At 36.8% G+C, this 72,089-nt stretch overlaps 5 protein-coding genes across 5 annotated transcripts in view; 4 read left to right on the top strand and 1 right to left on the bottom strand.

The window, feature by feature from the left end:
* Nucleotides 1-74, top strand: part of LOC111693860 — a 569-nt gene extending 495 nt beyond the window's left edge. Inside the window, exon 2 of the mRNA XM_023459754.1 lies at nucleotides 1-74. This exon is cut by the window's left edge and continues 162 nt beyond it. Coding sequence (XP_023315522.1) covers nucleotides 1-74 — 74 coding nt within the window.
* A 21,987-nt stretch (nucleotides 75-22,061) lies between these two features.
* Nucleotides 22,062-26,380, top strand: LOC111693859. Its single transcript, XM_023459753.1, has 4 exons — nucleotides 22,062-22,092; nucleotides 22,321-22,430; nucleotides 22,650-22,993; nucleotides 23,155-26,380. Exons 1-4 carry the CDS (start codon nucleotides 22,062-22,064, stop codon nucleotides 26,378-26,380), a joined length of 3,711 nt encoding a protein of 1,236 aa, XP_023315521.1.
* Nucleotides 26,381-34,096: 7,716 nt separating this feature from the next.
* On the bottom strand, nucleotides 34,097-36,897 carry LOC111693858. The gene is made up of 8 exons (XM_023459752.1): nucleotides 36,705-36,897; nucleotides 36,252-36,481; nucleotides 36,000-36,153; nucleotides 35,686-35,795; nucleotides 35,235-35,610; nucleotides 34,686-34,948; nucleotides 34,381-34,603; nucleotides 34,097-34,296 (listed from the first exon to the last, which is right to left on the bottom strand). The coding sequence occupies exons 1-8, from the start codon at nucleotides 36,736-36,738 to the stop codon at nucleotides 34,097-34,099; spliced, it is 1,590 nt and encodes a 529-aa protein (XP_023315520.1). The 5' UTR covers nucleotides 36,739-36,897.
* A 568-nt stretch (nucleotides 36,898-37,465) lies between these two features.
* Nucleotides 37,466-41,703, top strand: LOC111693857. Its single transcript, XM_023459751.1, has 4 exons — nucleotides 37,466-37,489; nucleotides 37,603-37,787; nucleotides 39,048-39,212; nucleotides 39,298-41,703. Exons 2-4 carry the CDS (start codon nucleotides 37,641-37,643, stop codon nucleotides 41,701-41,703), a joined length of 2,718 nt encoding a protein of 905 aa, XP_023315519.1. The 5' UTR covers nucleotides 37,466-37,489; nucleotides 37,603-37,640.
* A 20,442-nt stretch (nucleotides 41,704-62,145) lies between these two features.
* On the top strand, nucleotides 62,146-71,946 carry LOC111693856 (uncharacterized protein K02A2.6-like). The gene is made up of 6 exons (XM_023459750.1): nucleotides 62,146-62,638; nucleotides 63,965-64,276; nucleotides 65,829-65,929; nucleotides 68,134-68,672; nucleotides 68,754-71,631; nucleotides 71,815-71,946. The coding sequence occupies exons 1-6, from the start codon at nucleotides 62,146-62,148 to the stop codon at nucleotides 71,944-71,946; spliced, it is 4,455 nt and encodes a 1,484-aa protein (XP_023315518.1).
* The last annotated feature ends 143 nt before the right edge of the window (nucleotides 71,947-72,089 follow it).

Here is a 72,089-nt window from a genome sequence, read left to right as displayed (position 1 = left end):
ACACAGTTACATATGGTCTGACCTCATCTCCATTTATCGCCTTGCTCGTTCTTGAACAACTAGCAGTCGAATAGGAGAATAAATTTTCTGTGGGAGCAGAAATGCTGTGACATAATTCATACATCGAAGATTTTTACGTAGGAGCTAATAATGTACAAAATGCATCTGCTGCTCAGCTCATCAATCAGCAGAGCTCATTAATATTCTCATGGTCAGTGGCTTCTCATTCAGCAAGTGGGCTTCAAATAAACCCAGTTTGCGCATCGGTGATAATTGCAACTCAAAGGCTATACCGCAAGCCGAAGGATTTTCTGCTCTCGGACTGAATTGGAACTCTCAGTCCAACTCATTTTCTTTAAAAGTCTCATTATTGACAAAATTGACTGATTCTCCCACTAAAAGATCGATTTTGTCCGATCTTGCTCGTTTGTTTGACCCTCAAGGCTGGTTCTGTCCAGTCTTGATTTTTGCAAAAATCGTTATCCAAGACATGTGGCTATTGAACGTTCATTGGGATCAACTACTTCCAAGCTCGTTGTCGAGTAAATAGATTGATAGTCCACGGGACAGCGCCGATTTCGTGAAGTGATTAATACATGTCTGTAACTTCGGGAATGGCTTCGTTTCGTTGAGTCCGACACGAATCTCTTGTACGGAGTTTTGGTTCCGCTGCATTTTCAATGGCGCATGTGCGAAACATGCCAGATACAAACAATTCTCTTTCTCGATAAATATATAGTTATATTTAATAATTTTGGCCCTTCCATTGCAAACTATGTATGAAAAATAACTTGTCCGACGAAAGGGCTACCGCAATGAGATGGTCCGATGCGTTGAAACCCTTTGCCCTCAAGCATTATTGTTTTTTGATAAATACATACTTTTTTTTCAATCATTTGATTGATAATCACCAATAATATCAAGTGGTCATAGTGTCCGACAAATTCTCTGCTGCATTTTTTCAGTCCGATTGATGAAATATGACTGTAATGCGTGACGATGTTTTCTGATTAATACATGCCCCATTCAACGTTTTTTAGTTCTTAAATAAGATGTGGATTGTTGTTTTAATAATGTCTGACGAATTTTTAGCGGCTCAAGGTAAAAAAAACTAAAATTTCAACTTATCGTGTGCTTGTTCATAAGCGTTTGTGACCAAGACTGTAAGATAACATTGATAATGTTCATTACTTATTTATATATTTAATTAGCATATAATCATACAAGTTAAGGTGATGTTAAAGAATTGATACATCATGTTAAATAAATTTTTATAAAAAAAATGATTTTTATAAAATAATTAATTAATGATCTCTATCGAATAAAATCCGTTTTTTTCGTTATCTCTTTTTTCTAATCCCTCGTCCATTGTACATTGCATTTGACAAAATATAAAAAGCTATTCAACTAATATTACTCGTGATTACTTGTAGTAATAAACATATTATTGAAGATCAACTGAATTCATTTTATTGAATTGAAATTCTTAATAATTTATAATTAAAGTCAGGAATGGTGGATTATGGAGTAGTTGCAGAAATAAAAAGAGACACATATTTAATTAATAGATAGTGTAGTATTAAAACAGTAAAATTGTCTCATGCTGCAGATCGTCTGATAAAGTTTCTCGATCGCGCTATACGGGCTGCCTATATTTAGGAGAACAGAAACGTCCATGCTAAGATGTATACATAATAATAATAATAACAATAATATTTACTTGCTTTGAGAAAAGTCTCCTTCAAGAAATAGACGATAACAGTATGAATTCTCAGTGTACTTGAGCTCATGCGCATTATACAATATTACAGAACACACTGTGTGTACGAAAATATCGAGATAGTCGATCGAGCAGTTGTGTGTTCTCAACACACTCATTACGAAAATTGCCCAGTGAGTTATTTATACGTTATTATACCATATTTTATACCAAGTAGTTCGTACAGAACATTTAAAAAATGGAGTGCGTTGTGTGTATAGCTTCACAAGATAATTCAAAAAATGAAAAAGTACAAAAGTTCACACCAAAAATTTTAAATAACTGGTACAAAAGTTTAGATTGCAGAAAGAAATTCGATTATGCGTATAGCAACGTGATATTGCCAGAAAGCGTCGATACGTTTCTGGGATATCACTCCTCATGTCTCCGACTTTTTGTAGTGAAAAAAGAATACTTGAAGAAGTTAGAAGAAATGTAAGTTTTTAAAACATTGCTGACAGTTAGCGAATTTTTACTTTGACTTGTCTTAACACTGAAATGATTGCACTTTATGCGACTGTTCTTTGCAGTAACGAAGGCACTTTAGGTGTTCAATCGCATCAAATTTCTTCAACTTCTTCTAATTCAAATAATGATGATGTTGCTCAAACTTCATCTACATCGTGAGTAAATTTTTTTTTCTATTTTATTTATGTTTATAGTAAAATGAATGACATTTTTTACATTTATTTTTAAATCTGAAGCTTTTCTACACTGGTATATTTCAATTTCAGAAATTCTGAAGGTACAGAGGAAAGTTGCAGTGATAATTTTATCAGAGCTGCATCGAGGTACATAATTTTTTTTATCATTGATGCTGCCTATGAATCGAGTATGCAACTCGAATTCCAGAAGGTAATCAAGTATTCTTTTTTTATTTTTTGGTACGCAGAATACTAAAATAAAACTCGTTATTTCTAAAAATATAGAATAAAAGTTATTAACAAAATTCATTTTTATGACTTATTAAGTTTTTTTTTAAAAATCGAAAGAATTTTGCAAGTATTCTTTGAATAAATCTAAGAGTTTTTTGTTCTTTTTATTTAAAAAAAAGTTTGTGATTTTTTATCTTGAAATGGAACGACTTGAGCGAAAAAATTAAAGAAATGATTTCCAAAAAATGATTTCCATTTTCATATGCAGCGTATTAAAAAATATAAAAAATTACTTGATTTTTTTCTGGCCTCATAGCGTGGACTATAATTAACAAAATGAATGGCATTTCTTTTTCTTATGAGATATTTTTTTACAGCATTGTACATAATAGCATTGAAAATTGTGCGATACAAAGTTTCAAAGCCGATGCCACAGCTAAAACGTGCTTCATTTGTGCTAAAATAGGCATTACACGAAGGAAAACAAAGTATTATACTCGGGATATCAAAAATAAAAAAGAGTGTCTGTATACACTAAAGAAATATGCCACCGAATTGAACGATATTCGCATGCTCATAAAAATAACGGAGGAGTTGAATGACTTAGATAAGCCTTTAACGTACCACAGCCATTGCCATCTAGAATATTACGCTGCATATCAGAGTTTCATAAATAAACCCAAGACAAACGAGTGGTCTGTGACAAGAAATTTCTACAAGGAAGCTCGGTCAAGACTAATAATGTATATTCAAAATGAAGTTTTGTTGAAACAAAGGATATTGTCTATGACGCATGTCAAGAACACGTTTGTTGAATTTTTACTAGATTTATACTCTGAATCGGAGATAAAAAGCTGTGCATTGAGCACTTCATCAGTCAAAACATCAATTGATGAGCACTTCAAGAAACAAATATATTATGTTGAAATTGGGCATAAAAATTATATCGTCTCTGCAGAAATGGATTTGGAAAAAATTAACGATGAAGAAATTGGAAATTTGATTTTCGAGCAAGAAGCTGTAGAATTCGCTTCTAAGTACAAAAGAAATATATTGCAAATAAAAAAAATTCCATTGCCCGATGAACTAGACAGCGATAGCTTGGACAAAGGTGAATGCGAGATTCCTAGATGGTTACAGTTATTCTGGAAGGTTGCTTTAAGTGGCGTAGATAATAAAGTGAATGATCGAATAGAAGTATTAACCGCAAGTTTTTCTCAAGATTCAATTTACAGCATCACCCGAGGTAAAATTAAACCGAAAAAACAGATTTTAATGGGTATAGGTATGAAAAGTATAACTAGTAGCCAGAAAGTATTGGATATTTTACATAAGCATGGCCATTGCTTGAGTTATTCTAGTGTTATTGAATTGGAAACTTCCGCTGCTTATACGTGTGCATCAAGACAAAAAGTATGTCCATCAGGTATATACGCCACATCAATATTAGCCTCTGGAGTTGCGTGGGACAATTTCGACCGATTCGTGGAAAGTGCCGGTAAGCAAACGTCAGGAAAAGAATCTATGCACGATACAGTAGGTATTATCTACCAAAGCATACCGACAAACGAACAATGTCAAATCATCGAAAGCATGAGCTGCCTCCAGCGTGAATCTACCTCAACAGCAATGGTTCGTAATATATATGGCAGGAGAAAAAGATCCTTTGAACAAGATAACTGCCAAGAACTACCAGCAGCCAAGCTGTCACGACCGGAATTTCAGCAAATAAATTCCTTACAAGAACTGGATGAAAAAAATCTTGTGAATCTCCGTATTTTTACACAGGTTCAGTTTGGATGGCTGTTATCACATTTTCTCCAAATCAACGATACACCAATGTGGTTAGGGTATCATGCAAAAATCTTCAAAGATAACAGCAGCATTCAGAAAATAGAGTACCTAACACAAATTAACGACTCACCGACAGACCCTGCAGTAGTTAGAGAAACGCTGGTTAGAAGTTCCATGATTGCACAAGAGTGTGGAAAAAAATTTTACAATGTTACATACGATTTAGCCATGGCTAAAATAGCAATGAGAATTCAAAGCGCTGAAGAACAGTTCAGTAATTTATTTATTCATTTAGGGCCTTTTCACATAATGTTGTCTTATCATAAGGCACTTGGAAATTTATAAATGGATCCGGGTTAACTAACGTATTAATCGACAGCGAGGTACTGTCATCTGGTTCTATAAGAACATTTTTGGATGGAAAATACTTTAGTAGAAGCCGAAAAATCCACCCTTTGCTATCTCTAGCTCTTCAAATATTACACTTCAAAGGATTTTTGGAAGAAGAAAAATTAGAAATAGATAATCTAAACAATGTGAAAACTTTTTTAACAGCATTCAACAATCAAAACGATCATCAAATGTTGGACAGCTCAACATATGAGATCTTAGAAAAGTATAAGGCTTATACTGCTGACACATGTTCAAAAAAACATGGCAAAACGCCGAAAATTTTCCTTTTATACATAAAATTGGTTGATTATTACATTATGATGGAATTCAGCATAAGACAAGCTGATTTGGAAATGTATAAATTTACATTGTCTAAAATTTCTAATATTTTTTTTATAATGAATCACCAAAATTATGCAAGATACTTAACAATTTATTTAGATAAATTGGAGAATATAGAAAGTTCTCACCCAGGTTTATTGAACGACTACAAAGATTGTATGTTTGGAACTCGTAGAACAACGAAACCATTATCTCGAATCCCAATTGACCTGACGCTAGAGCAAACGGTTAATAAAGATGCTGCTTCGAGAAAGACAGGTTTAATAAATTTAACGAATTCGTATTTTTCGAGAATGAAGTGGTCAATTACACATTCTCTACGTACGAGTATTACCTCGAAATTGATGAAATCTTGTAATTTGCAAAGAACGGACGAGATACGTAAAGATTTATCCAAGTCAAGCATTAGTCAGTGGAGTAAAAAATTAAATTCAATATTGGATTACTTTGGTCAATGCACAAATCCATTTTCAAAAAATTTGGATAAGGATAAGGTATTACATTACGAAATTAGCTAAAGAAGTTATTCTTTGTTTTGAAAACATTAATCATTTTTTAATAATTTTTCAGCTGTACAACATATCTACAGGTCAGTCCGTATCTGAAGATATTTATTTATTTTTATCGTCGATTGAAATAGAAGGCGAAAAACAGCGCAAAGACTTTATATCAGAGTCAATGGATGACCCGCAGAGGTTTGATCGTGTGATAAAGAAAAATAAAATTACAAACTTCGGTTGCAAACAGAGAAAAAAAATTAAATTAAATGGACAAGTTAAGGAGATAAAAATACAAAGAGACGTTTTTGGCAGACTATTGTTTGCATCCATAGAAAATAATATAGATATTGCAAAAGCTTTATCATATCCGTTATCTCCGATATCGTTCTCGTTTTGTCATTACGATGGTAGTATTTGTAAAACTCCTAAAAATGTCATCGTCGACGAATTGTTGAAACATCAAAAAGAAATCACATATTCGCCAGAGAAAGCTGATATACACGTATATGATGGTAATTTTCTGCTCGAAACCCTTAAAAAAGTGCCAATTACGTATTCGCAAATTTCTCTTCAAATATTACAACTAATAACAAAAGATAAAAAAGAAATACACGTAATCTTTGACAAATTGAAAACGCCAAGCATCAAAGATTACCAAAGTTGTTTAAGAGGAGAAGAAGCAACTTCTTATGATATTTCAGCTGAAAACAGAAGAACCGTGGAGTTCTCAAAATTACTGAAAAGCATTCAATTTCAAGAGAAATTTGTTGAATTTTTGATAAATGATTGGAAAAGTAACAAGTATGCAGCGTTATGTGATAATAAAACAATAAAAATAAATTTTGACAAATGCTACAGCTACACAGCTCAAAATGGTATAATGAAAAACAGTGTAGATTATAATTTATCATGTTATCACGAAGAGGCTACTACCAAAATTGTTCACCATATTTGTGAGTTGAACGCAAATTATCGAATAACCGTGCACTGCTCAGACTCTGATGTACCGATAATAATGCTAGCTAATTTTAAATTTAGAAAGGGAGATACCGAAGTTATCATTAGTTTAAATTCGATGAAAAATAAAAAAAATACAAATATAGTTTTATTAGATATTAATCAAATCCATGAAACTTTAGAGGATTCGATGGCTATAGCTCTCACAGTATGCCACATTTTTACAGGTAATTAATAAGAGTATAAATAACAACAATTTTTGCATAATATTTAAATTTTTGTTTTAAATTTCACATTATTTACAGGGATTGATTATAACCCATCCTTTTATCGTAAAGGCAAGAGAAAAGCATACACGTTGTTAAAAAAAAACGTTAAATATCAAAAATCTTTCATAAAGCTCGTCAATTGCAATCCAAGAGAAATAACTAAAAATTGTGAAATATTTGAAAATATCCAAGCATTCGTTTGTAAAATATATGGATTAGTATCAAAAGATGTTAATGAAGGAAGAAGTGAAATATTTGAAAAAAATTATAAATTTAAACTGAGTGATGAAAAAATTATCCAAAATAAAAGTATTGGTTGTGATGCCTCATCTCTACCACTAACAAAAAAAGAATTAATACAGCAAATATATAGAAGTGTTTACATTTCAAGTATTTGGTGCAATGCACATATGAAATCACCATCTGAAATGAAACCAGAGGAAAATGGTTGGACATTAATAGAAGATACATATGAGTTTTTGTGGTTCGACGGTCCTATGAGTCCATCATTAGATGAATTGACCAACTCAGGTATTTAAAAATGATATGTATTAGATCCATGCAGCTTATTTCGCTACGTAATATTCCCAGTAAAAATGAAACATTTTTTTGTCCTTTCGATAAAGCTTCTTTAGCATTAATGGTTATTTAACGATAATCGTTAAATGACCGTTTATATTGACAAAAATATTACTCAGCGAAAAAATGTTGCATTTCTGTTCATGATACATTCGTCCATTTTCAAATGAATAGGCTTTATAAAAAATGATAAAAAGATTATTTGTATTAATTATTGATTATAATTAAATCTTTTTTTATTACAGTACTGGAGAATGAAGCGGAAGAAGAGGATGATGACGACGACATCCGCGACGAAGATTTTGGCGAAGAAGAAAGCGATGATGAAGAATAAATTCATTTTAAAATATATTTTTTATTAGAAAAAAAAATTAAATATAATTCTATATATAATAACAATTAAAAAATTGGATAATAAGTTACAAACATTAAAAAAATAAGATAAAATAATAAAAAAATTGTATTATTTCATAATAGTATTACTATATTATACCACTGTTATATATTATTATATGATTCATGTTTTTAAATTATTGCGGGAATCTCTTACCCAGAAGGTTGTCCCGTATATTTGTGGAAAATTGCTATTATTAATAAATTAAAATAAAAATAAACGAACACAATTCTTTTTGTTTATAGTAAGAAAAAAGCCGAGAGGCTAGAAAAAAGTCACTCCTTTTATTTAAATATTTAAGTCCAATTCAATCGGGAATTGGCTGAGGCCCGATCGAGAAAAGAGCAAACAAGCTGTCTCTCGTTTTTTAATAATTTTAAACTTATAAATGTTTTAGGTATTTTAAGCTTTTAATAATCAGCAGCTCTGAGCGGTTATCGCCGAAGTGATGTCTGGCGCAGGCAATAGAACAATTAACAGAAAAAACAAATAACGACGGTTACTACGTAACCGATCGAACATAAATAATTATTGAATTATGTCGGACTGACTATAAAACTCACAAATTTTGTCAGACAGTGTAGCACAGTGCTACAAAATGGACAGATATACCAAGTCCTTTTGGTGTCTGACATGTATTAATGAGAAAACATCATCTCGCGTTATAGTCATATTTCATCAATCGGACTGAAAAAATGCAGCAGAGAATTTGTCGGACACTATGAGCACTTGATAATATTGGTGATTATCAATCAAATGATTGAAAAAAAAAGTATGTATTTATCAAAAAACAATAATGCTTGAGGGCAAAGGGTTTCGACGCGTCAGACCATCTCATTGCGGCAGCCCTTTCGTCGGACAAGTTATTTTTCATACATAGTTTGCAATGGAAAGGCCAAAATTATTAAATATAACTATATATTTATCGAGAAAGGAATTGTTTGTATCTGGCATGTTTCGCACATGCGCCATTGAAAATGCAGCGGAACCAAAACTCCGTACAAGAGATTCGTGTCGGACTCAACGAAACGAAGCCATTCCCGAAGTTACAGACATGTATTAATCACTTCACGAAATCGGCGCTGTCCCGTGGACTATGAATTTCATCAATTTCTCGGTGAATTGGAATTGATTCAGGTTCCAAGATGGCTGGGCGTGGGCCCAAACAATCGTCATGAAATCGAGCTGTATGGATTTTCTGACGACTCTGAGCGCACTTATGCAGCTTGTGTATATATTAGGGTAGGGCGTTTTTAGGCTTTTTTCTAGAATCGATTTGCAATAGTGATTTTCTGTTAGTTTCATGTATAAAATGAAAGCTAATTCAAGGCAGGCGCGTACAAATGATTCTTTCTGTCTCCTCAACGTCGGTTAATATTTTTTTCGCTGTTTTTTGCTCAAATTCGCCTTTTTTTCACTCTACTACGCACCAAAAATGGAAAAATGATGTTTTGCGATTCGAAACTCCGCGATTCATCAACTTATAGGCTAATAAACATGTTTCAACCACCACCTGAGCTCATAATTAAGATATGGAACCATGTAATGCGTACAAAGCCGGGATTTTGGCTGTTTTTTGCCCATTTTACCCGAATTTCGACTTTATGGTCGAGGTCAATTTTTAAATTCAACACCACAGCCCGCGGTCTCATTCTTCTCATTCTTTCAGATTAGTACTAACAAGAAAAATGTCCACTGAGATGTTTTTTAAAGCAGGAAAAATTTGGCGCGCTCGAAGAAAATTGGATTTTTATGAATTTCTAAAAAAAATGGATCGTTTCAACATGTACCTGAAGTTTATTTATTGTGTTATCTCAATGCAAAGTGCACGGTCAAAAAGTACTCTTTTCAACGAGAAATTTAAAAAAAAAGAGTTCTCTACGATCATTGTGGCGTCCTGTAGGTCGTTTTGAAGACACCATTAATAAAATGCCACGTTTAGCTATAATCGACGCGATGTTTTGAAGTCGACGCGATGTGAGGCATCTTGCGTATACATTATATGGTATCTTCAAAAAGACCTGCAGGACGCTGCAATGATCGTAGAGAACTCTTTTTTTTAAATTTCTCGTTGAAAAAAGTACTTTTTGACCGTGCACTTTGCATTGAGATAACACAATAAATAAACTCCAGGTACACGTTGAAACGATCAATTTTTTTTTAGAAATTCATAAAAATCCAATTTTCTTCGAGCGCGCCAAATTTTTCCTGCTTTAAAAATCATCTCAGTGGCCTTTTTTTTGTTAGTACTAATCTGAAAGAAAAGAAAGAGACCGCGGGCTATGGTGTTGAATTTAAAAATCGACCTCGACCATAAAGTCGAAAATCGGGTAAAATGGGCAAAAAACAGCCAAAATCCCGGCTTTGTACGCATAACATGGTTCCATATCTTAATTATGAGCTCAGGTGGTGGTTGAAACATGTTCATTAGCCTATAATTTGATGAATCGCGGAGTTTAGAATCGTAAAACATCATTTTTCCATTTTTGGCGCGTGGTAGAGTGAAAAAAGGTGAATTTGAGCAAAAAACGGCGAAAAAAATATCAATTGACGTTGAGGAGACAGAAAGAATCATTTGTACACGCCTGCCTTGAACAAGCTTTCATTTTATACATGAAACTAACAGAAAATCACTATTACAAATCGATTCTAGAAAAAAGCCTAAAAACGGCATACCCTAGTGTTTATACTCACAGCACGAACACAGTATACAGGTGTAAAGACAATGGATATTGCTCAAAATTGAGGCGCAGACGTAATGTTACAATGTGGTGGAGTTTTCACGATCCGAACGAAAAATGGCCAAATATGTCTTTGCTACGTGTACTTTTTACTTTGTAAATTGATTTTGTCGTAGTGTTAGACACAGCTAGAAGCACTACACAATTATGTCCTTTTAATTGTCGCACTTTCAATAAGCAAATCACGACACAAATTTTTATTCACTGATAGGCTAATTTCTCACAAAAAAATTCGCACTATTACGCTGCACCAGTTCCCAGCCGATGCACCAATGTTTCGTAAAATCACTTTGACCTCACGTTAGGACGTTTATTGGAGCAACGAGTAGGATTGAGAAATGAATCAATACATTGTTTATTATATACTAGCAGATTACCTCGCTCGCTACCGCTCGCTCGGTGGAGTCAGAGTTTTGTAAGAATTTTTAAGAAAGCAAGAAATATAAAATAAGTTTTCACAAGGTTTGTACCAGGTATATATAATGTATATACCAGCCCGAGAGAACTTTTTACTTCGGCGTTCTAGTGGCCCGAAAGTGGTTGCCGAATCGCTGAGGCAGTGCCGAATCACGTGCCGAAGTGGTACTGAAGCGGCGCCGAAGCGGCATGAGACGTGGCGTCGAAGAGAGCCCGCATTCGGCTAGCCGAATTTGATGCTTATACGCGATTTTTAAGTAATGATAGAGCCATAAAACAGCTGGTCGAATGGTCTTAAAAATGCGTAATGGATAAAAAAAAGTAATAATAAAATACGTCATTAATAAAAATTGTATATTTTTTAACAGCTGCATTTATGGTTTTTTAGCTAAACGATGGATTATAGTACACTGAAAAAATTTTGCACTGAATAATAGATCTCTACAGCATGAATACATCTTATATTCATCAAATGAACAACTATTTATGACACAGTGAACAGAAAACAGTATACTAATATTTTGAAGGGAATCATTTGTCACTGTGACAAGAATTTGGCTTCACGCGTGACGGTATATTGCGATATCAACAATGCACATGTCAGAACCAGCGTAAAGCCAACGCTTGAAATCGATTACGGCTACGCATGGCACTATTTATTAGCTGGCTGGCTATAACATATATGTATACAAAACGGATAAATTAATTTTTTTCCGTGTAAACTTATTAGAAACTATCATTTGATACACATATTCATGCTTATGAAGTCATTGAAACAAATCGCCACACTTATGTAGAGGTTCAATCACTACCCAAAACTTCATCATTGTTATTTGTTGAACTAGTTAATAATAATGATGTTGTTACTAGGCATAACTGATAAGCGATATTTTTGTTACCTTTGTAAATAATATTGATAAGTACAATAAATCACGACTATTTTACTGCAATATTTTATAAATCTTTTTTTTTTTAAATAACAAAGTTTTTACAATATTTTCGAATATTATAAAGAAAATAGGCTCGTTTATGTAAGATTTTACTGAAATATAGTCCAATCGTCGAATCGACAACAAAAAGTGCTTGATAATCGCGTTCACCGTGAACCTAAATCCCTGTCACCATCGTCGTGAACTTTTTACAAGTTAACTGTTGAATACAAAGTTAAGACACTATAGTGTGATATCAATAAAAGACCACAGTGAACACGAATTCAGTGCAAAATTTTTTCAGTGTACGAGCCGAAAGCGAGTGCTGTAACGAGTTTTTTAATAATAATGAACAATTTAATTTAAGCTGAAAAAAATTTTTTTTTTAATATCTTTTTTGTTTCAAAGAACATTTATACCCAAAAAAAATTCTAACCCCATAATTTATGTATGCTTAAAAAATTTTCTTTACGTTAAAAACTTTTTTGTTCATAAAAAAATTTTTCTAACAAAAAAAACTATTTTGATCCTAAAAATCGTTTTGTTGCAAAATTGCGCGCTGAATTACTACCTGCACGAAAATATTTTTTAAAGTGACGCTATCATGCTGTGATAACATGAGGCATAACGGTGAACTCAAATTTTGTCTGCTGCACGTGCGTTTACAGGTAAAGGTTATGTCAGCAGTAATCTGTCCGTAGTAATCTGTGATTGTGTTAAAAGAGTGATACGAGTGAAATTTTAAGATGCCTCCAAAATTGAACAATTATTTTGCAGTGATATATATAAAAGATGAAATACCACTTGAATGTAAAAAAGTTGTGGTGGTTCCAAACTCTTTTTTACTCGATGGTGAAAAAAAAGTTTTATATTTAGAATATCCTCACACCGATGATGATGAAGATTTGTTGGGGTCATTTCTAAAAGCAAAGTGCCCGTCGATACCACCAAAATCTTGGCATACTTATAACTGTGTCGTGTAAAGTTTTTTTGGTAATTATTTTTTCTCTTCTTTTTCTCATGGAAATATAAATTCAATTTATCATTGGTTTTTCATAGCTGGACTCAAAGGAGCTGAAAATAAGGCTGATAAATTATTAGAAGATAATGATGCTTTGAGTGCAGTGCTAAGAAAACTTGGCTTAAAAACATCGATTTCTAAGACGCCAGAGCCAAATAAAACTTCTCTGTATGAAACTCGAGTATGGGAGATAGAAAAAGAAATTGATGCCGAACTGGAAAAATTGGCACCTTGCCCCCAGTTACCATCCAATTCCACGACTTGCACCGATCATTCAACAATTCAAGTTGTACAAACTGAATTTTCTGTAATGAACTCTCAAGATCAGGTGCAAGATATATCAATATCTGATATGCCAATCATTCAAGCGTCTTTGGAAGAATCTAATCTTTTGGGTTTGAATGATTCCGGTTTAGATTTGAGTATGTTGGAGACTAACAATTCAACTGCACAACGATACGACTCATTAAAAATACAATAATTTACATAAAAAAATATGACAGATATTAAGTGCAGCATTGGTGTGCTTATGGCGAGAGTAAATCATCTTACTGTTGTTATACAGGAAATCCACAAAGCCCAAATGATACAAAATGAAAATTTTTATCGAACTTTCACCACGGTTGCGGCAGTTGAAAATAACGTTCAAGACATCTCAAAAACGCTGCAAAAGATATCATCAAAGGTGAATTCAGAAAAATTTGCTGCGATAGACGTGTCGACAAAATTAGGTGAGCTACAAACGCTAGTGACTACTCAGAGAAATTTAAGTCACGAGGATGAGAATATAATTCTCTTGGAGAATTATACTAATTTGTACAATTTGAATTTGCCTTTGGTGGATATGGTTCAATTTATAAATTTTGAGACCACTTTACGTGATCAGAACTCATAAGCATTTGAAGATTTGGTAAAAGATTTAATTATTTCTTATTAATCAAATGGATTTTAAAATGCTAATAATAGATTAATTATTGCAGAAAAAATATTTTTTATCGACAATATCAGAGAACATTGATTTGGAAGTGTCGATAAATACAGTCTTCAAGGCTTTTTTTCAAAAAAACTGTCCTGAGTGAAATGACGGCTCAAAAAGATGTTGCTAATAAAACAAATTTAAAGACAACGAAGTATTATTCAGCTTTGGAAGGTTAAGGGCTCAAAGGGGGCTTAAATAATTATATATTTCTATTTGTAGTATTGAGCTGAAAAAGTGAAAAAAACATTTTTTTCAGAAAACAGACATAAGAGCCTTTTTCAATACCCCATTTGAAATTACTTTGTCCAGTTAAATACTTACAAACACACAAATTAACTTGTATCAGCCTATGACCCTTCAGCGAAGAGCATTGAGGATATCTAAGCTGTTTGTCGTAAGATTCTAAGTGATGGCTTGACACGACTAAGTTCTATGTCACCATGGATCATTATCCATCAACGCAACCTCAAGCTAAGCATAAGATCAACTTTGACTACTTCCACATACAATTTAATAAAATATTTTATTAAAATTTATCAAAAATAATCATTAATGAATAAAATATTTTATTAAATTTTCCCAAAAATAGATATATTATTTTTTGTTGACCCTGTTATTTTGAAAATTAAAACAAATTCTCCAGATTTTAATAGTACACAATTATTTGGTCTCGTTGTAGTGTATGTATAGTCTTTGTACTTGAAAGAAGTTATATTGCCAGTACCATTTCTGTTCATTTTACAAATTTAAAATACTGGTGCCTCAGTTGCAGTTTTATCAAAAGGTATAGAAAATTGTTCACTTAAGCGATTGCATAGCTGCTGAAAAGGATTTTTTCCACTGTGAATCATTTTTTTTATTTTGCCTAAAAGGTTTTCGAATGAAAAAGCAGTTAAATCACTGAGTGAACAATTAAAATTTGCTACATCATCTGGCAAATGAATCAATGTTTGTACGTTAAAAATCGATGACTCTGGCTTGTATATTTTTCCAAAATTTAAAACAAATCTTTCTAAATAAACTCTTGCTTGAGATGAATATAAATTGGATATTTTACCACAGCAAAAAATTCTCATTGCGATATGAAAAAATAAAAAATGCTCGTACTGCTCGATTGTTGATAAATCGTTCAAGACCAAAGGATCACAATATAATAAACAGAAACGATATTCGGTTGCTTTTCACTTGGCTATTAATCCGATAGATTGCAGGAGTTGACGTTGAAACTCAATAGGTATTTGACCGGATAGGTTTGTCATGCGCTGAGTAAGCTGCATTATTTTTGTTCTGGTCATCGATGTACCTACAATTGTTGTCAACCAACAGTTTATCTATTTTTTCATTACCCCAAGGCAAGAAAGATGCATAAAATCCAATGAAAAACTGAAAATCATATCAATTTTTGGCTGAATTTTCAGCAAAGGGGATTTCCCATTGCGACGTTCAGCATTTTTCATTTCACGAAATGAATTATCGTTATAAATCAGAAGTCACTGAAGGGAATATTATCCTATTTTCGTAGCTGCATCCTTTTTGTATGCACCTTTCACAACCATAATATTCAGTATGCCCAATGATATTTTTGACAAATGATCTCGCTGGTCGGTCACAAATGAAGCAAATAATCTTAATTGTGAAAGAAACGTTGTCGATTATAATTCCATCTTTTAAAATTAAATTTGTTTCAATGATAAATTGATCGAAAAATCTATGAAGTAATTTTGGCTTTCCTACTCCACTGTACGCTACTATAACAAATGGTTCATACAAATTTGAGTGTGAATATACTTTTCCTAATATTGGACATAGCTCCTGTCCTCCAGATTTAAACAAAGGTAACCCATCTATATTAAATTGCAATTTAATGACTTTTTCATTGTGGTTGTCTGGATATACTATTCTTCGCAATTGAGTCGATAGGCCAATGTACACAAATTCTGATTTGTCAGAAACATTTTCAGGACAAAAAGAGGAAACCTTGAATTTATTTTTAGTTTTTATCGAATCCTTTGCCGAAACAGGAAGACACGGAAACAAAGGTTTTAAAATTTTTAATAATGCTGTTATAATTGCGTGGACGATTGTATAATTAATAGCTCAACATCTTAATTTTTCTCTCAAAGCTGGACATAAATGATTTTCCATATCGTGACCAATTTTAGATTTTTTTTCCACAGGATCATCGATAGATTCATCTGCACTACTACTGTTATAGTCATCAATATCACTATTATCGTTATCGCCACCTGGAATAACATATAATGCTGTGTCGTTTTCCTGAAGTGGCTCTACGCGAGTACTATTAATATTTTCATTAATACTCATTTGAATTTTCTCATTTGAAACTGATAAATGATCAATATTTGGCATTTCATTATCTGAATCAGAATCAACATCTGATTTATTTTTTGATTGACGTCCTCGTTGATTAATTTTTTTGACAGCAAGAGTTCGTTTCAATTTATTTAAGAACATGTTTCCTAAAAATATTATTGGATTTTACAATTGCAAAACTCTGATTCGTTTCAAAACAGTACATGAACTATTCTTTCAAATTTTAAATATACTAACCTTCACAGAAATCACTAAACTTCAACTTAGATATTTAAGCACGGTTCAAATTAAAAAGTCTTTATATTATTTTATTACAAATAAATGAGTTCAGGTCTTATATTGTTAGTAAAATACTATTTTTTTTACTCAGAGAATGAGATTTTTGTTACGAAATGAACGTTTCAGCTTCAAAAAATAAAGCTATAATGCTGAGCCGAGTTCGGGCCACATGCGTACCCACGCCTCAAACCGAGTTCGGCCCGAAGTCGGCCGCCGAATTCGGGCTGCATGCGCACGTGCGGCCGCCGAATTTGAAAATTCTTTCGGGAGGTATATATATAATGTATATACCTTGTACAATGTACATACCTTGTAAATACAAGGTCTTTATTATATGTATACCTTGTAAATACAAGGTATATATATAATAAAATTATTTTTTTTTTTAGTCATCGATTTTCCAGATTTGTTGAGGAGGCTAGAACTTTAGAGCGAGATTCATTCACCGCGTAATATATAGAGATAAGGGTCAAAATAATACTTTTTTACAAAACCGAGGGCACGTATGTCACCGATCTTGACGTGCTTCTTGTATATTATAGTAGATGGTAAAAAGGTCCTAAAAACAAAATTTTAGATCCCCTCCCCCCTCCTACCCCCACTTCCGGTATAAACGTCTATTTTCCATTCATATTTATTGTGAAGCCCTGAAGTAATTAAAAAATCTGAAAAAATTCCAAAAAAATATTTTTTAACATTTTTAACAACCTTGAATTTTTTCAGATTTTTCGAGTGCTTCAGGCCGTCAGAAAAAATCATTAAAAATTTTAAAAATTCATATACGGCCTTAGAATGCAATAATCTTTTAGAAAATTTTTTCACTTTTTTATTACATTAGAAAAATTAACCTCAAATTATTTCAAATTTTTTCAGAGATGTGAACGCACCTTTTGAAGCCAAAAACTCCTTTTTTGACGAAAATAATTTTTTTAGGACGATACGGAGCCTCAAAAATCTGGAAAAATTTTTTTCCTGTTTTTTTTATCAAAATATATAACCTCAAATTTTTTTATCCAAAATTTTTTTTGGGACCTTTTTACCATGTACTATAACATACTAAAATCGCTTCAAGATCGGTGACATACGAGCGTACGGTTTCGTAAAAACGTATTATTTTGAACCATAAGTATAAAATATAATATATAAATGTTAATTAGAGTAGTTATAGATAAGCAATTAAGAAGTAATGTGTGCTCTGCGCGTTGTCTAAGCAAAATCAGCGAACTCGCTAGCGAACACTCGCCGGTGGGCTACATAGCCCCACTCCTGTGCGGTATTGAGGAGATGAACATTGTACAAAGATGTTGCGACGCTGCAAATTGGCCTTATCAAATAAGGTCCAGCTCAAATGCCGTCGACAAGAATTTTATTATGTGGGACCTCTTGTACTCACGCTGATTTCTCCGAGGAGGTTCTGGGCCTTCTGCCGAGTTTGGGCCGAGCTGTTGGCCCCAGCGACTCACCTTTCGAATCGGCCGAGGAAATCTCAATTTGTCGCGAACTCCGCGAAAATCCTTGTAATTTTGCAATATTGCTCTACGCGCTGAAAAGAGGGAGTCTAGGGAATTTACAACAAAATAACGAATTAATAATGACTCGCGAGATTCAATTTCAAAAATCTAGTCACTTTATTTCACTTTTAACATTGGCCACCAGGTGCGCTGGTGGCGTTCTTGTTTGCCTTCCGTGGCCAAACCTTTGCCCCGCAGCAATAGGTTACGTCGTGACTCTCTTATTTTACTTGGCCAAAATGGCCGTCGCTACGTACGCGTGGTCGAACGAGCTCGGCCGACGCGCGCGTGCTTCGCTCGTCGACCTGTAGCCACGTGGCTAACTCCGCGAGACCGCGTCTACGCCGCGCCGTACACCTGCGTGTTATCCTAATTATGCAACACGGCAGTGTGCCGTCGATTCGCACACACACACACTGAGCTTGCCGCCGCTGCGGTAACACTCACACGCACACACACAATCTCGATACACGCCCGAGCACGATGACGCAATCGTGCACACGGCCAAGCGACCGACCACCTAAATAATCTTAAAGCTAACCTCTTCGCCGGCTCTTCAGTAGATGTTGCCCTGGCAAACTCCTTTGCTGTCGTGGCCTCCGTCGCCTGCACTCCGTGGCAAAATTCCTGTTTCTTGGCCTAGGTGGCTTTCGAGTTCGTATCGGCACCGCGTGTCTCGAGGCAAAACTAGCCTTACTTTCTTGGCGGTCGTCCTTGGCACTCACTCTGTGCTTCTCGCACGACACTCGCACTCCGACCAACTTTAACTTGTCGGCGAGTTCTTTAACACCGAACTGGCACTGTCGCGAACTACTGTTGTTATCGTAAAACAACTAAAACACAGCGAAAAACAACTAACTTTTACTCTGTTGGCTTCGCACGTGCACACACTTGCTTGGCTCGTGCTAATCTGCCTTGCGGGGCGTGGTCTGCGGCGCAGTAGATTGCGCAGTAGTCACGTGACTCGGCTACTGCTCTTGTGCGGCCTGCGTGCTTCTGCTCGGCCTAGGCTCGTAGAATCTCGAAGTGCGGCTTGTTCTCGTTGCGTCGGTGTTGCGTCCTCGGTCTGCTCTGCTCATCTTCTTCTTGGCCTGAAACCTAGGCTACGAGAACAATACGCGAAATCATTCACTCGTGCATTCTCGCGACGAAGAGATCTCGCGTGGTGCCGGTGTACGGGCTGCCCTCGGTCAGGCGCGACGTTTGAGCTCGCAGGCATGTGCTTCGTCACAATGTACATCATAAAACTCCGCCACACATATGGGGCAAAATTCCTGAACTGTCCTAGCGACCCTGCCGAGCGGCCTTTTTAAGCAAAATCACTCAATTTCTAACTCGCCAGAAAAGCCACTAAACATCCTTAGACAAAATATGTGACGTAGGTTTTCGATGGGAAATTACCTCAGCTTTCCGATGGTGGGGTCCAATTTTCCGAAATTTTCCATTTTCCCGGAAAAAAAACTGAAAAATATATTTCAAAGTTGATTATCTCAAAAAACAACGTTTTTCCCCCCTTTTTCATGTTTCCAATCGAAAGAGCATGTCTTTTTACGTCGAAAACACTATTTTTCAGCGTGTGCAACAACTGAAAATTTCGAGCTACAAGAGAGGTTATAGTCGGCGCTCGACCGCCCGGCTGCGGCCAGCGCGCGCCGTAGCCGCTACGTTCTCGTTTTGTGCCAATAACAGTAACCAATTTATCTAAAAAAATTTAACAAAAATATGTTTTCGATGTAGTTTTTTTTCACCTTTCCAATGGTGCTATCGAATTTTCCGAAATTTTCCATTTTCATCGGAAAAATCGAGAATTCAAATGTTTTTATTACTGACGAAACAGATTCTTATGAGGGATCTTCTGACGGTCTTTTTCGTTTAACAGCTTTTTTCACGGGGTTACTTATTATCTTTTCTATTTTTATTTTTGGAAAAGTAATGCTACTAGAAGATAGAGATGTATATTTCAAACTAAATGACTTATTATTTATAGGAATAAACGCGTGGTATTGCATTGTACCTGGAATAAGTTTACAACCCTCTAGCCTTGATTTTAACTGTAAGACCGTTTGTTCATAGCTGTCTTTACTGCTAAAAAGAACATTCGTCTCTCTACAGTATTTTTTCGCCCAATTATATAAACTTTCAGCTGAAAGAATGCGATTTTTTGAATTTGCCTGCAAACTTGCCCTTTTTGCTCCCCGTTTCAAATTAGCTCCGATTCCATCGCAACCTCCTTTTCCATGAGAAGATGCAAAGAAATGCCACTCAGCCTTAATTTTAAAATCATGCTCATGATGCAATAAATTTTGAAAATTCGTTTTATTCTTGAAGTGCTGAGCAGTTCATAGCATTGATACATTTTAAGATAAATAATAATTAACTTTTATAATTTTAAAATCAAACGACTAAAGCTTATTACGAATGAAATAAAGAACATGGGTGGAAGAGAGTGACTAATGTCATATTTACGCGTTCGGATCATGTTAAACCACTGGTAGCTTCTACCACCCACGTAAAGCTTTTGTTAAAAACAGCATTGATAATGCATGTAATTAGCTCAGTCTCGTTAATATATAAGATAATATCTGTATAAATATCTGTATAGAAGTTTAAGAATGTGAGTAATAAATAATATTATTTATTAGTACGTAATTTCTATTTCTTCTTTTCAAAATGATTTCTATTACTCTAATTCAAATATATACTGTAACGGTTCCCGTGACCGCTACGATATTCACAGGGTAATCCTAGGCGATGCTCGTCCTCGCGCTGATCGCCGGCTGGCTCAGTTATTCGGTGCGACAATTCGCACCGACCGCGGCGGCGTCGTGGTCCAACCTAGGATGAAAATAACGGGAAAGTTTTGCCGAAATAATAATTCGCGAATTAATATGGTAAAATAATAGAGTATTTATTGAATGAACTTTCAAATACGAACGCAGCAGCGCAATCGCGGACACACTCACTCGATCACACTGAGACGCGATTGCACACGCAGGAGAGGTCGAGTACTCGAGAGGTACTTACAGTAGGTGAATGCCGTCAATGGCCGCTCGCTGTAATCGCAGCTGGCTGACCCTCTCGCTCGTGTGGGCTGCTGCTGGTTTGCACAGTTCGCGAAGTCGCAATAACAGAAAATAACGTGATTCTTATTCACAATCCTATTCGTTGGAGATACTTCTCGCGAATACACCGATTCGTCCTCGCTCGACCCGCGTCGAATATACGCCCGCGCAAGTCGTGCGAATCTCGCGTCACGCACTTGCCGCGTCCAGTCGTAATTATTCTCTCGCGACACGGTCGAATTCGGAGCAACGCGGACGATGCTTACTCATCCACGAACACCGAGTATCTCCACGTCTCCACGCGCTCGCAAGACGCTCTGATTGGTCACGTGACCAATTAGCCGGCCCTTGCTCCGTAAGGAAGAAGGAGACAGGCGATTCCGCGTGCGATGACACGCGGACTCTCTCTCGCACACACACACTTACATACACGCGCGTCGCTGCGGCTGCTGCGTCAGGTACATCTTCGTGTCTATGTCCCATCACAGTGGGACTTTGTGCTGAAGAGGGGAGAGGCCTGTGACAGCGTAACACGACTGTCACAATACTTATTTATAAAAATATATAACAGATAAAATCATTAAGTCACTGCCACCATGCAATGAACAGTATTCTGTTTTGCATGTATGAAAGTGATAATCAAAACTATACATAAAAGGTAAATAAAGTAAATAAATATATGATTAACACAAATTCAACGATTGCCAGTGCTATGGGCTACTTGGGCTTGGCACAGAATCATGCAAGGCCAGTGCAACTCCCGTTGCATAATAACTATTCCTAATATTATTTAAAACTTTTATTATATTTGACACTTAAAATGCTCATGTAGCCCCCGCGACATGACATATGTTTTAAAAACAAAGACATTGTAAAACGGGCGCTGTCGCAGGTTATAACGGTTGCGACTTGCGTTGCGAGCAGAGATGAGTGTACGGCATCAACAGATCGTCTTCTGTTCGTATACGCGCGCCGCGTGTACATGCCCGCACACAAATGCTTGAGTGTCGTAACATACACACGCCCGCAAACGGTTGTATGTGGTATATACACATATGTCGAATGCGCTCCTACGCGTCCGCGTTGACTTACGGAGAATCGACACTTCGAGTCTAATTATTAACAGCAAATTGAAGGATAGTAAAATATTACTTTCTATTATAAAATGATTTTTTTCGAAAATAGGTGTATTGGAACAATTTAGTTCGATCGCAGTTGGAACCGGTTCCACTGTTCACTATGAACAAATAAGCGTACCGACTAATGTACCTCAAGAAGTTATTGATGCAAGTTACGTGATAGAAAATATAAATAATAATAATTTTTAATTGATTATCTCATAAATTAAAATGATTTCATTTTTTCCGTGAATTTTATTTATTTGTTCAGTTGAAAGTAATGTACCCTAAGCCCAGCCACATAACAAAATAGATGACGTTACGGAAAATGATCAAGATGTAATAAATAGTGTAAAAGAGAATGAGTTCCTCATCCCGTTAGTCATTGGAAATTAGGTTGTGTACAATGCCCGTGACCTGGCTTCATTGATCGACAAAGCCGAGGAGTCGGTGCAAGCTCTTCGCGACTTGCGGTGCTTTGAGGAAGAAAAGAGTCACTTCATAGTACACTACCTACTACGCAAATTGGACATTTCAACGAAAGAAGCTTGGAATGTATTGCGTGAAGGGAAAGATGACTTCCCTTTCTACAAAGACCTGCTGTGCTTTCTTGAGCGAAGACTTCAAACGCTCGAGCAAACACAATCATCGTCGTCGCAGAGCGAGACTCGTAAATCCACCAAGTCAGGACCAATAGCCACGACGGATCATCGACGGCCGATGAAAATGACACTGTTTCGGTGCATACTGCTCAAGCCGGAAGAACTGTCTTGCTGGCAACTGCAGAAGTCAAAATAATATCGGAATCCGACCAAAGCCGAAGTGTGCGAGCGCTCATCGACCCTGCAGCTGAAGCCTCATTCTTAACTGAACGCCTTGTTAATTATTTATCTCTGCGCAGGTCTCGAATTTCGACAAATGTCATCGGAGTCGGCGCTCAAGCTCAAACGACGGCCCGATCCATTGTGCAGTTCACAGTCAGCCCTTTCTTCGAAAGCCCTTGCAGCATTCACGTCCCGGCTCTCGTTGTAAATGAGATCACCGGCAAACTACCCGGCCGTCAAGTCATGTCGGCAAATTACCCGCATCTTGACGGTCTAAAATTGGCAGATTCTCACTATGGCAAGCCCCGCAAGGTGGATCTGCTACTGGGAGCAGACAAGTTTCCATATATCATTCGGCCAGACCTACGACTAGGCCCTGACGGGACTCCTGCGGCGCAGCAGTCGATCTTCGGGTGGCTACTGACTGGCCCAACTGGGTTCACTGACGGAAATACGCCGATAGCAGTGACAGCTTTCCACACACGCACCGAGCCATCTATCAGTCAAGCACTCCAAAGATTCTGGGAGATCGATGAGATACCTGCCACAAGATTTCTCACTCCCGAAGAGCAGCTCTGTGAGAAGCTCTACCTCGACACCGTCCGTCGTAGCGAGGACGGAAGGTATGTTGTTCGACTGCCGTTGCGCTCCCCCGAACCTATAACCGACACTCACGCGATTGCTGCTGCCAATCTCCTACGATCAGAAAAACAGCGATCCCGCAATGCTGAATTAAATCGTGCGTATATAAAGTTCATGGAAGAATACGAAGCCATGGGACACATGCGCCTCGCCACCAATGAAGAGATTCAAGACGCAGAGTATTACATGCCACATCATGGCGTCTTGAAGCCGGACTCGAAGAAACTCCGAGTGGTCTTCAACCCATCACAAAAGGGTAGCAACGGCAAGTCGTTGAACGACTACTTACTTCCGGGACCAAAACTTCAAGGCGACATAACACTCATTCTCACCAGATGGAGATTCTTCAAATTCGCATTTACGGCAGACATCGTCAAGATGTTCCGGCAATTTGATGTCCACGAATCTGACCTCCGCTACCAACACATTTTTTGGAGAGCGGACCCTCTACAACCAATGCACGATTTTTGTCTAACCACAGTTACCTACAGCACCGCTGCTGCACCGTTTCTGGCGAATCGCACGATGCTGCAACTAGCACACAAAGGCGAGTCCACACACCCCAAGGCCGCACAGATCATTCGGCAGCAAACATATGTCGACGACGCGTTTGCCGGCGCCGACTCGATTGAAGAAGCACTAATAGTAAAGGACCAACTAATCAGTCTACTCAAGTCCGCTCAGCTCAAGCTCGGTAAATGGTCAGCGAACTCGCCAGACCTATTGATCAACAACGACGACTCGAACGAACGATCTATCACAACGCATACAGAAGACTCCGTCTCCACACTTGGCGTTCGGTGGCAGCCTTGCTCCGATTACTTTAACTTCATTGCCCATCTTTCTGCATCAAGGGAAAATTATACAAAGCACAGCGTACTCTCTGAGACTGCGAAGTTATTTGATCCGCTGGGCTGGCTTACTCCTATAATCATCGTAGCCAAGATTATACTCCGGGATATGTGGCTGCACGGTGCGGATTGGGATGCGACGCCGCCAGAAGAGCTGGCGGATCGGTGGGTCGACTTTCGTGATGCACTGCCCTTGATTAACTTAATCAGGGTACCATGGTGGACGAACGTTCATGAGAAAACTCAGTGGCAACTGCATGGCTTTGCAGATTCTTCGGAGAGAGCTTACGGGGTGGTTGTGTATGCCGTCACTCCCGGCACATCGGCGATTATTTTGACTGCTAAATCAAAAGTAGCGCCAAAAAAGGAAGAAACGCTTCCCCGCCTGGAACTGTGTGCAGCTTTGCTTTTGGCCCGTCTGGTCAAGCACCTACTCGACGGGTTGCCTCATCTGCCGCACACGGTAAATCTTTGGAGCGATTCACAAGTGACGCTTGCGTGGCTGCGCGGCCACCCATTAAAATGGCCCACCTTTGTAGCCAATCGCGTGAGTCAAATTAACACTCTCGTACCACAAGCTCGTTGGATGCACGTCCCCTCGGAAGACAACCCGGCTGATATAGCTTCTCGAGGAATAAGCCCTCCCGAGCTTGCAGCAGCAAACCTGTGGTGGCACGGACCTAGTTGGTTACCTCATGAAAGACAGTGGCCAACCCCGAGCTCTCAAGCTCCACATTCTGAGCAGACCCTGCGAGCCCACGCAGTCTCCGCACGCGCACAGCACACGCAAGACGACGAACGTCTTGTTACAATTTTGTCGAAACACTCAGACTACAAAAGATTGTGGCGCATCGTAGCTTGGATATACAGATGGCGATTCAACGCAAAATTAAATAAGAAAAACTGCTTAAAAGGACTTGCGACAGTCGAAGAACTGGACGCCGCTGAGACCGCCATCTTCCACGTGATGCAGGAAGATAAATTTGGGGCAGAGCTCGACGCCTTGCGCAAGAAGAAACAGCTTCCAAAAAAACGTCATCTTCGACGACTCGTGCCATTCATCGACGATTCCGGGCTTCTTAGAGTCAAAGGTCGCTTACAAAATGCAATACTCGAGTACAGCGAAAAGCATCCTATCATCTTGCCAGGTAATTCCCCGTTGATTCGATGCTACATCGAGTACGTACACAAGCTCACGCTTCATGGAGGTATTCAATTGATGCGCAGCCACCTCGGACAGTCGGTCTGGATCACGAACGGACTCCGAGTGATTCGAGGGGTATATCAACAATGTATTACATGTGTCAGATACCAAGCCCGTCCAGAAAATCAACAAATGGCCCCCCTTCCTGATTGCTGCGTAAAACCAGCTAGACTATTTGAAGTGTCAGGTGTCGACTTTGCCGGCCCCTTCTCAATACGGGCCTCCAAAGTTCGAGGTAGCAGCACATACGTGAAGGCCTACATATGCATCTTCGTATGCATGCTGACAAGGGCTGTTCACATTGAGGGGGTCACAGGACTTACCACGGACGACTTTTTGGCTGCTTATGCGCGCTTTACAGGACGAAGAGGAGTGTGTAGAGTCATATATAGTGATAACGCTACAACTTTCAAAGCGGCCTCGAAGGAGCTTGGTAGCCGACTTCGGGAAGTTCTGCAGATGCCAGGAGGAATCATCAACCAAGTGGCCACCCAAGGGACGATGTGGAAATTCATACCCCCTCGTGCACCTCATCACGGCGGTGTGTGGGAATCGGCCGTGCGAAGTTTCCATTTCCAAATTCCACTTCAAAAGAGTGGTAGGTAACAATCACCTGACTTATGAAGAAATGGCTACTCTGGCGGTAAAAATTGAGGCGTGTCTCAACTCCCGGCCTATGTGCGCCCTCGGCTCTTCCGCCACTGATTACCCAGCACTCACTCGAGAACACATCATCGTCGGCATACCACTTCTCTCGGCACCAGAGCCCACGGAAGTGAAGCCAAACCTTGTGAACGTTTACCGTCGATGGCAGCTCATCACGAATATGCGCAACAGTTTCTGGAATCGGTGGCGAAAAGAAGTTCTAAATCAGTATAGACAGCTTAATAAATGGCAAAACGTAGCGCCGAACCTCCAGGTCGACGATATTGTTCTTGTCGCCGATGATTTGTGTCCACCTGCCACTTGGCCGCTGGCCCGCATCTCAAAGATACATCCGGGATGGCTTAGTCAGAGTAGTGACCGTGTCGACTGCTCGAGGAGACTACGTCCGATCAATCACCAAAGTGATAAAGCTCCCCCTAAAACCAAAGGATGAAGAAGACGAGGGCTCCAGTGCAGCTTCAAACGACCAGAAGCAGTGTGACCTGATTTAACAAGAGTCTCAACTACCACCATCACCTTATGTTACCGCTTTGATAATCATTTCCTTTCCAAATGTTATAAACTGTTTCTATTACATATTATTGTACTTACTATACACTCATTATATTCTTATTATATTTTGTTATGATTTCGGTATTATTTTGTTGCTGCTGGCGACAGCAAGGTGGGGGCTATGTTCGAGTCTCGAATAATATTTAAAAATGCCGCGCGTCTAAATGCAAGGACCAATCTCGTGTCCTCTGCTTGCGTCGCAGAGACAATCATTCTTGCACTCGCGGTGAGTGAGCGCGTCGAGTATTCTCCTGACCGTGCTGTACTAATCACCTCGTAGCGACGATAAGTCCACCGAGTTACGCGACAAAGAATGTTCTATTTATTAATTTAAAACAATTAAATACTACTTCAAAAGTTATAGTAATAAATATTATTATTAATTGTATACAGTGACTTGAGTTTTTGTTCATGTGTGTGACCTTCCCCTTGTTCTGACTTAACTCACGGTAACTAACAAATTTCAACAGTTGCTCCGACTCAGCAAAGAGGCGAGTCGTCAACATTATGTACAGGCAATAAGAAATGTCGATGGCACTTTAAAGGACGAGATTGCTTTCTTTACAGCTTCTGCCAAATGGTCTCATTTGTTAAAAAATGTAATGGGGCATAAACTTTGTGGATTATGAGAAACAAGGTGAGTCGAACGGCATGATGGAGTAATTCAATTTCGAGATTGCATTGGAAAAGTTATTGAGACGCACGATCATATTGCAGCGTGGACGGATATGCACACAGCTGCAAAAGCCAAGTCCTTGAGACTGTCATTGTGTAACGGCGAGGTTATCATTTCAATCGTTTGTCTTGCCAATTTATTGAATTGTACCCAGTAACTAAGCCTTTATCTTCAAAAAACTTGGAATGATATGAATTCTGCACAAGAATTGTTAGTTGATACAATAACAATTTTATCAAATGAACGAGAAAAATCCGAAGAATATTTTGCATATTTATTCGAGGAGGCTAGAAAATTCTAAAGGATATTGCTACTTATTTAGATCTGGAACAACCTAAAAATATACTGGCCATGCTTTGAGGAGGACCTCTGGCACTATCACAGCTGACAAAGGAGCTGATTTAATCACACTAAAAAAGACTTGGAGAGTGGAAGAGCTCGACGGTGGCTGAAAGTTACATCAACGAGTCTCTCCAGAACAAGAAAACATCAAGTGAACTTATTGGATCTACATTTCAATTCAAGAAGCCAAAAAAATGGGCCAGTTCTAAAATAAATGAAAATTTAATTGTACCCATTACGGCACATTATAAAAATCCAAATGATTTTCTCGATGACAACTCAGATGCTTTGATGTCTATTTCACAAGAGGACTATGAAGATGTTCTAGAAACTGACTTTTACGCTGATAAAAATCGTGTTCTAAAGTTTCCTAAAAAAAATGTCTCAAGTCGTTAGAGGTAGAATCAATTCAAAGAAAAGCATCCAACGTCATTAACACACATCATGGTTTAAGGGCTCAAAGGGGGCTTAAAATCGAAAAAATTTTTATTTTATTTTCGGGTAGGATTTTTTGTCCCCTTTCCATTAAATTTTTTAAAACTTCAAATTTTTGATTATTCAGTGAGATACAGCTGTTTCCGTGAGCCATTTCCGTATACTTAGCGTGTTAAATTTTTTCTTCTTTTGTGTTTTCTGGCGTTTTATGTTTTTATAAAGTGCACCTCAGTTGTCGTAACATTCAGAACACCAGAATACTCAAGATGAGATAGACGAATTGTGTTTGACTGTAATTGTGACAAAAAATCAAAAAAGGAAAAGATTAGAAGCAAATGATCATGACTCAAAAGAAAATTTTCCCCCGTTTTATTTATTTGGGAAAAAAAAATATTAAAAACCCAGTTTATATTTTCAAGAACTGCAATTTCACTATAAATAATTTAAAAAATTTGTCATTAAAGAAAGAATAGTATAATAAATAGTAGTATGCAAAATTTCACAGTTAGAGAGTTTTAAATAAAGTTGATAATTAATAAATTAAGAAAATGTTATTGAACTAAAATTAAAATGTACCAAATGTAACATATGAATAAAGATTTCTATGAAAAAATTTCATTGTATTTTCCCTCGAAACGAGCGCTCATGGAGAAAAATTTTTAACGCATCAATGGCGAGAAACCTCGTAGATAAGGTCTCGGGCTTGTTGGTAAGATTTCACCATCACACCATTCTCCGCTGATAAGACGCTTGATGAACATTTTTCCGCGTCCTTCGACTTTACAATTAGTGCCGTCTCCGAAGTAAACATACTCATTGGTACTGCTCAGAAGGAGTTCCACAAACCAATCTTTGCAATGGCTACTATGCTAAGAAGCGCCACTACCTAAGAACCAACGATCTTTTTCGGAGCAAACGTGTTTGTTCGCGAGAAGCTAATGCACATGACGACATCACGCCGATGAGCGTTATCAACGAGCTGTAATTCGGAGTACCTTCGCTTAGCTCCTGCTTATTGCCATCATCTCTATTATTTTTATTTGTAATTTTATTTTAACGCTTCTCGACATAGCAGCATTTCGCGAGATGACCAGGTTTTTTTACAAAAAGTAAAAATCACGTGCTTTTTTTACCTTCACTGGTTTGCAGTTTTTCTTGTGGTTTGTCGCTGGATGTGCTCATTGATTCCAAGGCGTGGTTGAAGTCCTTGGAGTCTCATTGGCAATCCCCCTCTCTCAAAAGGCGTTCTCTGAGGTCGTCTAATATTTGCCTTGTTTTAGGAACATTCTCCCAGGTGGAGATGAAAGGGTAATATTTAGTTGGCAATGATCCCAATACTTTTCCTATTATCATAACGTCCGATACGCCCCCTCCGATGTCTTTCAATTGACTCGCCATATTCTCGACCTTGCTAATGTGCTGCGATGTAGTGTCGTTGTGAGACATGCGGTACTCGTGGAATTTCGTGGTAAGAGTCAGTTTATTAGTAGCCGTTTTTTTGCTCATGTATGCTAGACAATTTTTTCTACATCTCTGCAGCTGTTGAGCACGTTATCAGGTACTCGAGTTGTGAGTATTCCATGGCAGTAGAGAGAATGGACATAGCTTCGGTGTTTGACTTCGTCCACGCTTTCACTTCAGCTTGATTATTAGCAGTATTTGTTGTATTTTATTCAGGTTTTATTTTTATGCCTTCGACATATTCCAGAAGGTGATGTGCAACAAAAATATTCTTCATTTACTCCGACAGAAGGCTACCTTCTCGTAGCAAACCATTGGTGGATGGTTGGAATAAGGTGTTTCTAATGGATTTTGATCCACCGAAAACAAATTTGGTGGTTAATTTTTCCTCCGAGTGGTACCATATGGTTAAATACCCATTTGTTTAGACAAATTACCAAAATGGTCGAATATGGATTTTTAAACATTCTTATTGGTGTTCTACGAAAAATTTTAAGAAAAAAATGTCACTTGGGATTCATCTCGAAAATGCACATTTATCGAGTTATAAGCGATTGCAAATGAAAAAAACTTTCATTTGTTTGAGCTTAAAACAACACAATGCACGATCACACACAGCGCAATGTATGCACGGTTACTGGGCTGATAACCGATCATTTTGAGTCTGCCGAATTAAGACACAATAATTCAGGAATTGTTGATTAGTTCATTATTCTCTCTTAAGTAGTTTGTAGTATATTTGGTAATAGGAATCATTTCTTCAGAGGCAAGACCAGAATGTTCATTGCCTCTGAAACCGTGACTTACGTTGTGAAGAACATTTTATGTAGAAGTAAAATAATTAATGAAAAGTATCCTTGTATTAGAACACAAATGGAAAGAATGAATATATTCTAATCATCATACTTATTATAATCGGAACTTACATTGTTCAATTGAATAGAGTACCTGTTCTCGATACAAATAAGCAGAGCTTAATTCTTAGAACTGTCTACTTTGGAAGCCGGAGAAGAAAAAAGTAAGTGATCGATCATTTTTCTATGAGTTGATCATTAATTCTCAAAAGTGAGAGGTTTTCTATTATTTTGATTGTCACGCCTCTATACTTCTTTGTGTCAAGTATTCAAGCCTTTCATTCAAATTCGAGTTAACCTGATAAAACAGTATTTGGTGCATTATATCCAAAGTGTGATATTTGAAGTGGGTAAAATGGGCAATATTGGAAAAATCGAAAAACTTACTTTCTTCTATTTTGAGTTTAATTTTTCCGGACCCCCGTAGTTTCTGACACTTGATTCTTTTTTTTTTCGTGGAATATTTACGTTTTTGCAATTTTCTTATTGCAAACATGAAAAATTGTCACGGAGGGGACAAATCGCACTTTTATCAAATTTCACGACAATAATAAAGTTGAAACTTTTTTTCGGATCATCCACAAAAATTGTTTGTAAAAACGAACGTTTTTATGCCACCAGAGTCAAAAACAGAAATTGCTAGCTGAAAAACTCATCGATCACGGAGGGGACACTTTATTTTACTATTACGATTTTCGTGTGCAACTATTATTATAGCGAAGCTGCAATGAAGATTTGAATATTCTACGGGTGAAAATCGAGTACCTTAGATCTGAAAGATGACCCTCATATCGTTGGAGAGATCAAAATGATTGTCTAGCACGTTTACTGGCCCTATATTTGGAATGATGTGATTTTTCACATTATTTAAGGACACATTTGTTACTTACGAACGATTTTTTTGAGACTATCTAAGATGACGAGTGATGCAAAAAAAAACTTTCTTTAGGATGTATAGAATAGGGCCCATGTACCACTATTTTGCTGGATATTTGTAAAAATGTGTTTAATGAGTGAAAACAATCAATTCTGAGTTCAAGACAGGTCACGGAGGGGAAATTTTGTATGTTTATCCGGCTGGCAAATCAATATGCTCTTTATTGGTGGAAATTTTATAGTTGCGGAAGGTAGAATTCGATAAAATGAAAGGTTTCACCGTCTTAGTTTTCATTTTTTTAAAGTTTTCTAATAGCTACAATAACACGCTTTTGAAATAATGCACCATTTATACTAATCACTGCTTTATCTTACAATTATATAATTATTTATTTATTATTATTATTATTATTATAATTATTTATTCTTACTTTAACTAACTGAAAGATTTTATTATGATTGGTTATATGATTGATTATTATTTTATATTCTATTAATTAATTTACTTAAGGGCAGTCATACATTAATTCACTCCTCTTTGACATTGATAACGACCACCCGGGTCGTCATTATCACAAAAATGTCACGACTAACTGAAGAAAGTCATCGCCGAGTCCGGATCCTAATCTAGTGCCTATCCAAAGTGAGGGCGAAAGCGAGATTTTCAACTAATAATTATATTGTTCAACTAATTTTTATTTTATGTTAATATAAATGTAGTTGGATAAAAACCCATGAAACAATTGCATACACCCATTTCATTAATGTAACTTTTTTGTTAACCTTCCTGATCGGAAAAAGCCTCTCAGGCTAACATCCAGCTCGGATCTTCAAATGAGCTCCCGGATCAGGACAAAGTTAGGGAAATTTCACGAGTGTAATCACTATCTTATCCGGCCCAGACCTTGCCCAGAGGATAGGGTAAACATAACTTTTCACGACGTAATTGTAGCGCCATTAGTAGCTCAAAAGTCTGTATGTTTTGAGCGAACGGATTGTTTTTCAATTCATATTTATAATACGGTATGAATGTAAAGAAATTATAATTTCTCAAATAAGTCTCGCACGTTCTGCGCATGTCGCGTGCTCGAGTGTCGGCTGTTGTTAATGCTTAATTGTAAATAGGTATCAGAGTTATAATAACAGTTGAAGAAACAGTATTGGAGAGAATAATATTTGAAAAATTGAGAGGAGGTAGAATTGAACTTAAATTGTCGTTTCACTGTTTTTTAGGTGAGCTTGTATAAATTGTAAATAGTTGTATAATAATATAATAATATTTTATAATAATAAATAAATCACTGTTTTTTAGTGCAACATCATTGGTTCAATTTATCACCATACACCATTGTCTTATATATGAGTCTTATATTATGAGTAAATTTCAACAATATATCGAATGCTGTATGATTAATATTGTTTTTGCACGACCATTCTTTCAAAGCATTAGCATTCACAGATACACGTTTTTTATCTAAACAGACTTCATCGTCACTATTAATTTTATCAAAACCTCATCGAAACTTTCATCAAGACTTGTATCGCTTCCAATCATTTTTCAGAGAAATGTATGTCACTATAAGATTTCCAAAAAACTAATTTTATTTTATTTTTCAAACGACATATATTCAATTTTTCGTCTATTATTATAATTATAGAAATGGTTCAGAATTCTTTTCGTCCAAATGCAGTAAGAATAATTTTAGCAATACCATAAACTCTTGGTCGCTAAGAATGAAAAATATTCTTGAAAATTTCTCAGGTTAATTCATGATTATTCAAATATTAATGTCAAGCGCAATGCCTTTATTAATTCAGGGCCGGATTTTCCAGTACGCTACGCACCGCGTAAGGCGGCAGCTGGAATAGGCGGCGAGCGGCGACCAAAATGAAAGCTCGTGGTTCATCGACAACTGACACTGTGAACATGTACACGGTGTTTACAAATAATATAAACTTTCTTGCTACATTTTTACGATTCAATAGCGTAGTAGAGTTCGTGTTCACACTATCTTCCGGACAAGATCCGGACCCGATTAGAACATGATTATCCCCGCTTTACGGGCCAGATCACTAGCTTGATCCCTATTGAAAATAAATACGTATTTTCGATACATATCGAAAGTACGTATCGAAAGTACGTATCGAAAATACGTAAAAAAGATACGTATCGATTTCGAACAACCTAAAATACGTATCGAAAGAACATATCGTAATTTCGTATTTAATTTACGTACTGCTAATATTGGATGCAATTACAGACAGATTAGGATTATAGGATGAACACTGAATAGGAGATGCAAATGACGAGTCCCATAAATTTATTTTTAATTTTTTAAATATATTAATATACTTTTACATAAAGATATTTACTAATTACATACTTATGCCATTTGCAAGAAATTACTATAAAATAAATTATAAAAAGATACATTTAATTAAACGTTTATAATATAATAATTAAACATTTTCCTCTGCAGCTTCATCTTCTGTACTGCTGATATCATCAATATCTTGCCTTTCTTCATCTTCATTTTCAGAATCATTTTGATTACTTGTATTTAAAAAATTTATAAATTTACTCAAGTAAGACATGCACCTATTTTTCTCTTCTGCGTACATCCCTTTGAATCGTTTGGACAGAAAATCTAAATAAACACCTGTAATAAAAGAAAAGAAAATTTTGATTTGCCAATGTGAAAAAATGAAAAAGGAAAATCAAATAACTTAAAAAATTAGCCTACTTTTTAAAACAGCCTTTTTTCGTGGAGTTAAAGATTTTCGAGGAGACCTATTTTCCAACTGCGCACATTTTGGCAAATCAATTGCTCGGTTTTGTAAAGCAAAAGCACCCCAAATTCCACGACTAAGGTGTCGAACCAAGACGCTGGGAGTTTTCGATTTTTTTGCTTTATTGAAACATTCAAATGTTACATTGATGCCACATTCCAAGTGTATCATTTTTACCTGTAAAATTTGACAAGTTAATAATTCAATATAAATTTTAAATACAGAATATTAAATAAATAAAATTTTCAAATAATTTTACTTTTTCATTATTCTTGTTCATTTCTGTGAATTTTTTATAATCTTTTTTGGTGGCTAAATGCTTATACATTGTCACATCTTCATTCGGGTCCTTTTTTTTTTGTTTTCTTTTTAATATGCGTTTCCCAACTATTTTTTTTGATTTTTTCTCTCTAGCAGCAAGTAACTCTCTTTCTTCTCGTTCCAAATCTTCCTCACATTCTCTTATGAACGTCTCTATCCCATCCATACATTCTAAATGTTTATCAGGATGCAAAATGTTCTCTGTAAAAAAAATTATGAATTAAAGTACAAACTTTACTGCATACGCGTTCATGGCACTGTAGACAACTGCATGTACATCTCTCAAAGTCATTGTAGAATAGGCTTTCACAACACAGTAGAAAATGCTCAGCATGATCTACATGCGATTCAAAAGATAACCTTTGTTTTTATCTGAGATTGTTGAAAGTTTGAAACAAATATCAGAGGAAAAAATTTATTTTTTATTGAAACATGCAGTAAGTAGATGTGACAAATGCAAACTTGAGAAAATTATACATCATATTACCTGTGCCCAGTAAAATGTTTGCTGATTTGCTGTTGTATCGAGTGCTACTTTGCTTTTTTAATGCTGTGCTGGCTGCATTGGGCATAGCTGAAAAATTGTTGACTGGTGATGTGTTTTCATATGTATAATTTTTAGCTAAAGATCCTGTGATAACAGGAGATGCTGATGATGATGTATTTAGTCCACTTCCAGAAGGTTTAGTGGGTGACAGTTTTTCTTGTAAAAAGGCATCCTTTCTATATCTATCCATGATTGATGCATTGATTTTATTTTTCACCTGGGATTTCTTTTGTTCAGTAAGTTTTCTTTTTTTCCCCTCCATATCTGTAGTCCTTTTTTGGACCAAGTGATTTACAGATGGAGAGATGCTGTCAACCTAAAATTTAGTCAACACAATTATTAGACAGAAAGTCTTGAAACTATTTAGTACAACACTATTTATTTATTTTACCTGCGTGTCGTTCAATTTGTCTATTCCATCTTCAATATGATTTAAAGAACCTTCTGCATCATTACGATCATATTGAAGTTTGCGTTTACAAGGTGTAGAATTCATACCATCTGAAAATATATAATTTACATAATAATTTATAAAAAAAGAATAATACAATTTAGACTGCAAATACACAGTCTCAAATAATAAAATCAAATCTTTTACAATTCAACACAATTTATACTTAAATTTTATAGTCAATAGTAAAATAAATTATGCAATGATAAATAGTTGATCTGTTTAGTAAATTGAAAAATTGAATAAATTTATACCTTTACTGACTGATAAGCTCCTGGAATTATTTACATTGTAAGATTTATAAAGTGATGATTTCTGTTGTACATGGGTTTGCTCTCTATACTCGTCCATTATTGATTGATCCAGTGACCTGGAGAATGTTGATAATATTTTTTTATCGACATTCATCTAAAACAAATAACAAGAGTGTAAAGGTTAAAAATATTATTAATTTTATCAAGTCTGAGTTATTAAAACTTTGTAGTTTATAAATCTTGTTAACTTGCCTGGTTCAATACCTTTTTTGCATCCAACTTATTAGAATTAGAGCCTATTTCTTTCTTTTCTGTTTGTTCAACTTCTTTAACGACACCTTCGCCTTGAGTATCGTCTTCGCTATCAAAATCAGTGTCTGAAACGTCATTTCTTTCCAGTATACGTTGCAAGGCAGATGTTAGATTTAGATTGTCAAAATGAAATCGACCAGCCTTACTCTCAGCGAGATTATCACTCTCCACTGTAATGTTAATAAAGATAATGTTTAATTAAGTTAAAATAAATCAGTCTGTGAGTACTGAACAGATATCAAATTTTCATCGTCGCAAATATGATCAGATAATAGTCATTATAGTGTATAAATCAGTGTCAATTAGGTGGTTTGAAAAAAACTTTAGCCTAATGAACAACTATATAAAGTTTAAAAGTCAAATTATTTGTTAATGTAGATCCAAATAACTTACAACCAATGGCCAATATTTGAGCAGGGACCCACATTGTTTCTTGTTTAACGGTTTTTTAACCAAAAATGGATGATTGTCATATTTTTCTAATACTTTAAAATTTTTTATGTTTGAAATTGGAACGACAACAATGTAATGAATTTTAGAACCCATTTTCTTCTCATCGAAAAATCTCACAGCTACGTGTGTTATTTTATTGTCGTTCATGATTATGTTATAACGAGCACTTGAAAACAAAATGTTAAAAAAACGAACTCTTACGCCGTATAAATTTGACTAAAGTCAGTGTTCGTTACCGGTCTTCGGAGTTCGCGGTAAAACAGTCTCGGTTATGGTTGCTCCGCTTTGAGCGACACTTCAGTCAGACAATATTGGAGGGAAAAATGCAACGGTCAGGCAGAGCATAGTGCACAGTGCACAGAGCGGGCTGCAGGTCTGTAACGTGAACGGAGTCGATATCGGAGTCGAGCGGTTGACGACGCGATTGTAAATCTTCACACTGTAATGTAGTAGTGGCCTGAGCCACAGAGCGGGCTGCAGGTCTGTAACGTGAACGGAGTCGATATCGGAGTCAAGCGGTTGACGACGTAAATCTTCACACTGTAACGTACATAGATGGGAGTAGCAAACTATTGGCGTTGTTCTAATATACTTCTTTAACAAGCTCGTGCGGTAGCCAAAAGTAATAAATCTCGGCAAATTTAAAAAAGTACACATTATCTGGTCGTTGTAATAATTAAAAATAATTCAAACACCACGTGCGATAAATAAAAGTTATTAATTAGGTAAGATTTATTCCAATTAATTTAAACTGGTAGTGGTATACAGTTTAAAGGTTAAAGTTTATGTTGGAGTGATCGAACCGTGAAATATTTAAGCCCTTGAATGCTTTTTACAGTATTGCAAGGATTTCATTAAATTTTTCAAGAGCGAAATATGCCTCGATACTTTGGATATGTGGAAAGTAAAGATAGCAAAGTTCCTCGCACCACCAGATATAATGAAAACAATAACCACATCCAAAGAAATGAAATGATGAATATTCATGAAAACAGTACAGATGATACTGACGTTGAAATGCAGGTATAATTTACTCTATGGTTGTTTTATGCTATTCATTTAGACTATCTGTACGATATATTTGGTACATATGTAGTATTATTTTATATGGATATTTATTTCACCCTTTTTCCCCCAAGCTGACTTTGTATAAGGAATGTTAGAACACAATTTATATGAGTTTTTGTACAGCACAGAACAAATTTATTCTAGTTACCAGTGAACAAACACTTACATTTGTTACGTTTCACATCATTAAAATACTGTATTGGTGGCATACATTTAACTAATTTATTTCCATTAAAAATTATAGGATTAAAACCTTTAGCTATATTTAGGGGGGTTTTTTTAGATTTTCCTAATGAAAATTCATGTAACTTCAAACCATTTCTCACCTGCTGATCCTGTTGACAAATATTCAAATATCTTATGAGTACTATATCTTGAAATTAAAATAATATTAATAGTACAAAGTAGTAGCAGCATCAGCAGTAGTAGTAGTAGTAGTAGTAGTAGTAGTAGTAGTAGTTTAAATATTAGAAATAAATTGTCATACTATTTTGGCAGTTTGGATATTAATTTTATTTTCCAAATCAAAAGCCTGTCATTTAACATGTCGTGTAGAGAGACGTATTATAATCTCTGACATATTTTAATCTCTCATTCTGGAGGAAATGTAGGTTTATGCCTTGTTGCACCTGAAATACTTGAGAAGAGTTAATATATTTGAATAAAACTATGCATGTTTCAATCGATAATTTAAAAATGTATAGTTATGGCAACAAAACTCTTCCAGATAGTAAAATTGTTTAATTTATATACTGTTGTATGTTCAAACGGCTGAGTCCAAGTTGCCAATTGAAAAATTTATTTACATAAACATGGACTTGGTAATTATATAATTAGATTACTCGTTGACTTTGAATGTTTAGACAAGTAGCATGGATAAATTTAAGCTGTAAGTCTCCAGTACGGCTACAAAATTTAAACTATTTTTGATTATCGGAGAAGATCTTACAAATCTTTTCACATGGTTTTAAGCGGGAGTCTATTATGTCTGTTTTTCTACATAATTGTACAGAATTATTTATTATACATAATTTTTCAAAAATGGATACTATAAAAATGTGTTCTTAATGGAATTTCCTTAGTACGCAGGGCTCTTGATTTACTTAATGATTTATTAAAAAATCACTACATCTGTCATACAGATAGACGCTGCTTATACTTTTTTATTAATATTATACAAATGCCTAAGTGTAAAAATAAATATTTCTTCAATAGAATGAAAGTTCTATGCATCAATCAGCCAATATTTCATCGGAAGTTTCCATTGGATCAAGTTATTTGTTCTGCAGTAGGTACGATAATGAAGTTCATAATTCTAATGACACCCAAAATACTTATCCATTATTCAACACTGAATTACGATCAGTTTACGCTGAAGAGGTAAAATCATATTCACTGATCATTTAATATTATATAAATATTGTTACGCGGTAAATTATATAAATATTATTACATTTTTATGCAGAAAATTGATTTTTCTTCATTAAATTCCACGCATTTTTATGGATTGGAAGAATTTGGTGACGATAACTTCCAGGATAAATGGATGCAGGATATTTGTCACGAATTTTATTCTGATGGTGAAAGCGACAGTGAAGAAGAGGACTCTTTTTTTGACTGTTCGTCTGTTTTTGATAGGCCGGCGAGTGAAGACGATTCAATATCACATTTAGAAAAACTATTAAAAAATGATGATATGGACGATACAATAAAAGCAGATGTTGTAAGTAAATCCGAGATATTAGCAGCAGTGTTGCAGTATTCGCTAACATACAACTTAGCTCAATCAGCAATTGCAGATTTGCTGAAAATGTTGAATTGTTTTCTTGGAAATATTTCTTTGCCAGATACTAGATATTTGATAAATAAATTATTTAATGACACTAGTATTATGAACTATCATGGGGTGTGTCCCACTTGTGAAAAATATTTAGGTCTTTTTCAATGGTCTGATAAATTTATTTATTGTGATACGTGTGAAGTAAAAATTAATTTTAAAGAATCAACTTATAATAGTTATTTTGTAATTCTAAACGTAGATAAAGAGATAGTCAATTTAATTCAAGAAAATAAAAATTATTACTTAAACATTGTTAAATTGAGGCAAGAAAAGCAAATTGGGGTAAATGAAATAAGCGATTTCTATGATGGAGTTATGTACGAAAAACTTACAGAAACTTTATCGTCACAAGATGAAGAATTTTCTAATTTTGACTATGTAACTACTGTAATGAATAGCGATGGCTCTCCAATTTTTGAAAGTAGTAATTACTCTATTTGGCCTATTCAATTTATTATAAATGAGTTACCATATGATGTACGCACCGCCCACCCCTTCGTATGTGGCCTTTGGTTCGGAAAAGGCAAGCCTAATATGAATATTTTTTTAAAACCATTTGTAGATTATATGAACCGTTTAGCAAATGATGGTGTTTCTTGTATTATTGATAACGTAGAACGACAAATAAAAATTTACACTCAATGTTGTTGCGTTGATTCAGCTGCGAGACCGCAAATGCAAGGTTTCATACAATACAATGGGTATTTTGGTTGTGGGTGGTGTCTACATCCTGGGGTTTATGTAGCATCGAAAAAGAAAGGGTGTGTAAAATATCCTTGGCTAGAGGAAGAAATTCCTGGGAGAAATATGCTGCAAACAGTGGATTGGATGGAACAAAGCTTATATTCTAAAAAACCTATTTTTGGAGTCAAAAGACCATCTTGTTTGATAAATATGAAACATTTGGATATCATTAACGGCTTTGTACCTGACAGTATGCACTGTCTGAATTTGGGAATTGCAGCACAATTTTTTAATTACTGGTTTAAAGAAAAAAATAAGCCTTATTCATTGACACACGAAGAAATCGAAAAAATTGATGAAGTTTTGATTAAAATTAAAGTACCAAATCAAATTCGTCGTCTTTCTCGATCGATTAATGATTTGACAAAGTGGAAGTCAAGAGAGTGGGAAAACTGGTTATTATACTACAGTTTACCCATTCTCTTGATGTTTCCTCGATTACGTGAATATGCACAACATTGGATGCTTTTGGTTCATGCTAGCTATTTATTATTACAAAAAAATATAACTTACTCAGAAATTGAAACGGCTGAAAATTTGTTAATAGATTTTGTCCAGAATATCGAAAACATATACCCTAAAGCCGCTATGACTTATAATGTTCACCAGTTGTTACACTTGGTATCAAGTGTAGCAAACTGGGGGCCATTGTGGGCTCATAGCGGATACACATTTGAAAACGGCAACGAACAACTTGTAAAAAAAATTCAAGCCGCTAAGGGCGTTATCCCTCAAATATGCAGAGCTCTGAGTATGGCACAAAGTAATTTAGTATTAAAAAAACATATTTTCTCCAAACCATATTCCAGGGTTTCCGATTATATAACGCATTTGCAGAAAAAAACTTCTAAACTTACCTATAAATTTTTAAATGCTCGATATTTTGGACGAAATTACAAAGTAGCAACCAAATGGATCCAAGAGTTAAATATATCGAATGAAAGCCGCATTTATCGTAAAATGGTGAAGGATAGGTGTCTATTTAATTCAAGTAAAATAAATCGTCAAAGGTCTGATAACTCGTACGCCATAACTCACGATGGTACTTTTATACAAATACTTGATTTCATTGTAGATCCGATAAATAGGCTAGAATTTACTTTGGTACGCATGATAAATATCGAAAATATTTATCCGGATAGAGAAGCGAGCATTAAAAAAATAACTGAAATTTCTGAAAATATATTTGCAATAAAAACTGCTGACATAGCAAAAGTTTGTGTTTTTATTTCAATTGATAAAAATATAAGTTATGTTGGCCCTGTACCAAATTTGTATTATTATTAGTTATAATGGATAAAAAAAATTGTCATTTTTTAATTTATTTCATAGTAATTTCTTGCAAATGTTACATGACATTAATATGTAATTTGTAAAAATCTTCATGTAAAATATATCGATAAATTTTAAAAATTAAAAATAAATTTATGGGACTCGTCATTTGTATCTCCTATTTAGTGTTCATCCTATAATCCTAATCTGTCTGTAATTGAATCCAATATTAGCAGTACGTAAATTAAATACGAAATTACGATATGTTCTTTCGATACGTATTTTAGGTTGTTCGAAATCGATACGTATCTTTTTTACGTATTTTCGATACGTACTTTCGATACGTACTTTCGATATGTATCGAAAATACGTATTTATTTTCAATAGGGGTACCAGCCGAATGATCAGATCAGGCTTTGCTCAGGCTTTTTCCAATTGGGCTTCTATATTCAATGAATTTCTCAAGTAGTAGGGCGCTGGACTCTTAAGCGACTGATCACAGGTTGAATCCCAGGTTCTGGGAAACTTTTTCACTTCTTTAAAGTTTCAAAGTAAATACACTCTAAATTATAACGTAAATAATTTCGAAAATATCTGACAATTCCTAAGTTTTTTAAAAAAATAATATTTTACTGTGTAAAAAAGTTCAGGTAAGAACTTACGTAAGTTCTTACGTAAGAAAATTGACTAATGATCGAATGTAAGGATTTACGTAAGAAATTACGTAAGAACTTACATAACCTATTTTATTTCACGAATTATTTTACTTTTATTGTAGTAAAACCTTTCAATTCCAGATACATCTTGCCGTCCAGATGAATTTACTTGTTCCAATAATAATTGTATACAGAAAAATTGGATATGCGATCACGACGATGATTGTGGGGATAACAGTGATGAAAGTAAATGTATAAATATATGTCATGATAATGGTAGTACGTGTGTGACAAGAAATTGTTCAGCTGAAACTTGGATTTGTGATGGAGATTACGACTGCTTTGATAGCTCCGATGAACTCAATTGTAGTCAAAACCAAGTTGAAAACATTTATTGTTCAATTAATGAATTTTACTGTAAAGATAAAATAACTTGTATTCATCCTAGTTGGATTTGTGATGGAGAAGATGATTGTTTGAATGGAGAAGATGAATCACTTGATAAATGTCAGCATTATGATTGTAAAAAAAATGAATTTGAATGTCAAAATAAGACTTGTATACCAGGTAAATTTATAAGTTAAATCATAATTTTACTTAAATACAAGTACAGTAAAACTTTTTATAATTCAAAATCCGTAACTTCGAATTAACGAAGTTCGAGTTAACAAAGTCAAAGAGATGCCAAATCAAAAAAATTTTGAATTATAGTAAACGCAAGTATTTGTATTTGTTTAATATTTAAATACTATTCGAATTTAAAAAAGTTCTTTCATCTGCATTAAATATATTTCTTGGCTCGTATTCTTTTAAAATTCAATTGAGCTATGTCATCCAAGTTGCGGCTGATTAATAGTTCACACTAAGCACTCACTACTTTATTGAACACAACATTATTTCGCTATTTTAACTTATCGAATTAACCAGTATTTGCTTTGAAATATTTAATGTTTAATAATTTTTCCTTTTGCTTGATAATATGTACCATAAATGTTGACATTTTGAGCTCTTAGGCTAATAAACCATTTTCTCACAGCTTCCTCTATTTCTACGAAACCGCGAATACTGAAGCATTGATTTTTATGTAAAATGGGGGTTCCGTTCCAGAGAGTTGGAAAAAGTCTAATTGTGGTGAAATTTTTTGTTAAAAACGAAAAATAAAAGTAATTACAACACTTCTTCTTCTATTATAAAATAAAATACAATACAATTCACTGTTAAACAATTATTATAATCTGGTGATTTTACATAGTTTAGCATGGAGGCCCAACTTTGCTGCACTTGCTCAAATTTCGTCTTTGTTGCTGCAGATTGATCGAATTGTAGACTCGTTGACTACATATCTACTTGCAATCGACGCATCTTTCTTACTGCTGTCTAAAAGTTGTAAAATTTTCAACTTTTGTGCTATTTCCATGGCCTAGTTATCTTGAGGCTTCAACGAATTTTTGCGAGGAGATTTCTTTTGCTGGAGCAATGATTTTAATGAAAAAAATATTCATCACTTATTTCTAAGCTTTCGTCCTAACTTCTAAGTTTCTAATCAAGACAAAATCTTACAACAACAAAATTGATAGATGCGAACAAGCCATAAATCATGTGTCAATCCACTAATCTGCGAATCAGAGCTGTGAATGTAGAAACGTGGTATTAATTTTAAACTCACGACTGGGCGAAACCACGAATAAGGAATACCGCGAATACCGAGGTTTTCCTGTATCAATAGAAGTGTTCATGGCATAAGGAGTAATCAATACGCATTGATTGGTATTGAAAAGGCTCTCACCACAATATAAAAAATTAAAATTAAAATCGAAATCAGCTACCAAAAAAGCTACAGTGAACTAAGAAACTATTTTAACTCCGAATTCAGAACGCCTTACAATTTGTGTTCAAAATGTCCTCCATAAACCTTCTGGCAGATTTCAAGGCGAACGTACACATTTTCAATAAAACTTCTAATAATTTCAGGTGATATATCAGCGCATTTATGGACAATTCTTTTCCTAAGATCTGTTGAATCTCCAGGTTTGCTAACATTAATTTTATTTTTTATGTAGCCCGAAAAGAAAAAATCCAGTGGAGTCAGATCAGACGATTTGGCTGGCCACTCAATGGTCCCTCTTTACGAATCCGATGATTATAAAATACTTCATCGAAGTACTGCCTGACTATCGCTTTAAAATGAGCAGGGGCACCATCCTGCCGAAACCAAACCTCAGGAAAATCATCGACAGCAATGTCCTGTATCACCGGTACTATTTGCTCCTGAAACAATTTTAAATATTTCTGCCCATCTACTTTCCTGTTGTGACGTCACCGTCAACATACGTGACCTAACGCACTTGCGCAACTCGGTTTATGACCCACTGACCCGCGTGGGCACAGCTGTACATTAGGGTGGTCCACTTTTTCAAAAATTTTTCGTGTCTCGGGGGATCCATCGGAATCAGAAAGTTTGAGGCTTAAAATGAATTTTACCGTAAACTAGAACTCAAAAAAATGATTTTAGATGGTGTCGATGAATTTTTGAAGTTTAAAAACGTGCTCCAAAAAAGAAGCAAAATAGGGCTATAATTCGATTTATTTCAAACTCTGTTTAGAGTGTAAAAATAATCTTGACAATACATTTTCTTATGTGTTTTTGTCTGCAGAATCGAATGCTGCAGTCAGTTTTGACTTAGAAGCACAATTTCATTCAAAAAAATACACTTTTTCGATCGTTCTTTTTCGCAAATTCCGCAAAGTTTATTTTCGAGCGAGTGACAAATGAACAAAAAAAATCTAGAAAATTTGTTGACACCACCAAAATTTAGGATTTTTTATAACAAATCCAATGGTATAAATAAGCATACACTTTGAAATTATTTTAATGCAGAAAAATACAACTTTATCCCAAAAAACGACAGTACGAAAAATTGAAAAATCGAAAAGTGTATTAGTTTCTTCCAGGAAATGGCTAAGTAGAATCAACTATGGAAAAAATTGCATGAAACTATCTGATAGGTTTTTTCTCACCTTTTCAACGCCGGTTTCAGAAGTTAAAAATTCGCAAGATTCGCTGAGATACAGCAATTTTTCTACGATGCATTTTTTAGCTCAAATTCTGCTTCGCTGGTTTTTTAATGAATAGAGCTAGCTCAGAATAATTGAATTTTAAGCCGTCATCAAGGTAATGTAGCCATGATGTCGAGATCGCCGAGAAAACTCCTTTTGCAACAGAGCCTAGCAGACAATGCAGTAGTGTAGTTAAGCCCACAACTTGGATGGAAGGTATTATTACATCCAGCACAGAGGCTAAAGTTTCTGACAGTTTAGTGACTCTTTGCGTAACTCAGTATACGAACAAAATTTTATCAACTATATAAACACATAGACTACGAGACGAAACCAAGTTGTACGCTCAGGTAAGCAAGGCAAAATCTGTGGACTGGCTGGGTATTTAAATATTCATGTACCGAATATTTACGTATTTTTTTTTTTTTTTTTATATTAAAGTGTTTAGGCCTCATGCGAGACATTTACACTGACTTTATTGAGCATTTAAACGTTCTGTATACATACAGTGTGTGGATACATACATAAAACGGTTCCATATGGAAAAATTACATAAATTTACATGAATGGATTACATTAAAATTACCTGAAAAAATTGCACTAAGCTTACATGAAAAAAATTACATTGAAGTTACATGAATAATTATATTAAAATTATAAGGAAAAGTTACATTATTATTACATTATGAGTCTTGAGTTATTACGCCTTACGATCTCTATCTCTCTCACATACATAGCCTATACTCGCACGTCACACATATTCAGATATTCGACGATAATCAAACAGGCTTCGATGTTGGGGCCTGCTATTACACTCTCAATATTGTACGGCGGAAACAGGCTTGCCTTTCTGAGGTTCTCTATCATGTCCTTTCTCTGAGCATTGTATCTATCGCAGCTCCAGACGACGTGATTTAAGGTTTGCTCCTCAAAGCCGCACCCACACCCCGGACTGTCCACTATGCCTTTGCGGGACAGTGATTCTCTGAGGCTGTGGTGGTTGGAGCGCATTCTGTTGATCGTAACAATGAATGATCTGGGAAGCCCAAGTCTATGGAACCAAGGACGCCTTTTCGAAGCATGCATTAACTGGAAATACAGAGTTCCCTTGTCTCGGCCCTTAATAATATTTTCGCGTTCAGATGCCTGAAAGGCGTCGGCTCTGTATTCGCAAAACATGTCCATATAATGTACGAGAGGGGGCGGAAGCAAGTTTACCTCAGTGGTGGTTTTTGCAAGGATGGTAACCTCCTCGTTACCGCTGATGCCGATATGCGAGGGGATCCAGACAAATTTTATGTTGGTGGAAGGGATTTTTGAGATGATCTCTAAACATTTCTTTCTAATTTCAAAAATCAGGGGATTAGTCTTGATCGAATAGACGAATGAATTCAGACTTGTAAGCGCACTAAGCGAATCACTGAAGATGATGATGGTCGTATCTGAGAGTGAGTTTGCAAACGCCAAGGCCTCTGCAATGGCCACGCATTCGGCGGTGTATATTGATGCACTGTTGAAAAGGTTGAGAGAATTTTGAGCCCCCAAGGTGGTATTTACGTATTTACGTACACGATACGTGACTACTATATACTGTCACGTGGGACGAAAAGGCCCCACCAGTGACGCGGCGCACTACAATGAGAGTCATAAGCATAGCTCATCAGCGGCGGCAGTATCAGTACATCAAGCGACGAGGAGACACCTTGCGCGAACGGTCCCTCCCCTCTGATATATTTTGAGCCTAATTAGTTATTTTGCCTTTTATTTAACCCCTTACCACGTAACACCCTGGGCGCTCCCCTTTTAATTTTGGTGTTAGGTGTGTTCGACGGTGACTGTTGTTCTATTCGTGATCGGTGCATAGATTTGTTTTTATCTTTTTTAACAAAAAAAAAACGAGTTCGAAACTGCACGCAACAGTACCAATACACCGTTAGAAGAGTGAATCACAGGGTTGTGAATGTGGCATGGGATAAATCGCAAGCTGCCTATACCATTGCGACAGGTAAGTAGAATTAAAATTGTGTTTAAAATTATTGCAATCAAGTTGCGAGTTGCACGGCCCAACATTTTCATGTTTTAGAAATTTTTAAGATCATTTTTTGTTTTTATTTAAAATAATGAATGGAAATAATCATAAGGGGAAGGAGTCGGATACTCCCTTCGTGTTGCAACGCGAAGTGTCATTAAATTATTTTTTAGAGGCTTCTGAGGCCGAGCGCAGAGCGCTCATTGAGACACAAAATCCATGCTTTGCAGATTTTATAAATAGACAAAGCTCGCTCAATGAGATGCAACCGGACAGCGGAGCTCAAGCCGACGAAATATTAGTGGACTTGGGTGGAAGCGATCCCCCCTACGGGCAACCGATAGAAAATCGCAGCAATAGATCACGTAGCGTACGGTTTCAAAGTCCACTTTTAAATGATAAACCGTTAGATAGTTGTATTAATGCGTCAGATATTGCTCAAGACGAGTTGACGGATCAGCTTGCACTTATTTACAGATACGCGACAGGCGCGAATTTGCGACAAAATTTGAATCACCCAAATGATCTGCGACAGTGCGGATATAATAGCCAGTCGCATGATCAACGGCAAAGTGCGTATACAAGCCAAGCCCAGTGGGGTCACATTTATGCGCGACAAAGTATGAACCACCCAAATGATCTGCGACAGTGCGGATATAATAGCCAGTCGTATGATCAATGGCAAAGTGCGTATACAAGCCAAGCCCAGTGGGGTGACACTTATGCGCGACAAAGTATGAACCACCCATATGACTTGCGACCGTGCGGATATAATAGCCAGTCGTATGATAAGTGGCAAAGTGCGTGCATTAGCCAAGCCGATCGGAGGTACAATGCAGCTACGCGTCGCGACTTTGATCCAAGTCATATACGGTGAGATGTAAATATCGACTATCTTCAGGGACGCACATCTCACGTCCCGTCTTCCTTTAGGTTATTTAACGATATTGTAAAACAAATTCCAATATTTGACGGAAAGCCTCATACTTTAAAATTGTTTTGCACGGCAGTCGAAGAAGCGGTTGAACAATTGCCCTTATTCGAGCGAAAAATTGTTCGAGCGCTTCAATCAAAGCTAGTCGGGGAAGCCGAAGACATTGTAGGCAAATTGGCGGATTACTGTAGCGTGGATGAATTACTTCGGGACCTTAGAGACAGATTTGTTAACAGAAACGTCGCGGGTGGCCTAGCGATGAAGTTAGGCAACGCAAAACAGCAAGCGGACGATGAAGTGCGGAAATTCGGATGCACTATTCGCTCCTTATACGACAACGCGGTGGCGGCATACACACAGGCCCCTGATATAAGCGCGTTTGAACGACAAGCTGCAATCTATAGTTTACAGGAAAACGTTTTAGACTGTTTCCTATTGGGTTTATGCGAGCCGTTACAAACGCAAGTGCGCTTTAAAAATCCGAGAAGTCTTGCAGACGCAATCGAAACAGCTAGCGAAATCGAACGCAAGTCGCGTTATCGCTCAGCGGTTGGCTCAAATATTATTTCCGTCGGTTTGATCGGCGTGCCTCTGCACACGGAACTGTCCGACAATATAAATGCCTGCGACGAAAAACGGGTGGTTTGTCAAGTGTGTAAAAAGCCGGGTCATTTGGCATTAGATTGTTTTAAAATAAAGCGCGCAATGCTCAAATCCGAAATTTGTAACAAGCGTGGTCACGAGGCAAGCACATGTAATAGCGCGAACGACGACTCGCGTAACGCGTCTTCAAATTCAAACCAACAACGCGATAACGATAACACTAGTGGCAATAGTACCTCGGATAATTATAACAATCAAACAATTTCTAATTTTAATAACGAGCCACCGTCTACGCAGAAGAATAATTGACTAGCAGCGTGTCCAGCTCAATCATCAAGTGCTGGGCACGATGATAAGAAAACAACGCTTCGGGTGCCGATTTTAAATTGCATCGGTGCACAAAAAATATTACCAGCTGAACTGGACCACCCTCCGAATAAAATCTTCAAAATAAGCACGAGACGATATAAAATGACAGAGAACGCTAAAGACAAAGAGAAATTTGTTGAAGAATCGTCATCGGACTCTTTGTATCCGGCCCAAAAATTCGAGGCAATAGAGGAAATCTCGAATGACGGCAACAGCGACGTCGACACGGACGGTGACGTCAGCATGTTACCGTTGCCGGAGTGTAAAACAAAAGTGCGAGCGCAAGAAAATATTGCTGAGATCGTAAACGCGGGCAAAAGACATCGCAAGCCGGTAGTACCGCCACGAGCACCTGCAATACAAGTCGAAAATTTTGACTTGCAACAAACGGAACGCCACATTGCTTGTGGTGACGATCTAATATCATTCGAAGAAGACCCATGTGACTCGACACCTGCATCGGCAAATGCGCAGTCATCGGTCGAAAATAATAATTCGCAACCTAATGCGATACCGGAGTCAATATAAGACTCCAACAATGAAGAATACGTTAGGCGCTCTTTCCCGAAAATCGTATAGGAAATTTTCGACAAATTGAGTATAGATTTGCGCGAAAACCCTGTCCCCAATAGGTGTGAAATGCAGAAAGGTATCTGGGAAAAAGGCTCGGATAAAGAAAACTTTCAAAAAGTATGTGAAAAAGCTCCCGAACGCGGCACATCAATAAGCATTATGTCAATATCACAAGACATTGGACAATCAAATGATAATAATTATATTATCCCCACGAAAAATTTTGATCCACCGGAAAAATATCGCTGCGCTGAGACGATGCCATCGGTGCCCTTGCCGATTCCAATGCACAACAGTATACCGCAAGAAGCTCGCTATTACAACAACGATAATACATCGACGCGTGTCGAGTCTTCTATTACGCATCTCCCAGACAATCAGTCGCCTTCACGAGAGATAGTAGACGCACGAAATCATAATATCTTGGTGCGCGACACAGGCAGCAGCATACTGCAAAATGCTGACGTTACACATCTGCCGAGGAAGCCAAAAATGCGCAACAATGTCACGACAACGCGGCACTTTACAAATACTCTGTCGCGAAGTCGAGACCTCCTCGCGATAAACCTCCTTGGTGTGCTATGGCTTAAATGGGCATTAGTTCTTTTTTTTATATTTTTTTTAATTAGCAACTTCGGTCGCGGAACGACTTGAAGCTGCATAAAAAGAAAATAGAGAGAAAGAAAATTATTACATGAATATATATATATATATATGGGTCAAATTCAGAATTTTTTAAATAAACCTGCGGGCGAGGTTCACGGATTTTCCTGAAATTTTAGTATGTTTTTGGGCATGTTGAAAGGAGTCAAAAGCCGGAGTTTCAGATTTTAAAATGATTTGTAGTACTCAGAATTCGTATGGACGTTCGATTTCTGTTGGTGTGGATTCTGAGCGTAATTTTGACTTGAAAGATCTGAAAAAATTCATGAAGGTACTTTTCAACAGTTCAAACAACCTTGAATTTTTTCAGATTTTTTGGGGCCTCACAGCCTCATAAAAAAATTATTGGATTTCGAAAAGTCGGATTTCCGGTTAACTGGATCGATATACCAGACCGGGATATTTTTTTCATAATTCTGACACCAAAAAACATATCCAAAAAAATTTTCAGAATTTTTCATTCATGTCCATTAATTGTAGAGCCAAAAAAGCCCTTTTTTTAACAAAAATCGCGTTTTTAGGACGATACGGGGCCATAAAAAATATGAAAAAATTTTTTTTCAATTTTTCTCATCAAAATACATATCCTAATTTTTTTTCAGATTTTTTCCGATGACACTCCGATTTCTAGAGCCAAAAAACCCCTATTTTTAACGTAAATCAATTTTTTTTTTTGGGCCTTAGGCCCCAAATCCCTGACCGGAATATTTTTTTTATGTTTCTTACTCCAAAATGCATATCCTTGAATTTTTCTGACATCGCGATAAAGTATAGAGCCAAAGAATCCATATTTTTAACGAGAATCAATTTTTTGGGCCTTAGGCCCAAATCTCATACCAGAATATTATTTTTATATTTCTTACTTCAAAATGCATATCCTTGAATTTTATCATTATTTCGTAGCAATGACACTGAAAATTTAAGTCAAAAAATTCCTACCTAAATCAATTCAAATTTTTAGGAGATAGTGATTTGACTGTAAGTGTAGAAATAATTTGGTTTGCGTTTTTCAAATATCTAATCGTCGATTTTTAAAATTTTTATGATGAGGTGTAAAAATTAAAAGCCTTTGCGTTGAAAAAATTTTAATTTTGAACAATTATTAAGATATACGAACATTTTTTTTTTTCATCATCTGACGAATAAATTTTGGCACTCAAGGTTGTTTCATTTATTGGTTCAATGCAATGAAATCTTCTGGTTTGTGGTACGGTTCTTGCAGTATTTAACCTTTGACTTAATTTTTCTTCTCGCATGACAACTTCGTCATCAGACACATAAAAAAATTTAACGCAGAATTTGAACACATTATTTGAATAAGAGTCCTATTTTATTAATAAATAAATGATATTTACTTAATTCCAACTACTTCTTGGTCACAGAATTCGTACATCTGCCGAGGAGTCACGATCGCATTATCTTCAATTCTTTGTAAGGCTGCTTTTCTTGTTTTCCTTTTTGCAACAGCACCAATTCCATCGCAAGCGCTTTTTCCATGTGATGTTGCAAAAAAGTTTTATGACTTCATTTTGAGCCCAAAATCGTTATCATGATAACATAAATTTAGAAAATGATTTCTGAAATGAAAAACAAATATTATTATAAATTTTCACGTTTAATAGTTGTCGATAGTTTTAATTTATTTTCATTTGTGTTATTACTTTCTTACCTGTTTTGAAATTGAGTTGGTGCACCATCTGAAAAGTATATTAAATGAGTTATGGCTGGATAATCTTCTTTTATTTGCGCTAATACTTTTTCTTGGTATAAATTTACAGCAGATGCAGTGTGATTCGAAGAATTTGAAATTACACAATAGCTAGAATATTGGTAATTTTCACTATCTGATAGCTTATAGTAAAAAATTGCTGTAAATAATGATGCCGTAATATTATTGAAATAAAATCCTTGAATTGAACCTTGAGAAATAAATGTATAATTCTCTGCGAAATCCATGACCATGAGTCCTGTATGCACATTCTAAAACTCTTGTTTACACTGAGTAAAATAAGTTTTTTGTTTCTCCGAAACAAAATGATGCTCAGTTATCTCCAAAAAATCACATGTTAAATTTTGAATGTATTTATCTAAAGGCTCGGACACTTCACCAAGTGTCATTCTGTTACTTTTTTCTTTTTTCTTCCATATAGTATACTTTAGATTTTCGATCTCCTCTAAATCAATTAGAGAAGAAAGTTTTTTTCGCACCTTATCTTCAACGTATTCTTTATTAGCATCAGGAGATCGACTTTTTAAACATGTGCTACATTGGTGTAACATGCAGTTTCTATCTTGCACGGAGCAAACGATTAATTCGAGCATATCTTTGTATTTAATTGAAGCTTTTAATGCTGCGAGCTTCAATTTTATATTTTGATGCATTAAACATACACAAATATTATGTGTTCCAGGTTTACCTGCAAAGTAACATTCAATGGGTCGTAACCTCACGAATGTTGTTAAGCTTGGAAGCTTTTCATTCGAACATGTACTGATGTATTTTTGATACATTTCTCTCAAGTCTTCCATTAAAATTCTTTTTTGTACCGAGATTTTCTTTTGAGTACGTGGATCTATTATTACCTTTTTTTCTTTCGCGCCACTGCATGATATACTATTTTCCTCATCCAAATAAAAATTTATTATTTCAGCTTTTAATTGTTGCGATATTCCTTCGTATTGTTTTCGCTTTGGTGCAGCTAAAATACCTTGTGTAATAAAGAAGTAATGAAGTCATATAATATTATTCAACTGAAATAACTTTATTTATAATAAATTCATAAATTTATGATTTTTCATTGTAATATGAACTTACCACTCTGCTGTTTGAGCTGTTTTGATTTCTGATATAAGTAATAAGAAAATCAAAATGCTCTTGAAAGTTTGTATAAGTCCAATTATCTGTAGTAATGTTAATAATTCTAATCTAGTTGAAGGATTAGATATAGAATACTTTTTCTTGATATCAGATATTATACTTTGAAAAGATGCAGCATCATTTTTCATTTGATTCAAATTCGAAAAATCTGGGAGTTTTATGTCTTCAGCATTAACAAGAGCAGTAGAAACCTGATTCACAACACATTGTATTATATCCACACATTTGTCTGGCTTTCTCTCATTCGAGAGCTTAAATTTTTTTAAGGGAGGTAAATCGAAAGGTTCCAATGAATCACTTAAATTTCGCTTATTTTGACTCTTTGATTGATAAATTGAATGTTGACTTTGAGATTGCGAGAATTCTTCTGAAATTTCTAATGAGTCAAAGTCACAATGAATAGGTACGGTAGAAGAAGTGCTAGCTTGTTCCCTTGGATTTGGTGGTGTTAAATTAAAAACCTTATGAAAACACACATAACACACTTTAGCTCCATGTAATATTTCTGTACCATATCTGACATTAAGATCTTGTATTTGTTCTTGGGATAAGCAAATGAGAATTTCAGAATGTAACTCACTTACTATAGAATCTCTATGACGTCTGAGAGGATCTAAGCACCTTGAAATTTTTTGCTCAAAATCTTTTTCTAATGTTTGGATTCGTCTGTGACAATTAAAACAAATTTTATCACCAGGAATAATATCAATTTGCGCAACATTTTTAAATAATTGTTAACACTGCGTTCGCGAAACACGGGCTTTCTAACCTTAAATCGTCAGAAACCCCTAGTTTCTCGCAAGCAGAGTTAAAAAATATCGTTTGCAACTAGTCCGCGAGGAAGTTGACTCACCCAAGAGTCTTTGCACCCTCGCTACGCTCGGGTGAAAACAACTCCTGGATGAGTCAACTGCTTCGCGCACTTGTTACAAAATATACTATTATGTAACACCAAATCCACAATGATCAATTTTATTTGTACGGATTTTACGTGCGAATTAAAGGGATTCGCGCAAGCTTTTTTTCGCTCTGAATATTTTTCAATAAATTTATCATAATGGTAATGACAAATCGTTTGATTCAAATCCAAATCTGTTTTCTTCACTCTCAATTTCAACAATTCAACAAGAGATTCTTCAATTTCTCTTAATTTTACAACAGTTTTGTTTGATCGGAATGTATCTAAATGACACTCTTCTGATAACATTAAACCAATGTGACATTTTTCACTCATTTTGATTAATTTGGATGCACGAAGGAATTATAGTCGCGTGTGCGTGCGATAAAGACGCCCCGTTGTATACGATCTCACGCTTTTAGTAATGCACTGCAAGCACGTACACGCGTACACACACACACACAACTGAAAAATCCAATGCTTGCACACTGGTTTAAACTAATTTTTAAGTTTTGAAAAGCCGTTACAACATCGATGTCAACTGCTCGAGCGTATGTTGCTTGAATTCGTATCGTGTGTTTACGTCGCACTAGCAACTCGAAATCGGTAGCTTGCGCGCGTGTGTATGTGTTTATTTATTTACATAATCTTGACATGAATTTAACTTTTATAATGTCAACGCCCTAAGCCCCAGCTGAGAGCAATGTGTATGCAATAATAAAAATTCGTTTTTTTTTAAAGCGTCAGGACGCTCCCTCAATGTTTTCAAACCCCCAAAAAAATAATCTCTACAAAATTTCAGCTAATATGAAGAAAATAAACCCGTATCACAAGACGATTATTGATTTACATTAAATGGAAAAGTCGTTTCCTCGTTTTTGAATGAAAATTTGCACAGATTATCGATTTGAAAAAAACGATTTTTTATTGTGAGTCTAGTATGTGTCGAGCCAACAGAGATAGACGTTCGTTTTTAAAAAAATGGTTCGAATAAACGTGATCGTTTTCACCTTGGCTACGAAACAGAGCATTCTACTAAAAGTAGTGTTTTTATTTCCTCAATTTAGGTCAACCTATACCTTCTCTCAAGTCAAAGTAATTTAAATTACTTTTTTGCAGGAATGTAAAAGATATTATAGTCTGAAATTTAAGGCGTATAAGGCCAAAAATAGTATATTTCTCAACGGGTGCACATATGGTTTTTTAGCAAAACGAGGGATTATAGCACGAGCCGAAGGCGAGTGCTGTAACGAGTTTTGTTAAAAAACCATATCTGCACCAGTTTGAGATACTATTTTTTCCTACGAGAGCCTAAAATTAGCGGCAAAGTTGCGTATTTTAGGTTAGAGTGGGAAAAAAATATTGATTTTCGTTGAAGATATGGATTTTTTGACTTTATGCTTTAGCACGATGACTCAAAAATTCTGAAAAAATTCAAGGATATGCATTTTGGTGTAAGAAACATAAAAAAATATTCCGGTCAGGGATTTGGGGCCTAAGGCCCAAAAAAAATTGATTTACGTTATAAATAGGGGTTTTTTGGCTCTAGAAATCGGAGTTTCATCGGAAAAAATCTGAAAAAAAATTAGGATATGTATTTTGATGAGAAAAATTGAAAAAAAATTTTTTCATATTTTTTAAGGCCCCGTATCGTCCTAAAAACGCGATTTTTGTTAAAAAAAGGGCTTTTTTGGCTTTCCAATTAATGGACATGAATGAAAAATTCTGAAAATTTTTTTGGATATGTTTTTTGGTGTCAGAATTATGAAAAAAATATTCCGGTCTGGTATATCGATCCAGTTAACCGGAAATCCGACTTTTCGAAATCCAATAATTTTTTTATGAGGCTGTGAGGCCCCAAAAAATCTGAAAAAATTCAAGGTTGTTTGAACTGTTGAAAAGTACCTTCATGAATTTTTGCAGATTTTTTAAGTCAAAATTACGCTCAGAATCCACACCAACAGAAATCGAACGTCCATACGAATTCTGAGAACTACAAATCATTTTAAAATCTGAAACTCCGGCTTTTGACTCCTTTCAACATACCCAAAAACATACCAAAATTTCAGGAAAATCCGTGAACCTCGCCCGCAGGTTTATTTGAAAAATTCTGAATTTGACCCATATATATGAGGAAGGATAGTTTATTTATGGGATGATGTAATGATATGATGTTGTCTTTGAGCTGAAGAGTATGACAGGGCAATGTTTACCTTGTAGCTTGGTTAATTGCGGGGCCATTGGGCCCCGTACATATTAATAATTATATTTTGTTATAGGAAAGCAGTTTGTTATATCAATTGTTTGGTTAATGATAGAAGAAGAAGATAATTAAAGCTTTGGGTGACACATAAATTTGATTAAATTTTTTAAAAATGAATTTAATTTTTTTGCTTTATGTTATAACTGTAGCTGAGATTGAGTGCATCATGATATACGATATGGCTGACGCAGCCGAGCATAGGCGTTGCAATTACAATGCATATGAATTATATGTGGGTAAAGTTACCGCGAGAGCAGGTAGAGCATCCGTACATCGGATTTGCCATACCGGCGTCAGCGGTTAGCTTTTATATGAAATTAAAGTAAATATTTTTTTTTTTTAGTTAGAGTTTTGAATTTTTATTTTGATATAATACAGCAGGCCCTCCGTAATCGCGGTAGTTAGGTTCCTAAAAAACACCGCGAATACGGAATCCGCGAATAATTGAAAAATAATAATAATACATGTAATAATAATAATGTCGAATAACAAAAATATTCAATAATTGAAAGTATTCATTTTATTGGTATTTTTCAAAATATTCCGTAATGCGGGATTGTTTTATTCGCCGAACCATGTCTGTGTGCAACTCTGTATAAGGATTTAATGCCATCGTTTAAAAAATGTAAACAACAAATACAAAAGTTAACCAAAAAGTTGTGTTTGGCATCAGGTAAACACCGCGAAGATCGAATTTTGTTTCCGCGGATACGGAGTGAAGGTATCAACAGAACATTCCGCGAATATAGAATTCGCGTATACTGAATCCGCGAATACGGAGGGCCTGCTGTAGTTGAAATTTGGGAGAACTGGTGCGATAGTGAGTCGACCGAGACAGATCGATGCATTTGTTGCGATCCATGCAGTTATTTGCTATAAGTTAATTAATTTGATTTTATTTAAAGTTTTTCAGTTGCTTTTGAATTGTTTTGTTATATTGTTACGCTTATGTGCAGTTGTAGTAGCTAGTCATAACGATTATTCACCATGGACAGCCGAATAAATTTGTTTATGATTCTAATATTATCATCAGTGCACAGAATACAAGCGCATTGTTTGTATATGTGCGGACCAAGCACACTGAATTTCACATCCGTAATGACCTCGACGATCGGATGCTACGACGTACTGGCAAAAACAGAGTCTACATTCAACTTCTGCAGCACCTTGCCTATAGATCGACGATTTTTTATTTATTTATTTATTAAATGAGAATGAAGACATACCGTACCAATATATTGGCCTATAGATTAAAATTATAGTAAGCAATGCTAAATTGCAATGGAATAAAATATGAAAAAAAAAGAATTAATTAGTAATATGGTCAAAAGGTAATTAAGCCTATGGGAAAGAAAAGTAAAACAAAAAAAATCTTGAAATAACGATGATTATTGATTATAATAATTTTGTTAAGTACGTTCATGGGCTTCACACTACATACATTATTAAGATATTTATTGAAAAAATTAAAAAAAAAATGTATGCATTGAATAATTGCGAAAATATTGAAACCGCAAGATAAACTAGTAATGGCATTAATGATGACTCAAAGCTATACGTAGCACTGGCAATCTTATGGAATTTCAGTTTTTACATTTTGATTGAAATTATGTGTTTCTCGTACACGGAGAGTAAGATGAAAATTATTATGATTTAAAGTATTATTTCATGGCGAGCGCATCAAGCGAATAAGCATAAAAGTTATTGAATGAGCCACGAAAAACGCAATGCCTGATAGCAGCAACGTGTCAATTGAACACAGTATATAGTTGTACGTCGCACGTAGTATAGCGCACACAATATATACATATTATATAGCGCAACACAGCGTACGTAGCTTGTATTGTAACATGAAACGGCTCATCAAAACTATAACTTGGCCACCGAACGTGTGGTATTGCAATCGAATGGCCGAATGTATCTCACATGAACATAAGCCTATGGAAGCGTTTGCCATGAAAAGAAAAAACTATTTTATCATAATAGCTGAAAATGAGTTTATATGCGCCGTGCACAGGAGACAGTACAATAAATTTGAATGAATTTTATTTGAGTAAAATAATTTGCCAGCCTGCGGACGGCAATGAGTAATAAGATAAGATGCATATTATATAGCTGATTCATAATATTATTATTATTGATTTCAATTATTAGTTCAACTAGAATGCACACGCATGTACCAATTCACATACACATTTACCCAAAGAACAAATGCACACGGATGTTAGTAGAGAACCCTAACAGTCCCTGCAGATAAACTTACACGTATACACTTGCCCAAGAAAAGAATTAAAAATTATTTTATGGCAAAAGCTATTGAATAAAATAAATCTCCAAGTAAAAATAATATTATTAGAGAAGAAGATTTAAAAAGAAAAAAAAACCAATAATCATCGTACAATTTATTTATTATTATTAAATTGAAAGAAAAAAAGAAACAAAATTTTTTAAAATAAGAATGTTAATGTTATTATTGTAAGCCTGACCGCTCGCAGGCCAATCTAAGCTGAAGCTTCATTATGCTATAATGATGATTGAATAATATATGATATAATTTTATTTGAAAAAATTATTATTTTGAAATAATATTAATTGTAAGCCTGACCGCTCGCAGGCCAATCTAAGCTTAAGTTTTAAGGAATAGTTATAATAGAAGACAATGAACAAAAGACCTACTGGCATTAATCAAATTTGTAATCGTTTTATATATGAATATTTTATATTATATGAAAATTTTGATGAATAAATAAATATCAAAAGAGGGGCCCATAAAAATATATATCGCGCCGGGGTCGGCGCGTAGTAACGTCGGTCGTGTCACGTGGGACGACAAGGCCCCACCATTGACGCGACACACTACAATGAGAGTCATAAGCATAGCTCAGCAGCGGCTGGTCATAAGCATACTGATCAGCAGCGGCAGTATCAGTACATCAAGCGACGAGGAGATACCTTACGCCACCGGCCCCTCCCCTCTGATATACACTCGGCAACAAAATTATCGCAACAAAAAAATTCATCGAAATTTCGTCGATTTTCAAATGCTTCTATCTTGGGCTAGATTTATCTTATCGACACGCTTTTTTTTAATTTCTTGGAAATTTTGTCCTCTTTAAATCCATATAAATTAAGATAAGATTCGAGTTAATGTTGAGTTACCAGTAGTATTTGAGCGCGACACTAAAAATTGCTGAAAAAAAATGACTGTTTGAACGTGTACCAGTAACACAGTAATTTTTCTATCGAAATCTAACATACACCATCGCAAAGGGCTCTTTTCAACGAGTAATTTAAAAAAAAAAGGACCTCTCTACGATTTTTTTAAAGGCCTGTAGGTTGATTTGAAGGTATGGTTTGTGTACGCAAAAAGCCCAGAAAATTGTCTTGATTTCAGCTAAACGGGGGATTTTACGTACTTTAAATGGTATCTTCAAAACGACCTACACGGCGTTAAAAAAATCGTGGAGAGATCCTTTTTTTTTAAATTACTCGTTGAAAAGAGCACTTTGCGATGGTGTATGTTAGATTTCGATAGAAAAATTACTGTGTTACTGGTACACGTTCAAACAGTCATTTTTTCTCAGCAATTTTTATTGTCGCGCTCAAATATTACTGGTAACTCAACATTAACTTGAATCTTATCTTAATTTATATGGATTTAAAGAGGACAAAATTTTCAAGAAATTAAAAAAAAAGCGTGTCGATACGATAAATCTAGCCTAAGATAGAAGCATTTGAAAATCGACGAAATTTCGATGAATTTTTTTGTTGCGATAATTTTGTTGCCGAGTGTATTTTGAGCCTAATTAGTTATTTTGCCTTTTATTTAACCCCTTCTCACATGACAATACATACAACAATAGGTGGGCCCGAGTCAGCGATGTATACATTTTTAGTGTATACGCCCCTCCAAGGCTCTCTACCACAGAATTTTCTGCTCTGCTGGCCAACGTAGTGGAGGAGGCCCAGGGCAAGAGGCCCCTCATCATAGCAGGCGATTTCTATGCCTGGTCGACGGAGTGGGGCAGCAGTGAGACGAAACCTCGCGGCGCCATTTTTCTCGACGCGCTCTCTGCTCTAGACGTTGTGCTGCTTAACACCGGACGCACGCCGACCTTCACCTGTCCTCAGGGCAGCTTTATCATCGACCTTTTCTTTGCCAGCGACTCGCTTAATCCGAGAGTGGCAGGGTGGCGTGCGGAGAGGGAAGTTTTCACCAACAGCGACCACTGAGCCATCGCCTTCAAGCTGAGCGTGCACAGACCTCTCAGGACCTCAGCGGGCCCGAGACGTGGATGGAGCGCCCGCACGCTGGATGAGGAGACCTTCTCCGAGCGGCTGTCCAGTGTGAGGATCCCGCACACGACGCCTGAGCACCCGGAGGACATGCCCCCCCCCCCCCCCCCCCCCCCCCCCCCCCCNCCCCCCCCTCCCGCCATCTCCGCCATCACCGGAGCCTGCAACGCGTCGATGTCAAGCAGAGGGGGCCGGCACCGTCGCCGTCATGAGCCCGTCTACTGGTCGACGGAGGAGATCGCCACTCTCCGCTGGCAGTGTCTGCGAGCAAGAAGACTCGCTCAAAGAGCGCGGGGACGGGCCATGGAGGACGCTCGTCGCACCGATTTTGCCATCGCGAGAGGCCGACTGCGCGCTGCCATCGAGGACAGCTAGCGTTGCTGCTGGAGTGCCCTCTGCGATGAGGTCGACCGGGACGTATGGGGCCGCCCATACGGAACAGTCATGGCGCGTCTCAGGGGTCCTAGGGCGACACCTCCGCGAGAGCCATCACTGGTGCGACGGACGGTCGCGGCGCTGTTCCCGACGGTGACTAAGGTGCTGATCCGGCTTCATGCGGGACCGGTCGGAGCCGTTGTCCCTGGCGTCACCCTTGAGGAGCTTCGAGGAGCCTGCGGCAGGATTCGAGATGGTGCAGCACCCGGACCAGATGGTGTGCCAAACAGGGCCCTCAAGCTCGCCGTCGCGCAGCGCCCGGATGCCTTCTTGCGGGTGTACTCGGCGTGCCTGAGCGGTGATGTCTTCCCGAGCCCATGGAAGAGGCAAACGCTCGTACTGCTGCCGAAGCCTGGCAAGCCGCCTGATGCTCCTTCATCCTACCGCCCACTGTGTATGCTTGACACAGCGGGCAATATCCTCGAGAGGATCATATGCAAACGCCTGGAGGTGTACACGGAGGACCCGGGCGGCCAATCGGATCACCAGCAAGGATTCCGGAGAGGAAGGTCGACCATCGGCGCCATTGAGTCCGTCACCGCTGCGGCCCGGGAGGTGGTTGGAGGCGCGAGGGACAGCCACAAGTACTGCGCCGATGTTCGGAACGCGTTCAACTCGGTGCGGTGGAACAACATCCTCGCCGCACTCGAGCGAATCCGCACGCCTGAGTACCTGCAGAGGATCATTCACAGTTATTTTCAAGCCAGAGTGTTGGAATATGATACTGATGATGGCCCAGAGTCTGCAGCATCACAGCTGGCGTTCCGCAAGGCTCGGTCCTCGGCCCGATCCTGTGGAACGTAATGTACGACATCATCTTGCGCCTGAGACTGGATGAAGGGGTGCGCGTGGTTAACTTCGCGGATGACATTGCCGTGGTCGCCGTGGCAGGGACGACGTACGAGGTCGAGGATCTTTTCCGCTGCGCCATCGCAAGGGTACGCGACGCGCTGTGGGGGCTGGGCCTCGAGACGGCAGACCATAAGACGGAGGCCATGCTAATATCAAGGACGAGGAGGTTGGAGACCATCACCATTGAGGTTGGCAACTGCTTCATTGCCTCCTCTCCTTGCATCCGCTACCTTGGCCTACAATTGGACGTGAGGTTGACATACAACGACCACCTCAGAGCGGCCAGTGTGAAGGCTTCGAAGGTGGCGGGAGCCCTCTCGCAGATCATGCTAATCATCGGTGGCCCCAGGAGCAGCTCTACGCCAGGGCGGCTCTACGCCAACGTCATCGACTCAATCCTCTTCTACGGCGCCCCCATCTGGAGTCTCGGTTTCCGGAACACAGGTCGGCATGCGTCGGGCGGAAGCGATCAATCGGCGAGCCTGCCTACGCGTCATCAGTGGTCGCCCGCACCTTTCGTATGAGGCTACCTACGTCCTCGCCAGCATACCACCGCTGGCCTTACTAGCAGACGAGCGTAGCCGGCTCTACCAGCGCCGCCACGAGGACGCGAGAGGCGAAGAACGCCAGGAGACGCTGAGAAGATGGCAGAGCCGGTGGGATCGCTCGACAAAGGGATGATGGACGCACAGGCTGATTCCGAACACCAGATTGTGGATAGACAGGAGACACGGAGAGGTGGACTACCACATAACGCAGCTCCTGACAGGACACGGCTATTTCAAACACCCGCTACGATCACAACTCTAGCGCAGATTGCCCAGCCTGCCCCCACACGGTCGAAAACGTGGAGCACGTTTTCTTCAACTGCCCTCGATTTGAGGAGGGAAGAGAGAGGCTCCATCGCCAGCTCCAAGAAGTTGCCAGGCCTGAAAACATAGTCTGAAACGTAGAAAACATAGCTGGCAGACGAAAAAAACTGGTTGGCGGTAGCCACCTTCGCCCACTCAGTCATAGCAAGACTGAGAGCCGAAGAGATGGCCAGAAGAAGATGACCGGGCGATGCAGCATGAAGAAGACGCAACAACAACCGGCGCAAACGTGATGAGCTCGCTGCACCAGCCCGGCCTCTCCCCGCGAAGTAGTGCCCAATGGGGGTTCCGCGGGGGTTAAACAGGGGCAGAAGGAGAAGTCGATGGGCCACACGACATCTATATGTTTTTATATCTTTTTCTTTTCTAACTCCACCCGTCTTACATAAAATATGTAACAACGGAAACTCAAAAATGTACCGAAATACATTTGATTTTAATAAACTGAGCCCATCACTCCATTATAAAAAAAAAAAAAAAAAAAATACATACAACAATAACACGAGCTGTGTTTACGGAGACTTTCAATTTTCGACGTTTTAAAAATGTATACGTTACAAATACATGTTCTTTTCATTCTCCGCTCTTCCGTCGGATTCACCAATGCAGCCAAGACCAAAATCGTATCCGGTCATGCAGTCGTCGGGTAGGGCGCGAACAGCAAGACATGAGCCGCATTGAATGATCTATGATCCAACTTAGCTCTTCAACAATATACAAACAATATGAGCGTCCCTATTACGTGGTAGGCAGTTCCAACTACCACTCTCATAAAGTTAATATTATACTTTTGTTATGACCATCATCCAAGTATCTCATTCTGTTATAAGGACAGGAGAATTACGTAGACCATTACTTGTGATTTACGCAACTTCTAATATAATACTCATTATTTCAGATAAATTGGTTTGCAATGGTAATATCGATTGTGCCAACGGTGAAGATGAACGTACGTGCTCTCATGCAACAGTCGACTGTTCATCATTAAATAAGTTTAAATGCTCAGAAGGATCATGTGTACATTGGAATCATACTTGTGATAAATATCCACATTGCATTGGCTGGGAAGATGAAGATGAACGACTATGTAAAGTTAACGAGTGTTTGGAAAATAATGGAAATTGTATGCAAGAATGCATTGATCTTCCAATAGGATACAAATGTCTTTGTCGTAAAGGATTTGAAATGATTCAAAAAACAAGGTGTATTGGTAAGATTTTCTGCTTGTAACATTTTGAAAGTATTTTTTCAAGTAAAATTAAATGCCGAAAATCGATTTTAAAATTTTTTGAGAATACTTTTCTCTCTTAAAGAACTAATTGTTGAGATTTATTCTCAAAGTCGGCCCCTAAAAAATCAAAAATTGGCGTTTTAAAATGAAAATTATTTTGAATGGCATAACTAGTCGTCGGAGTTGGCGTAAAAAGTCCTAACATTCTATACATTTCAAATTTCACCCAGATTTTTGCTATTCATTTTCTGTACGCTAGAATAACGGTTTTGTGACTTTTACGACAAAAAATCGAGAAAGTCCATTTTTTCGACGATAACGTGTCATACCACGGCCAGACCCGGCCATGGGACAGCGTGTGCTTTCCAAAGGTGGGTCATCCGGGGTCTCGGCTACCTGTAGGAGAGAACGGGAATAGGCACGCGAAATAACAACACGAGTGTTTGAATTTAAATAATAAATCTAACGATTTATTCACACTCACACACACACATTCACACTACAATTTCGTTGTAGTAGTCAGCCGACCCGGCACTCCAACTGCCTCGCAGGACAGCTACGTCGGTGACTACACTAGCTAACACCAAATACTTCCACCAGAAAGGCAATACGGCTTACATGGCTTAGACTTCCTTCTCCTGGATGGCAATAACTATGAGAACACTCCGGGTACGATTACTACCTTAAACTGACCTCTGTCAGTCGAGTGCTCACTGATATTACAACTAAACAATTCACCGCCACGATATTACTTTAACAAAGAAGTACTCGATATTTTACTTATAAAGAGAAACTCGCGTTCACTCGGGTTCAACCGTCTTTTCCAACGACCAAGTAACAAGTGAGTCGTCTGCTGATTTCTTCTCCTCATCCGATCTCTCTCTCCCTGTCGGTCCATAAGGAGTAAGCGAGATATCATCATCTTTCCTCTCTCCTCGTTACACACATAGGCCAAACATGAAACATAACAAGTCATTCGATCAGATACATTATTCCTACAATAATATATCCGAACGACGCATGTTTGCGAATCTACAACGACTCATCTGACGCTACGGCGTCACAAACGAAGTCGTAGGGCAAAACTGACTGCGGCATTCGATTTTGCAAAAAAACCTTCGTTAGATAATGTTTCGTTGATATAATTTTTTCTTTCAGCATAAAGTTTTGAATCTATTTTATGGTTGATTGCTTTTTCTCGTTGTTATGACAGCATTTTAAGACTTTAAGAAGCTATCGACATCTGTTCCCACCACTTTTCAGAGATTTAAAACCCGGCTTTATTTCATATAAACTTGACATTTAGAGGAAAAATAGAACTACTAATTATTTTTCAAATATAGCAAAATGTGAACTTGAAGCTCAAAAAAAAGAATAGAACAGAAGATAACTGGGCTGCTTATTGGTTACATGTCCATCACTGCCCATGGTGGGGCAATACTTCTTGAAAAACCTCACTGTCTCATTAGTCCATCAGTAGAAGCGACGACTTCATCATGTCCAATTGTTAGGTGAATGAATTTCGCAAAAGGTCTTATCGAAGTCGTCGATGGGATGCGTAATGTTACCACGGGGGGTAGTCCATTCGAACCTTGTCGATCCGCGCATCATTGCGAGAGCTGTAGATCATCGGTAAGTAAAACCAGATCGCTGGATTGCATTTCAGGCATCCACTTGAGTCACTTCTGATGCAGCTATATGTGCACTGAGAGACCTTTTAGAGTAGTAGGCTTTGTTGGCAATACTACAGCGCTACTACAGTTGTTGTAAGGCTCAATGGTAAAATTGATAGAATATCAATGCAAAAATGCAGTACTTAACCTGTTTTATTTTGTTGTGGCGCTATGCCCCTACACAAAAGAGCCAAAAATTCAAAAAATATGCAGTACATAATATCGTCGTCTCGCGAAGAGTAAGACATCTCAGATATCTTAAAAAATGGTAAACCTTTAAAAAACGTCTAAAATTATAATTTCTCACAACTTAGTGTTGAAAAATAATTTACATTAAAGGATTTAATTTTATTTTAGATTAAATTTTATTCAAAATAAATTAATTATAACATATAAGGCACAACAATATAATGATTAATAATCTGAATATCTTTACGCTTGACTGATAAAATCTGTGAAAAGTATGGTATTTTTTTACAAGAAATTCTTTTGATCTTAGTATACCGAACAATATAAGCGTGTAAATGGCTATTAACCTATCAAGTCCCAATAGGACGTTTTTTTGACATTCATTTCGATCGCTGTATTTTTGATAAAAAAGGGGTCAAAAAATATGCGAGTAGCCTGTTCTTATGTAAAATTTAATGCCCTTTTAGAATCTGAGCTCAGATTTTCGAAAAAATTATCAGGTCAAAAGTTATGGTTGATTATATCCAAAAAAAAGGTGATTTTGAAAAAAAAAATTATTATTTTTTGATTTTCCAAACGGAAAGCATTTAAAATCTCATGATTTTTGTACAAATATCGTGTCCTCGATGTCTAAACTAAAAGTTAGAGGGGTTCCGATTCGAAAAATTAATGTTTAAACAAACAAAATGGTGGTTGGAACGCAAAAAAATGAAAAAAAAAACTTCTAGAATTTTTAACTCGAAAACGAAGGACTTGAGCGGACAGAGGCAATGTCACCTCATTTTCTCTGTTTACTATTTTCATTGATTTCCATAAAGATCCTTGCGTTACATGAGAGATAAAATTGTCTTCTTTACTCAATTTTTCCATGTTATCAATTATATCTTGAAGCATACCAGGAAGCTCAAGGAATAATTTAAGGCTCTGTCTCAAAGGAACCCAAAAAAATAAAGAGGTTCAAACAAAGCTTTCTCCGACTCATTTTCAAGATTTGAATGTAATTTTGACCTACTACGTGCAAATTTGGTTTTTTATATCCCACTTTTTTTAAAAGTTTGAATCTTTTTTTTTCCGAGCTAACTTTGTCGAAAATTTTATTGTATCTGCTACAAATTGAATAGATATTTACGTAAGTTTTTTGAGAAATATTTGCATCAGTTGCAAGAATAGCTAATGTGTCATTTTTCAGAGAGGGTAAAAAGTAACTATTAATGTAATTACGGAAGTACAGAATTACATAATCCACTACATTTCGTGGTAAACAACAATCTCCATACAACATCAAAATTATAGTCATCAAGTGATTGACTAAAGCCAAGAGATCCATTTTTTCTCAAAAAAGATCTAGGTTCAGAAAGGTTCTTCTAGGTTCAAATCGATTAACTTCTGCTTATATTCTCTGATTTTATTGTTCAATTCACCGTCGCTCTGAGAGTTAAAAAACATTAAAATTAATAGTCTGTAGCATGTAGTTACAATACGTGCGCGCGAGGCAGCGGCGCGAGGGCTGGCGCGAGAGTCAGTCTACCGACAGCAGTCGAGCCGAAGCCCAAGCCACGAGTAGTCAGTAAAAGTGCATCATTCGTCTCATTAATCGTTTACCCTTTATTACCCCGAAGCTTGGATGCTACAATTGGCGACGAGGTGAATCATTTGAAACTTCAAGAAACAATAGAAAAGTATAGGTAAGGGAATTATGCTAAACTGAGGAAAACTGAGTGGTGTCTGGCACCACATAACCTCAAACAGCAAAACCAGAGAGCATGGGTAGTTGAGTAATACCGGGAGATTAACGGATGATGAATGATGATGAAAAAAAAAAGGAAAAAAATGATGAATGATGATGAAAAAAAAAGGAAAAAAAAAATGAACGGTGCCTAGGAAAAAAAACTACAGGCAGTTCGGTAAACGAACGGTGCCTAGAGAAAAAAAAACAGAAAAAAATTAAAATTAATTTTGAACTGTTATGTACAGGAATGGCTCAAATTCCCTCACTGGAAGCGTTTGACTGCAATGGAGATATTGCGTCGGTGGGTTTACGCTGGGAAAAATGGAATGTACCTTATCGCAGCAAACATTGTGGATCCCGAGAGACAAAGAGCAACGTTGCTACATATGGGTGGCCTATCGCTGCAAGAGATTTTCTACAACACACCAGGAGCTGAAGTGACTGGTGCTGAGCTTTACAAAACAGCGCTTGAAAAGCTGGATGAATACTTCACTCCAAAGCAGAGTAAAGTGTATGAGAGACATTTGTTTAGATCTATAAAGCAAGAAGCGGACGAGAAATTTGAAAAATTTGTTGTGAGACTGCGTCACCAAGCAGCTAAGTGTAAGTTCAACAAAATTGAAGATGATCTGATAGATCAAATTGTGGAAAAATGTGCGTCAAATGATTTGAGAAAAAAGATTTCAACAATGGGAGATGACGTGACACTTGAAAAAATTATAGCAGAAGCTAACGCATGGGAAGCTGTTCAGAGGCAGCTCATGAATTATGATCCAAATAAACTGTCACAAAGGGCGGTCTAGGTAAACCGAATTGAAACTAAAGATAAAAGAACAAATTTAAAAGCATGTACTCGTTGTGGAAGTTTAAAGCATCAAAGCGACTATGAAATGTGTGCTGCTAGAGATAAAAAGTATTTGAAGTGTGGATTTTTAGGGCATTTTCGTTCACAATGCCGAACCAAAGCAACAAAAAGGAAATCTGATGTACCATCCTACAATGATAAAAGAAAACAATTTAAAACTAAGGATCAAGAAAGTGTAGACTATATATTCAATATAAATGACGATGATGAAGTCATAATCTGTAACATTGGAGGTGTAAACACCGAAATGATAATTGACTCAGGAAGCAAATGCAATACTTTGAGCGATACAGCGTGGGAAAATCTTAAACAAAACAAAGTTAAATTATTGTGTCAAACAAAAACTCCAGATAGGAAATTCATGGCATATGCAGGCCAGAAAGTACTGACTATACTTGGCTCATATGAAGCAATCATTGAAGTTAACAATGTAACGAGTAAAGTGACATTCTACGTAGCAAAAGATGGACCAAGAAATCTATTGGGTAAGGTGACAGCAAAGAATATGGGAGTACTCCGTGTAGGGTTGAATGCAACTGCCAACGACAGAGTAGCAACACCTGTAAATGAAATCAAGGAATATGATGGAAAAGTCTTCCCAAAAATAAAAGGTGTCAAACTTATTATACCTATCGATTCATCAATAAAGCCTATAAATCAGTCATATTGCAGAATACCCATACCTTTAGAAAAAAAAGTGAATGAAAAAATCAAAGAGTTGAAAGAAGCTGACATAATTGAAGCTTTAGACAAACCATCCGATTGGGTTTCGCCGATGGTACCAGTTCAAAAGAGTAATGGTGAGGTCATAATCTGCATAGACATGAGGCGTGCAAATGAGGCAATCATTCGTGAGAATCATCCGTTACCAACAATGGATCAACTTTTGGCCAAATTTAGTAAAGCGAGTGTTTTTTCAAAACTCGACATAAAAAATGCATTTCATCAAGTTGAATTGAGTGAAGAATGCCGCTATATAACAACGTTCATCACGAGTACAGGCCTGCATCAGTATAAACGCTTAATGTTTGGGATATCCTGCGCACCAGAGTGTTTTCAAAAAATTCTGGAACGAATTCTGTTGCCATGTGAAGGAGTCACGAATTTCATTGACGATATAATCGTTTTTGGTTCAAACTTGGATGAACATAATCTGCGACTCAGGAAATTATTAGTTGTTCTGGAAGAAAACAATATACCTTTGAACAAAGCTAAATGCATTTATGGAGTTACACAGGTGCAGTTTTTAGGACATGAACTGTCATCAAAGGGTATAAAACCAATGGACAAGTACACTACTGCGATAGCCAGTTTTAGATCGCCGTCGACAATCGAAGAGCTTCAAAGTTTTATTGGATTAGCGACATACCTGGGCAAGTGGATACCAAAATTTTCAACACTTACTGATCCGTTGCGTCAACTACTAAAACTAAAATTTGGAAAATCAGCAAGTATAAAACAACACTGGACCACTGACAAGCAGCAGGCTTTTCAGCAGCTGAAAGATGAGTTGACAAATATTCGGACACTTGGATATTACAATCCCGAAGACAAAACTCAAGTCATCGCCGATGCGAGTCCAGTGGGACTCGGAGCTATTCTCATTCAAATTGACAACAACGGGCCGCGTGCTATTGCTTACGGAAGTAAGAGCCTTACAGATTGTGAAAAAAGATACTGTCAGACCGAAAAAGAGGCACTCGCACTGGTGTGGGCGGTCGAACATTTCGATATATACTTACGAGGTAAAGATTCGTTCGACTTGATCAGCGATCATAAGCCACTTGAGGTAATTTTTGGACGGAAATCAAAACCATGCGCAAGAATCGAAAGATGGGTCCTGAGACTGCAATCATATAATTTCAGAATAAAATACAAACCTGGAAAAACCAATATTGCAGATCCGTTGTCTAGGCTGTGTTTGAATGCAAATACAGTACCGTTCGAAATGACTAATTACGTTAATCTTATTGTAGGAAGCTCATGCCCAACAGCTTTATCGCTAGCCGAAATCAAGCAAGCTAGTAAAACCGATAAAGAAATAAATTTAGTCAGAGAAGGTCTATACAACAACCATTGGATTCAGGATGTTAACAGCTACAGGATTTTTGAGTCAGAGCTCTGTTTTGAAGATAAAATTCTACTTCGCGGACACAAAATTGTTATCCCAGAGGCATTGCGATCCAGAGTTTTGGAAGCAGCACATGAAGGGCACCCAGGAATTGTGTCAATGAAAGCTCGACTGCGCACCAAAGTATGGTGGCCTAAAATTGACCGAGACGCCGAAAATTTTGTCAAGTGTTGCAAGGGATGCACTTTAGTATCAGCTCCAAATTTACCACACCCAATGAAGAGACGTTCATTACCAACAAAAGCGTGGACTGAAGTAGCAATCGACTATTTGGGACCATTGCCTAGCAAACACTACCTATTCGTGATTGTCGATTATTTCAGTAGATACAAAGAAATCAAAGTGATGACAAGCATCACAGCCAGCGAAACCATTAAGGTATTGAAAGAGATCTTTTCTAGACTAGGAAAACCTTGGTCTATAACTGCAGATAATGCAAAGCAGCTCAAAGACTGCAGAGAATTTGATGCATTTTGTCTAGAATATGATATACATCTGGAGCACACAATTCCCTACTGGCCACAAATGAATGGCGTGGTAGAAAGGCAGAATCGTGATATACTGAAAAGACTAAAAATTAATCAACTTCAAAAAACTGACTGGAAAGACGACTTGTTTAAATATTTAATGATGTATAATAGTACACCTCACTCTACAACAGGAAAATCGCCGTCAGAGATGTTTTACAACAGGTTATTTCGAGATAAACTACCATCAGCTATGAATATTGAAAATGATCGTGTAATGGTAGATCTAGAAGTACAGGACAAAGATTTTGAAATGAAAATGAAAGGAAAAGAATACGGAGATAAAAAAAGGCGAGCAAAAAAAAATGATCTGAGAATAGGAGAAAAAGTATACGTAAAAAATATGATCAAACAAGATAAGCTCACTAGCGAATTCAATGAAGTACCGCATACTGTAATTCAGGTAAAAGAAGGAGATGTCAGAGTACAAAATGACGAGAAAGGATTGCAGCAAAGAAGGAATGTTGTTCATCTCAAAAAAGTAGAAGGAAAATGGACTGTGTGTGAGAAAGAAAACCAAGAAAATCAAAATTAAAAATAAACAATCATTCAAAAAATCATTACACCTAAATTAAATTAAAATGTTAACATCATGTTTGAGTTGAGTTTCTAAGTTTCATTTATTTAAATTGTAATTGTCATACTATGTTTATCTTAAATTAAAATTTTGTAACAAGG

This window comes from Trichogramma pretiosum, unplaced genomic scaffold, assembly GCF_000599845.2.
Source record: "Trichogramma pretiosum strain Unisexual culture from Peru unplaced genomic scaffold, Tpre_2.0 scaffold148, whole genome shotgun sequence".
NCBI classification, from domain to species: Eukaryota; Metazoa; Arthropoda; class Insecta; order Hymenoptera; family Trichogrammatidae; genus Trichogramma; species Trichogramma pretiosum.
Note: the sequence above shows the minus strand (reverse complement) of the source record. Positions and strands in the feature narration are given on the sequence as shown.

Bases quoted from the DNA above. Each gene is read 5' to 3' on its own strand.
- LOC111693859 (XM_023459753.1), top strand. From the start codon at position 22,062: ATGAGTGTACGGCATCAACAGATCGTCTTCT. The intron at 22,093-22,320 runs GTTCGTATACGC...TTTCGAAAATAG, and splicing joins GCATCAACAGATCGTCTTCT to GTGTATTGGAACAATTTAGT. The intron at 22,994-23,154 runs GTGCATACTGCT...ATCTCTGCGCAG, and splicing joins ATGAAAATGACACTGTTTCG to GTCTCGAATTTCGACAAATG.
- LOC111693858 (XM_023459752.1), bottom strand. From the start codon at position 36,738: ATGTGGGTCCCTGCTCAAATATTGGCCATTGGTT. The intron at 36,154-36,251 runs GCAAGTTAACAA...TATTTGTTTTAG, and splicing joins CAAAAAAGGTATTGAACCAG to ATGAATGTCGATAAAAAAAT. The intron at 35,796-35,999 runs GTATAAATTTAT...ATATATTTTCAG, and splicing joins GAGCTTATCAGTCAGTAAAG to ATGGTATGAATTCTACACCT.
- LOC111693857 (XM_023459751.1), top strand. From the start codon at position 37,641: ATGCCTCGATACTTTGGATATGTGGAAAGTAAAGATAGCAAAGTTCCT. The intron at 37,788-39,047 runs GTATAATTTACT...TTTCTTCAATAG, and splicing joins ATACTGACGTTGAAATGCAG to AATGAAAGTTCTATGCATCA. The intron at 39,213-39,297 runs GTAAAATCATAT...ATTTTTATGCAG, and splicing joins GATCAGTTTACGCTGAAGAG to AAAATTGATTTTTCTTCATT.
- LOC111693856 (XM_023459750.1), top strand. From the start codon at position 62,146: ATGTACGACATCATCTTGCGCCTGAGACTGGATGAAGGGGTGCGCGTG. The intron at 62,639-63,964 runs GTCGGCATGCGT...TCATTATTTCAG, and splicing joins TCTCGGTTTCCGGAACACAG to ATAAATTGGTTTGCAATGGT. The intron at 65,930-68,133 runs GTAAGTAAAACC...TGTTATGTACAG, and splicing joins GCGAGAGCTGTAGATCATCG to GAATGGCTCAAATTCCCTCA.